The sequence below is a fragment of the Olea europaea genome, chromosome 18 (genome assembly GCF_002742605.1).
Source record: "Olea europaea var. sylvestris chromosome 18, O_europaea_v1, whole genome shotgun sequence".
Classification (NCBI taxonomy): Eukaryota; Viridiplantae; Streptophyta; class Magnoliopsida; order Lamiales; family Oleaceae; genus Olea; species Olea europaea.
The window spans coordinates 19,872,786-19,944,874 of NC_036254.1; the positions used below are offsets into that span (position 1 = coordinate 19,872,786).

A 72,089-nucleotide genomic window follows, 5' to 3' on the forward strand; every position below is an offset into this window, starting at 1 on the left:
AAGAGAAGATGAACCTAGAAGGACTTAGATGCAGGATGTAACTCAAGGAGTAGCGAGATGAAACGTCATATGAAGAAAACTAAAAGGTTGTAATGACATTATTTTTTTTGCAAAAAGAAGAGAAGACGATGGGAAGGATTTTTTTTTCTCATTTAACATTTTTTATATTATTTTATCTCTTATTTTAGGAGTGGATGTATGGTGTTCAATCTCACAATCTGGTTATTTCAAGAACCAGGACTACTCATCAAACTTTTGGTATATTGCAAATTGAACCATTCGGTTCCATGTAATTTTTGGAACCGATTAGAAACAAGTAGTTCGATTAAAAATGACCTCCCCTGATGAGCCTCGGGTGGTTTCTCTAGGCATTTCAAGAATCCAAACCATTTAATTTTCATGTAGATTTTGAAATCAATCTCAATAAATGCTCACCCCTGCTTATTTGTTAGCTATTTCTATATTTCATTTTATTTGGTTTCCAATGCTCCTAAAAACTACTTTAAAACAAAGAAATTGAAATTTTTAATGGCACTTATTTATGACCACTATAAAAAAAGGTCTAACCCGTCACAAAATTTAAAGTTGAGGACCTATGTATGAAAAAATTAAAATGAGATCCTAAATTGACATTCAATAATAGTTGGGGTCAAAAGTGCAATTATCCCAATGGATAAGTGGATAAGAAGAAGAAAGTCCAGTGACCACCAAACGCTGGGAGCGAAGCGTGGATTACATGTCAATGTCTACTAAATGATCAGTGGAGTGCTTTAAATTTATAGAAATAAGAATGTAAAAAAATTACAGCATTTTATTGTCATTATTTTTTCATGAAAAATATATTTTTATCCAAAATACTACTTTTGTGCTGTTTGAATATTTTTCTACTTTTAATTATATGACTATATTTTTCTCAAAATCAAGATAAATATTTTCTTTATAGGGGGTAGGATTCTATTTTCCAGGAAATTCACTCTTCCTCATCTATTCATAATCTCTCATCTACCTAACAATAAAAATCGAACAAGTATGATATTTTTCAAATTAAAAATTAAATCAATCAAATGCATTTAATTAATAATTTCCATGTAAATAAGTTTTAGACAATTGAATTACCTAAAATTTATTTTCTTTCCTTACAAATTTGATTCTTTCAATTGCAAAAATGATATTTGGGTGGAACAAAAAAAAAAGAATTTCAAGGAATTGAATTGTCTAGAAAATATTTTCTTGGGAATTGTAAATTATTGTGTTTGATTATTATAATTTTTCACGTGAAAAGTATTGAAAAAAAAGTGTTTTTCTGTTCGTTTGACTAGGATTTTATCAACAAAACTAACCTTCCATACTAATATGCCTTTACTTCTCAAGTATTGAGCTCTCATGTCAACAGTGTTTATCCAAGAATCACAGACAAGTTGTACGCTGGGACCACCATACACTTGAATCATTGTTTTATAAGGTGGAGGTCCAAATCTTGCCAGATCAGGTTTGTATAGTGCCCCATAAAGAATGGTCCCGTCCTTTGCCTCTACTTGAATGACATCTGGTGGCTGAAGTTGGAGCTTCTTAAATCTTGGAATGCTGAGCGGCTGCTCAAAAAGAGGCATAATCAAGCTTCCATCAGACAATGAGTGCATAGTAACTTTGGGCGGTGAACCCAAGGAATCATAAATATCCACAAATCTCTGCATCTGATGGTCAAGTACAACCACATGTTTTCCCTTTCCATGGGTCAATCTAAAGGGAACCTGCAAGAGATTACCTGCATCTGAGTATAAATTGGCACGATAAAGATGACATTCCAAAGGGCCGTCTAAAGTTCCAGTGAAATAAACAAAGCCAGCAGCCTCGTTGACACCCACAACTTGCTCAACCATCCAGTCACCTTGAGTTATAGGACCCAAGCACTGTCCATTTGAGTTGTGTAAATATAGATGTCTGAATCCTGTTTTCTCACTAGACCAAATAAACCCTCCAGGAGATCTAGTATTCACTTTGTCTAAAGGGGTGAAGCAATCATGTAGATTTATCCAAGTTTCTTGTTCTTCTTCCAAGATTACTTTTCTCTGGCCTGATTTGATATCAAACTTTAGGATCTCTAGTTTAGAATGTGACCTGTTCAAAACCTGAGCAGTAAGAATATTCCCATGCATCCAACAGACTCTTGCCAAGTATTCCTCATTGTTTGCCTGGCCTCTTTCTCCACACAGAAGATCCATCCAAGTCACCGGACCTCCTGTAGCTGAAACAACACCCAATCGAACTTTAACATTTGGACCACCCACAAAAGGGTAAGAATGATCTTCCTGTGCCTCTGAACCAACAAAACTTTTCCCTTGGTGCATGATCCTAAAAGGAGGTATCTCAGAATAATTCACCTCTGTAAATGCAATAAATTTGCTGTCTAGAGACCACCAGTAGCCGTTTTTACGTTCCATCTCCTCCTACAACCAGTAAACTTAAGTATTCTCCAGCTAGAAAATTTATTAAGTTTATTTTATTGAGGAAAAGAAGTGGTTGTTTCATAAAACATTACATGAATGCATAAATTTGTAATGAAAGAGAGTTTGAACTATAACCTCACCTGGGCTATGTACTCAGAGAGGCCATGTGTCTGAAAAAAGAAAAAGAAAGAAAAAGTATAATCAGGTTTCCAATCAAAAAATAAATGCACCGGCATTCCAATGTTCAAAAGTTTTCAGTCAAACATGAAAAAAATCCACAGAGGCAGGTACGATCATTTAATAAATTAAGTTAGGCGTGTTTCTAAGATCAACAGAGACAGAGATGTTCGTGCAATTTATGGGTAAACTGAAGTATTGCTTTTCCTTTTAAGATCCTATTCTAGCAGCATATGCTCCCCTCTTGCACTTATCCTTTTCCTCACCCTGCACTTCTTCAATTCTACACATTTTCTCTTATTTGTCTTTTATAACTGGTAAACGCTCCATGAACGATATTTCTCCGAAGTTAAACATAATTCATTTCAAATCCCAGATCAGGGTTCGTTTTCCAAATTCAGAGGTAGTATCAGTCGATTCAAAGTTGAAACATAAAAATTTTATATGTTTTCTTTATGATATTAAACAAAATCACGTGAAGAAATGGGAAATCTGGAATTATATAAATCAAATCATCTCTCTTTGAGAATCGGATGTGTTCAGAGTTGTAAAGTTCATCCAGAGACCTGTGTTCCATTTAAAGTCGCAAAGATGAAAAGAAATGTATCTCTGCGCTTTTATTGAAAGAAGAAGGCCAACATGCAGATTCCGTTATAGCAAATAAGTAGCCTACACTATAAATCTTCATAATTTTTCAAACATGAAATAGACCAGCATTTGAGACTATATATCAAATCAAAAGATGACATATTTTTTTTAAATTTTTTATTTTTTGTGCTTCTGAGTGGACTGACATGAAAATATTTGAACATTAAGTAGAGATTATAGAACAGATCTATTGGAAAAGAAAATATAAAACGCAATAAATGAATTACAATATGCAAATTACACAACAGTAGCTTATCTAACACACAATGAACGGTATGGAAAATTGAAGCCAGTAAAGAAATGGAACCTAATGCTTACTATCACGTTTCTATTGGCACCAGATGTCAACTGCTTTGACACGTTGTACATAAGGTTTAACACGTGCAGCTCATTATCTCTCACATAAGAAAGCATGGTGCCATCTGGGGAGACATGTGGATCAATAATTGGTGAGCATGAGGCACTTGGGAGCTTAAGATCTGACTCTATGAAGAGATCCTGAACATAAATCTGCCCACATGCGAAACCAGCAATATGTTATATGAGAACAAATAAAACATATTAGGTGTATTTTATCAAGCGACATAATTGATATACAAAACATATAAAGATGTTCAAGCAAACAAAAAACTTAAAATAAAGAATTATGGTACATTGATTTCTGTTAAAAATGCTGAGAGAATCTTTTCTCTAGTTTACAGCAAAAAAACTAGCTGATGCTCAACCATAAGATAAGTGTTCAAGGTTTGCACCACAAAAGGTAGAGGTCTTTAAATTGGGACTATTCACTTCCATGTAGAGTTTTTAATTGATGCTTCAACACATCCACAAAATTAGGGATCAAGTGAATGTATACCCATGAATGAATATTACAAGGCTTCTCATGGTGTAACGCCTAGTCATGGCTCTTTGGAGAGCAAATGGTCACAAGAATCAATTGAATTTTACACGAATTGGTTGAGCATTTCTCCCTACAAGCATAATCATTGGGACTTAGTTTCTACAGGAAATTTCCCAGGAAAAGATTATCAATGCATGAGAAATTATTCACTGACCCTAAAATATTACAAAGAAGTTAAAAAATATATTAAAAGAAAAGCTAGTATGAATATATTTCCAGGCAATTACAATAACGTTGGCAAGATTAGTTCTTTTAATAACATAATCAAAACCGTATCCAAATTATGCCCAAAACACAAACTCAATCAGTATGCAATTAATCTTGCTCCAATTTACCAATACCATCACCAACTCTCTCAAGGTGACATGTGACCATTCGGCAATATAACAAAAACACCATTCAAGATATTTATCCAATAATAAGTTTGTTTACATGTATAACACGTGCAATTAATTTGAGCAAGTACACAAGTATATTATATTTTTGAAATTGTCAAATAATGTAAGATGTTAAGGAACGCACTCCTGCTGGTAGAGGCACCATAATTCTCTTTTTCCTTGGGCTTGTCTTCACCCATTCGTAGCGTGTCACACCAAGCCCCCGCTCCCTTGATCTCTCCCTCCTCAACTTTTCTTCAGCAGACAAATTATTCTCATCAAGCCCACCATTTGGAGGACTAAAAAACAATTCATGCTTCATGCTAATCGGATCAAACACAAACACCTTCCTATTCAATGTCTGATCAGGACTGAACAAGTATGCTATCAAACTACCATCAAGGCTAAAGCTAATTAAAGTTGGCACTCCATAACCAGGTAAAGGGTGTTGCACTATCTCTTCAACAGGGAATACAGTGCAATTGTCTAGAGCATTTGCAGGAGTTGTGTCAGCTGCAGGCATATCGTGGCGAAGTGATCTCGAACGTTTCAAATTCTTCTTCTTATTACTTGTATTAGGGGATTGCATTACCAATTTATTGACTAAAAATTTAATAGTTTGTGCATCAGTGCAAGCATACCCGACACCCTGAAAGGACAGGAAATAACAAATCAATCGAGCAAATTATAAAATTTTAAACCAACTAAAAATTAAGGAAAAAAATTTACTATTGAATTGCTCCCCTCAATAAATTTGTTTTTCCAATAAAAGTTAAAATTGAATTCGTGCAATAAGAAGAAATTTGATAAATTCTAAATGCAAAACAAAAAATAGGCATTATTAAATTAAGCACTCTATTAATCAAATAATGGGCCACAGAAAAAAAATGTTGAAGCGGTGAACCGTCAGAATTAAAAAGTGCAAGAGATAAGAAAGTTCATTTCGACTTAATCATGCTCAGTTTTACAATTTTGATTGAAGTGAAGCTACTTTCTTGAGCTTCTTTTTTCCTTTCTATTCCTACTTTCCGCAATAGAAAAGGCGTAAAAGAAACAAACTTTCTCTTTTTATTTCTGCAGAAAATAAACAGTAGCAGCCAAGAAAGTGAAAAAGGATTCAAGAATTATTCAGTAAGAAATCCGTTGGAAATTGAAAATAAACGCGAACTTGATTTAATAAATACTCATTAATTAATTAACTATGGAATAACGGTCGTGATAATAAAGTAAATTAGGATCGGAATCGGACCTGTAATTGGTAAACGAAAAACCAATGCAGAAGATCAAGATTCGGATACAATTCCTTTCCAATTGAAATTTTCTCAAAGTTTCAGGAAAATTGAAAATTTGAATCAGATTATCAAAGAATCGATTCCAGAATTAGGAGTATAACGAAAAATTTGAGCATAAAAGTGAATAAAAAGTGGAAAAAAGAGAGGCTTTTTTCCTTAGCGGAGTGAAAGTGAGAAAAAGAACTTGTGTTGTAGAAAGTGAGCGCGTGGGGTTAAAGTCTGATTCAGATAAGTGGGCACCACACCAACCAGATTAAGCAAGTGCTGGATGGGCTGGTTGGGCTTCATTAATTTTAAACCCAGGAATTTAGTCAATGTTTTGATCATATTTAGCTTAAATTTCTCATTATGAATCAATTATTGATATGTAATTATTGTTGTTGCTCCATGAAGAGTGGACATCACTGAGCCCATCGGCTAAGGGTGAAATGTTGAATAAGTTATAACTTTCAAGTCCAATATAACGAATATGATAAAGGAATGAGTCAGTTAACAATTAGAGCTTTCACAAGTCAAGCAAAAGTCAAATAAATTAGACTATAAAACCAATATACGCGTGAGACTTGATTATGGATACAAGACGTGCGTGCTTACAAGTTGAACAAATTGCTCGAACATCACAGACTAAACACAACATGGCCATTGCGATTATCAAAAAGAAAGATGGTAAAACATTAGGTAATATAGAACACCTACTATTATCATAACGGTGAAAACACATCAAATTATGTTCATATGGAGTGTTCACGGTCTCTAAAGAAGGTAGCATGAATATTAGGACAATAAGGTTAGTTCTATTTGTTATAAAAGGGAACTTGAAGACAATGCAATGGTGACCCTAACAATAGGCTTAGTAGACAATCGCGCTAAGACCTCACTTTTATGAAGCTCTAAAAAGTTACATATAGTTCATAAAAATTACAAACAAAATAAAGTCTAAATGCAATCAACTATCCAATTAACAAATATACTAATTTTTAATTAAAATATAAACATTTCAATCTTTATTTGTACAAGTATTTAAAGCTTAATTATGTAGAACACTTGGTAGGAAGATGCAATGATCTTAAGTCATTTAGAGATATTAAAGTTTTATCTTTTTTGAAATTATAAATTTTGAGTTTTTGTTTGACATGATTATATGGTACAATATATATTAATTATTAATAGAGTAAGTGAAAATTTGTAAAGTGGGGATACGTCTATTGGTGTTGTTGAAATGAATTATTTTATTTTTTGAAATATATCGAGAAACTGAATTTGCATCCGATAAATTCATATAAAGAAGCACTTCGATGAAAATTTCAATGATGAGATAACACATTCACTTGAAGAATTTTAGAGTTTGTGATTTCTTATATATGTTGATCAAGCTCTTTCTTCACTCAAGGTTCGAACAATTTCAAAAAGTATGAAAATATGTTTGAATTTTTATTTGACTCTAAAAAGATTAAAGACTGAAAAATGTGACAAGTCTGAAGAATTTTGGAAGTAGAATAGAAATTCTGATATTATAGACGAGAGTTATTTTTTGAGCAGTAAACTTAAGAAATTGTTTGTTAGAAGCTATCAAAAAGACGAATGAAGTGCTTGATATATTAAAATTATGGACTGTTATTTTTTAAATGTGTGAATTGTTTATAGAATATTATTGACTATATTCTTTACAATTGCATTTGTCAAGAATAGCTTCTAGAAGTGAAGTTGATAAAATTCTAGATTTGGTTAACGATGTCATAAGAAATGTTGAATGGATTGGTCATGTTGTCTATTTTAAAAAGGTTCTAAAATAGTTCAATTGTAATGGTATAATTGTTGATTTTCTATTATGAAAATTTGGATATTTGAAAGTTTTATATTATTATTTTTATAATTTTGAATATTTTTATTCAATAAAAAATATTATTTATTACTATTATATATATTTTTAAAATATTTATAGATCCCATATTTGAAGTTGGCATAAGATCCCAAAAGTCTGAGGATCAGTCCTACGATAAAGATGTATTTTTAAAGTGAAAAGATGGTATACAGTTTCATCACGAACAAAGGCTTGTCAACGTCCAAATTGCCTAAAAAGACCATGATTTGTTAGTCTACTTGTTTGCTCCAAGTTTTAGAATGACTAAACATGCATGTGAATTGGATTGAGGTTGGAGTACATTATGGTGGTCATGACTGGAAAGAGAAGATGAACCTAGAAGGACTTAGATGCAGGATGTAACTCAAGGAGTAGCGAGATGAAACATCATATGAAGAAAACTAAAAGGTTGTAATGACATTATTTTTTTTGCAAAAAGAAGAGAAGACGATGGGAAGGATTTTTTTTTCTCATTTAACATTTTTTATATTATTTTATCTCTTATTTTAGGAGTGGATGTATGGTGTTCAATCTCACAATCTGGTTATTTCAAGAACCAGGACTACTCATCAAACTTTTGGTATATTGCAAATTGAACCATTCGGTTCCACGTAATTTTTGGAACCGATTAGAAACAAGTAGTTCGATTAAAAATGACCTCCCCTGATGAGCCTCGGGTGGTTTCTCTAGGCATTTCAAGAATCCAAACCATTTAATTTTCATGTAGATTTTGAAATCAATCTCAATAAATGCTCACCCCTGCTTATTTGTTAGCTATTTCTATATTTCATTTTATTTGGTTTCCAATGCTCCTAAAAACTACTTTAAAACAAAGAAATTGAAATTTTTAATGGCACTTATTTATGAACACTATAAAAAAAGGTCTAACCCGTCACAAAATTTAAAGTTAAGGACCTGTGTATGAAAAAATTAAAATGAGATCCTAAATTGACATTCAATAATAGTTGGGGTCAAAAGTGCAATTATCCCAATGGATAAGTGGATAAGAAGAAGAAAGTCCAGTGACCACCAAACGCTGGGAGCGAAGCGTGGATTACATGTCAATGTCTACTAAATGATCAGTGGAGTGCTTTAAATTTATAGAAATAAGAATGTAAAAAAATTACAGCATTTTATTGTCATTATTTTTTCATGAAAAATATATTTTTATACAAAATACTACTTTTGTGCTGTTTGAATATTTTTTTACTTTTGATCATATGACTATATTTTTCTTAAAATCAAGATAAATATTTTCTTTATAGGGGGTGAGATTCTATCTTTCAAGAAATTCACTCTCCCTCATCTATTCATAATCTCTCATCTACCTAACAATAAAAATCGAACAAGTATGATATTTTTCAAATTAAAAATTAAATCAATCAAATGCATTTAATTAATAATTTCCATGTAAATAAGTTTTAGACAATTGAATTACCTAAAATTTATTTTCTTTCCTTACAAATTTGATTCTTTCAATTGCAAAAATGATATTTGGGTGGAACAAAAAAAAAAGAATTTCAAGGAATTGAATTGTCTAGAAAATATTTTCTTGGGAATTGTAAATTATTGTGTTTGATTATTATAATTTTTCACGTGAAAAGTATTGAAAAAAAAGTGTTTTTCTGTTCGTTTGGCTTTGTTTTACATGAAAATTGTCAATTAAAGGGAAAGAATTTCCTAGTATTGGGGATGAAATTTGTTTTCATTGCAAAAAAAAAAAAAAAAAGTCATCTATCTTTTAATATTCGTTTGGCTTTGTTTTATATGAAAATTGTCAATTAATGGGAAATATTTTTTTACAATAAATATTAGACTTTGTTTCCATTGACAAGAAAAAAAATTGAAAAAAAAAATGCTACAGTACCGAGAATTGGAGAATTCCAATTCAAGGATTTGATGGAAAATGCTGACGTGGCCAAGAAAGGTGGAATTTGTTTTCCATGGAAAATTTCACCTTCCAAACACTACAAAAGTTATAAAATTGTATTGATTTTTCATTTTTCATTGAAAATGTGAGGCTATCAAACACACACTAAATGTTTCGAATACTACTTATCTGGACCGGGTCAAGGGCAACCACGAAGGCTCAGGGCATTGGCCCATTAAAAAAAAATTCCTATTCAATTCAAAAACGAGAGGAGTGAAGTTTTGAATTCATTAATGAGGTGCTAATTACAAATTTATTAAATTAATATACAATTAATAATATTATTACTTAATTTAATCATTATTCTCTTCTTTCTCTCTCTATCATTTTCATTCTCTCTAAAATATACACACCCAAATCTGAAACCCAGAAAATCCCAAATCACACTACCATCAAATCTCTTCTCTTCTTCGGCGTCACACAACACCTTCCTGTTGGAGAAAATTCAACGGACTGGAGTAGAGATCACAAAATATAAACCGAAAACGCCAATAACAAGATAATCTCGAACTTGCATCAATGAATGGCTTGAACACGATATCGTTGTCCTCAAAAAATATTTGCTCCTTCTCTTGTGAATTTGAGATGTTTTGAAGGTTGTTAGCAAATGATTTGTATAATTATAACAAGTCTTGCAAGGATTTAAGTACCAAAGCACAAATGCAAATCCTAGAGAACTTAAAGAACACAAAGGATGAAATATGAATATGACTTTTAAAGACTTTGATCTTTGATTTTGGAAGTAATATGGAACCTTGATGTTTTTGTGATTTTTTTGCCTTCAATATGGATCCACTATTTATAGGCATAAGCCACATGTACCAAACGGTGCCAAAATATAAGCCAAAAGTCAACAAAATTGAACCTACAACGGCTAAAAACCGACCTCAAACGGTTGGATTTTTTGTACCATGCAGTCAGTCGCATGGTTAAACTCAAACCGGGCCTCTAAGTTTCGGTAGGTCCTTGTGCGACCTCAAGGTTACTCGGGGCCACCATTTTCAGTTTCATTCCAACTTCCACTTCCATTGATTTATTGATGTTGAACAACAATTCTCAATAATCCCCCACTTGTTCAATATTCAATAAAATCTCATATTCAAAGAATACGATACTCATGCCTAAGGATTAGATATCTTTCAATTTAAATCTAACCATAATGTAATTCCTACAAAGTAAAGTCAGAAATAAAGGTAGTCATAGCTTTGAACCAGTCATTCCATATGACGATACTAGTAAGAACACATACACGAGTATCACGTGTTCTCAAGTTCATCATAACTCGCTTCGTGCTTTTATGGCCTTGCGCTTATCCTTTTCAACAATCTTTTAAGAGAGAAACTCCAACTCTCTATTAAGGCGGCACCGCCTTAAAGATTGTTTAAGTAAAATCCTTCCAGTACCTTTGTTATCTTTAGAGGTACTTGTATTTTAGTACTGAACTTCATTAAGAGCTTATAACTCATCCCTCATTTCAATAACAACCAGCATTAATGTAATTAGGATAGGATTATTGCGGATTTTTTAATAATGCTGCAACTATTCACATATCGAATGACTTGTTGTTATCCTTTGAACCCGTAAATTACCTTTTGAGTAATGACAGGTAGGGTTGCTGTCATTGGTGAACTTTTTTAGTTAAGGAGTTTCAACTTCATCCTACTCGAAGTAGATGCTACTAAATCTCTGTTTAGAGATTTAGTCAAAGGATTCGTCAAATTCTCAATTGACCTTACATAATTTAGGAAAATTATTCCATCCTTGATTAACTTCCTTATATAGTCATGTCTAAGGCTCATGTGTCTAGACTTTTCGTTGTATACCTCGTTGTATGCTTTTGCGAATGTGGTTTAACTATCACACTTGATAGGTATTGAATAAATATTCTTCGATCTCAAAGGTATATCGTAAAAGAGATCTTTAAGCCACTCAACTTCTTTCCCAGTATCCGATAGGGTTACAAATTCTGATTCCATAGTCGAGTGTGTTATGCATGTTTGTTTCTTTGATTTTCAAGAAACAACACTCCTCCTAGAGTGAACACCAAACCTGAGGTGGATTTACTTTCACAAGTGGTAGATATCCAACTAGTATCGGTAAATTCTTCCAATATTGCCAGGAATTTAGTATATTACAGGCCTAAGTTCTTAATTTTCTTTAAGTATCCAAGAACTCTCCCAATGGCTCTCTAATGGTGTTTGCTTGGATTGCTAGTAACTCTACTAAATTTACTAATAGCATATGCTATATCCGGTTTTGTACTCTGAACTTCATACATAAGACTTTCAATAGCACTAGCATATTCCAATTGAGCAATTGCCCTTCCATCATCCTTTACAAGTTTTGACCTTGGATCAACCAGGGTACTATATTCTTTTATGTTCAAGTGTTTGAACTTGTTTATCACATTCTCAATATAATGTGATTGACTTAGGTGATAATCCTAACTAGTCTTTGTGACTTTGATACCTAAAATGATAACCACTTGACCAAGATCCTTCATCTTGAATGTGGAAGATAGAAACTTTTTTGTTTCTTATATGCCGTCCATGTGATTGCTCATGATTAACATGTCGTCAACATATAAACATATAAATGTCATATAATCGTGATACACTTTAGAATATAAATATATATCTACGCTATTATGTTTAAATTCGAATGATGTTATAGCTAAGTCAAATTTCTCATGCCATTTCTTAGGTGTCTGCTTCAAACCATATAAAGATTTTACTAACTTGCATACCTTATGTTCATTTCCAAGTAGAATGAACCCTTCGCGTTGCTCTATATAGACCTCCTCGTCAAGATCTCCATTTAAAAATGCCGTCTTGACATCCATTTGATGAACATGCAAGTCATAAATTGAAACTAATGCAAATAATATCATAATCGATGTTATTCTGGCTACCGGTGCATAAGTGTCAAAATAGTCGATTCCTTCCTTTTTTCGATATCCTTTTACTACTAATCTAGTTTTGAAAGTATTTAGAGAGCCATCAACATTATATTTCCTCCTAAATATCCATTTACATCCAATATGTTTGGATCTCGGTGGTAGATCGACAAGTTCCCAAGTTTTAGTAGACATTATCGAATTTATTCCATCTTTAATTGCATCTTTCCAAAAAATACTATCACGAGAAGCCATAGCTTCTTTATAGGTTTTAGGGTCGGTTTCCACTTATAGAACAAAAGGAATTGTTCTTACAACATTCAACTCATTTCCTTCTACTAAGTAAAAGGTGATAAGTTGAGAATCAATTTCATCTGGTCCCAAAGACTTCTCAACTTGAGTTCTCTTACTTCTTTATGGTTCACTAGATTCATCAACATCTTTAGAAGATATTTCATCGTGTGTTCCACTTGAGCTAGGGATGTTTTCAATATTTTCCTTTAATTCATTATCCGATGATAACAAATCTTCAAAAAAACTCAATATCACTTGATTCGATAATCACATTGTTCTCCAAGTTTAGCAATCTATAAGATTTGCTATTGTTAGTTTATCCAACAAAAGCACATTTAATGTCTCTTGGACCTAATTTGGTCCTATTAGGATTTGTGTTCTTACAATAAGCATGACACCCCCACACTTTGAAGTATCCAATGTTTGGTTTCTTCCTTTCCACAATTCATAGGGAGAAACATTTGTATGTTTAGAAGGAATTCTATTAAGTATCCTACATGCACTTAATAAGGTTTCACCCCATAAATTAAACGGCAACTTAGCATATATAAGCACGACATTAATCATTTCTACTAAAGTTCTATTATTCCTTTCAGTCAAACCGTTTTGTTCGAGTGTCCTAGGTGCAAAATATTGGTGAATTATGTCATGTTGTTCACAATATAAATTAAATTCACTAGAAAAATATTCACAACCTCTATCACTTCTTAAGGTTTTTATTTTTTTATTTAAGTGATTTTCAACTTTATTTTTATAAGTCTTAAATAAATTAAATGCCTCGTATTTATGTTTCATCAAATAAACATAGATATATCTTGAGCAATCATCAATAAATGTTATGAAATATCTATTTCCACCTCTTGTTGGCATGTCATTCAATTCACATATATCGGAATGAATTAATTCTAATATGCTAGAAATCCTCTTAACGCTTTGATAGGGCTTTTTAACCATTTTTGTTTCTATACATGTTTTGCATTTAATGTCATCATTTTCATCATATGAAATTAAGTCACAATTTTTCATGTGTTGCATGGTATTTTTACCTATGTGACCTAATCCAGCATGCCATAAAGTAAATAAATCAATCATGTAAGCAAAATCAACTTTATTTATTTCATTGTCAATAGTACATAGTTTGACCATTCCTTCACATGAATAGCCCTTTCTAACAAATTTTTCATTAAGTGACAATATAAGTTTACCGGACTCAAAGACACTTTTAATGCCTGATTTCCCCAAAAGATTTCTACTCACTAAGTTCATATTCATATCCGGTACATGTAATACATTTGTGAGAGTAACATTTTTCTCAGAAGTGAAGATAATTTCTACACTTCCTTTTCCAATTACTTTGGACCGCACCTCGTTACCCATTTGGATCTATTGGTTTCCATCCACTTCATTGTATGTTCTGAACAAAGATTTTTCATATGATACATGCATCGTGACACAAGTATCATACCACCAGTTGGGAACCTTTCCCTTAATTACATTTATTTCGCTCACGGTGGCCAGAATCTTGTCTTGTTGGATGGAATTCACTTTACCCTCGGAGTTGTTGTGTTTTCGATGTCTAAAATCTTTTGCGTAGTGTCCAGATTTTCCACAAACAAAGCATCCTCCTTTGGTCTTCTACTTGAACTTATTAAGGTTCCTTGAAGGCTTCCATTTGTTGGATTTTGTTGGCGGTTCGAAATTTTCAACAGCATTTACTTTGGAAGTGCCCTCATGAGAATCACTTTTATCACGTATTCTCGACTCTTCCTCAATCCGAAGATGTTTTTGCAGTTGTTCCAAAGAATAATCTTTGGAACTATGCATTATCTTCTTCCGATATCCTTTCCAAGTTCCAGAAAGTTTGGCAATTATAGCCCCCCACTTGAAAGGCCTCCAGTATTTTAATTTTCGCCACCTTCAACTTATTGACAATTACTTGCATTTCATGTATTTGGGGAAGAAGGAGAATATTCTCTAAAAATTTAAAATCGAAGTACTTAGAAAGTAAAAATTTCTTTGTACCTTCTTCTTCCGCTTTGTACTTATTTTCGAGCGCATCCCAAATTTCCTTTGCTGAATTTGTGTTTGTATATAAGTCATACAAACGATCTGATAATGCGTTGAGGATGTGATCATGACATATTAACTCATCTTCTTAGCGCTTTTGTCTTTCATTCCTCACCACTTCGGTTTCTCCATTGTTGGTTCTGGTAGTGGTGCTAATTTCGGATCTAGGATGTAGAAAATCTTTAGTGCAGTGAAAAGAAACTTCAATTTGTCTTTCCATCGAGTATAGTTCGTTCTGTCGAATTGATCTAACTGTACGAAGTCTTGATTCATGAGTTTGATTGTCGCCAACGTTGTCTCGCTTTCCATTGCAAAACTATCGTTTGAGATTGTTGAAGAAAATTCACCTGATTGGGGTAGAGATCACAAAATATGAACTGGAAACGTCAATAACAAGATAATCTCGAACTTGTATCAATGAATGACTTGAACACGATATCGTTGTTCTCAAACAATATTTGCCCCTTCTCCTATGAATTTGAGATGCTTCGAAAGTTGTTGGCAAATGGTTTACAGGATTATAACAAGCCTTGCAAGGATTTAAGCACCAAAGCACAAGTGCAAATCCTAGAGAACTTGAAGAACACAAAGAATGAAATTTGAATATGACTTTTAAAGACTTTGATCTTTGATTTTGGAAGTAATATGGAACCTTGATATTTTTGTGATTTTTTTGCCTTCAATATGGATCCACTATTTATAGGCATAAGCCACATGTACGAAATGGTGCCAAAATATAAGCCAAAAGTCACCAAAATTGAACTTACAACGTCCAAAAACCGACCTCAAACGGTCGAATTTTTTGTACCATGCGATTGCATAGTACAAATCCATGCGGTCACATGGTTAGACTTAAACGGGGCCCCTAAGTTTCGATAGGTCCTTGTGCGACCGCATACCACACTCGGGGCCACCATTTTCAATTTCATTCCAACTTCCACTCCATTGATTTTTTGATGTTGAACAACAATTCTCAACACTTCCCTCATCTTCGGCGCGGTCACGTACTTCAGTCACCGATGCTTCCTTATCGACTCCAACACCCATAACCGCTTCGCAAAAAGGGAGGTGAATTATCGAAAACGACACTAAATTACGTAAATGCTCATACCAGGTACCCCACTATTTGAATCGGAGTATAGATAAATGTGTCTAACAAGAGCTAGGGATAAGCTTTTGTACAGTTCAAAAACGCCATCGTCTTTTGCGATTTAAAAAACTATTCTGAAAGCATAAGCTTACCACCGTGTTGATGGTAGAGACTCGCCGTAGAGTTGGAGCCTCGTTTTAATCAAGTCAATTGGAATTTGCAGTGCACGATGTTGAAGGTGAAGATGAATGTAAGCCAGGCTTAGTGGATTCGGATTACGAGCAAGAGGCCTCTCAATTAAGGATGATCAAAATCTGAATACTACGAGGCTTTTCCATGATTTTAACCTTTAAAGATAAAGAAGCTTCCAGAATGAAGTTTCTGAAGCAGGTTTTGAGCTCAACAAAATGATGGGATTGCATATTTACAAGATATCATACTCCAAAGTCCAATCAAATCAACCACGAATTTCCACGACAAGCAACAAAGAATTTTGCCACTAGTACATTCCTTCTTTACATCAATCTTGACATTCCTTTTGTTTTCAAAAAATGTGTAGATGGGAGTTTTTTTTTTTTTTTTGGGAAATTGGCGAATGAGAAACTGTCAAACCAATCATGATTGAAGCAACAAATGTTGTACAAATGCGCTAAAGTCGATTGGCTTAGGCAGTTGTCAAACCTGAGAATAATAATAGCTGGAATGAGTTCATGGCTTTGTTAGTTGATGTTGCTGCTATTGTGAACACCACGATATTTGTTGTAGCACTTTGGCATTTCCGAAGAAATGGGGCAACTGTTACTATTAGGCTCTCGTGGAAAGAGTTAAAAATCATAATGGTGGTGTTTACAGTCGGTGGTGGTACTAGTGGTGGTCATAAATGGTGGTGGTGGTGGTGGTGTCGTCCATGGTGGTAATGGTGGTGGTCACAAATGATCGTGGTGGTGGTGGTAGTGGAGTGTTGGTGGTGCCATCCATGGTGGTGATGTAGGTGGTGGTATGGATAGGAATAATAGGATGGGATGAAGATTGTTATTGTGACTAATTATTTGAGTTGTTGTGATTAATAATTACCAATAGTTAATTTGATCGTTAAAATAAAAAATTTGTGACCAATAAATAATACTTGACTTAATAAAAGTGAGACTGCAACTAAATTTGTAATATTGTCTCACAATTGAGAACGCACTATAGGGCAAAACATTCACATTAAAAATATAAACGATCATATATAGTCACAAATAACACAAACTTGGTGACAAACAGTCACAATTAACACATAAAAATATTACAAATAGTAACAAAAAAGTGGCTATAAAAAGTTATTATTCACATATTAAATCTTATAACATTGATAACACAGCATATAGTCACAGTTACACGAATGCTGGTCAAATATAGTCAAATTTAAGATAGATTAGGTCATAGAAACACATTTAAGAAAGACCTGATCACGGACAATCACATTTAGGAATATTTGGTCACATACAATCAAAGTTAAAATAAACTTGATTATATACGGTCATTGAAAATTTGTGACCAATAAATAATATGGATTTTAATAAAATGAATGATTTACCATTAAATTTGTAATTAAGATCCACAAATTTTGTTTTGTGATTATGATTTTGTGTAATTTATGACTAATATGTGACTGTGACCATCAGTTACGCGTGATCATAATCGTGACTTGATTAATTAAACTTTAGATCATAACTTTTTATTAGGGATCGAAAAATGTAACCAAACTTTTATAAAGAGTCACAACACCAAATTTTTATAGTTCACATAAGCGTCAGGAATCCACTTATGATCATTTATCAAGGGTCAAAATATGAGCTATGAAGTAGATTCGTGATGGTTAAATACGTTGTGTCCTATGCATTTTGTGATCTGTGATCGAAAAATAACTTACCTATATATATTTTGATTTGTGATTGAAAAATAAGTTATAACCAATTATTGAATAATTGTGACCAATAAATGAGTAATTTATGACTAATATAATACGTGATCTAAAAATTTGTGATAGTGAATAAATATGTAATTCTGACTTACAATTTGTGTCTTTGTGACTGATAGATAAGCCGTGATACACTAATTTGATGATTAAATCAAATAATATGTGACATAAAATGTATGATTTTGTGACTAAATTTGAAATTGTGAACTACAATTTGTGGTTTCGTAACCGATAAATAAGTTGTGATCAATTAATTTAATAATTTGTAATCAAAAAATGACTTTTGATAATTAATTTAATAATTAGTGATTTATACGTTTTATGATTTATGATTGAAAAATAAGTCGTGACAATAACCAATTATTGGGTAATCGTGACTAATGAAACAAGTTATTTGTGACTAACAAATGATACATGACCTAAAAATGTGTCATTACGACTAAATTTGTAATTGTGACCTATGATTTGTGTCTTTGTGACCGATAATAAGTTATAATCAATTTATTTGATAATTTGTGATCGTAGAATGAGTAGTGACCAATTAGTTTGGTGAGTTGTGACCAGTAACATAAATCATATGATATAAAAACGTGTAATTTGTTACTAAATTTATAATTTTGACTTACAAATTGTACTTTTGTGATTGCGATCTTGTGTGGTTTGTGACTAATATGTGACCATAGTTATAAATTATGTGTTATTATGTTGTGATCTATTTAATTGAATTAGAGATAATATTTTTGATAAATGCTATGATATATAATTGAAATTAAATAGGTTATAATCATATGTCACACAATTTACGAATCATAATCACATACTAAGTCACAATTACACAATGTCACAATCATATACAACACAATTTATGGGTCAGCTCTTGTTTGGCCCCCTTTAAAACGAATTATAAATTTTGGAATAATATTTTTTTAAAGAATGTGTAGTTAAAAAAGAAGAAATTTTTTTTAGTTTATGTGTAATATTATTTCATTGGGGAATGTGTGGTTAAAATAAGAGAGGAAAAAATGTATTATAAATTTAATGGGGCTCAAATGGTGGCTCACATATAATGTCACAAATCAAATAACTAATATGTCACAAGTAATTTATAATTACAAATTATACAATTAATCAATTATGGTCACTAACATTTCTATTTATCACATCACAACATTTCCGTTAGTCTCAAACCACACCATTTTCCTTGGCATGAATTTCCTCAATTTTATCATAAATTTCATCAATTTCTTGACACAAATTTCATCAGCTATAGCTCATATCAAATTACTAAATCAAAAAATCTACATCCCAAAAGAAACAACAATGGGTTTGCTTTTTTTAGAAGTTTATCAAATAGTTAAAAAGGCAAACCCATATACTATCCATTGCGTATACATGTAATTCACAGACTATAGACAACCCTTATTTCCCAAATGGGATTGACAGAACATTGCCAAAATATGGTTCAATCAATTTTGCTTGATTTTCATCTTCATTGATCGATCTAGTCCTACCATCAACCATAGTTTCCAGTCTACAAAACTTATCACTTTGCGTAAATTCTCAAATAGCAATCATCCTCCACGGGATACAAAATTCTCATCCACTTATACGCATATTGTATGTATACAATAGCTAGTCCCCCGAATCATCACCACCTCCGAAGATGGATACACGGTTGTAAAGGAGGAACAAAACAAGTACAAGAACTAGTGCAACTTGGATCGGTGAGCTACTGACTCGGTGGATGGTATTGGGTTCTCCGGTAGAGAAACTGCTTAAAATGAATGAACAGCTGTCACAGGAAAAGAGTTGGATGATGAGGAGGAGGAGCCAACTGGGTTGAGCAACTCGGCGATGAACTTAGTAAGGGCTTCACTTTGGCCAGGGAATAATGTCGGCACCACTACTACTAACACAACCATCACCGCAAAGATGGTGGCATGGCGAGGTTCGCAAGGCGGTATTCTATAATTTTTGTGGTGGTTGTGAATTGTGTGCGTGATTTTCTTGATCTTGTTTTTGTTATTCAGTTGCTTGATAGGGTAAATGAGTAGACAATAGATGCGTAAACTTAGGGATGTCAACGAATCGAGTCGAGTTAGCTCGCGAGTCGAAACTCGAGGCTCGGCTCGAGTAAAATCAGGTCAGCCTTTTTTTGGCCCGATTCGAGCAAAAACTTAGCCAAAAAATCGAGACTCAACTCAAGCTTTCAAGTCGAGCCGAGTCGAGTTGACTCGGTTAGTTTTGTTGTTTTTTAGTATCACAAATAGGCAGCAACGTGCTGCTTTTTTAGCTACCTCTTTTTTTCGAAACGGCCCGACAAGCCACACTTTCCAGCTCTAGGCTTGAGCTTTTCTCAGTCGAGTCGACGAGCCAAATTGTCATTCCTACGTAAACTTATCGTGTGGATTGGGGTATTCTTGTAGAGAGATTAGGGTCGAAATGGGTTTCTATATTATTGTAATTCATAACCTGCTTTTTGAAATACTTTTATAAGTTTGTTAAATATGAAATTTTGTTAAATATGAAATTGTATATTTAATGTATTGTAGTTCTGTATTTTTCCCATAAAAAAATGGAAATTACATGGAAGCCTATTTTAAAAATTACATTTGAAAATTTAGATTTAAAGTTTATCTATACAAAAATAGGATAATAATATAATTTTTAAATATTAATAATAATCTTATAAAAATAATTTGATCTGCATAATGAGGAAATCCTAAAAATCCCAAATCTTCTCTTTCCTTACAAATTATTCTCACAATGCCCTCATCTCCCTTCTTTCATCTCCGGATAACCCTTCATTCATCGATGCTTCAAAGCATGACACTGTGCACAGCGTGCAGTGGTGTCTCGCCCGACATCGCTACGGCGCTCATTGTGTTCAGTGTTACGCCATCGTGCGCTCATTGTCTATTTAGCCCGAAGCGGCACTCATTGTCAATTCAGCCACACTGTACGTTGTGTTCGAGATCTGTTGTGCACTGTGGTCAGGATCTGCAACTCCACGATCTAATGTGGGTTTTTGGGTATGTTTTCAGTTGGTGGGTGGGGAATGTGGTGTTGGTGTTTGGATGGCAGTGGTTTTGTTGGATCCAACGGCAGCTCATGTATGTTAGATCTAGCGGCGATGGTGGTGGTGATGGTGGCCGTCGTGTTTGAGATAATGATTTTGCTGTTGGGAGGTAGTGGTGATTCTGCCGATGGTGATTAGGTTGGTTGCGTGGTGAGGTGGAGGTCATAATTGTTGGTGGTGGTTACAAATGATTTGGTTAATTGTGACCAATAAGTTGGTCAATGTGTGACCAATGAAATAGATAAATTGTGATCAATAAATAATATATGACCTAAAAATTTGTTAATTTATCACCAATAATTTGATAATTTGTGGCAAATTAATTCGATATATTTGTGATTATGAAATAAGTTGTGACTTATAAAATTTGTGATATATGATCAAAAAATAATATGTGACATATTAATTTGATAAATTTGTGGTTGTAAAATAATTTGTGACCATAAAATTTTCAACCGTGACCAAAAATTTATTTGTAACCAATTAACTGTGATTTGTGACCAATAAATAAATTGTGACATTTAAATTTTTTATATGTGATCGCTAAACAAATTGTGATCTATAAAATTTTTGAATTGTGACCGTAAATAATAAGTGACATATAAAAATTCTATTTGTAACCGAAAAAATAATATTTGACTAATTATATCGTTAATTTGTGATCAAATTGTACGGTCTTGAAAAAATATGTTAAACGTTTTATAACCATTGCTCCTAATAAAACCTCGTAGAAAACAAATTGTTATATTATTTTCGCAATTAATAAAAAGAACAAAATTGGCTTTCCGAATCCCATATTTGTTGAAAATTACCCATAGTTGTCAAGTCGATTATGACATTTAAGTTGACTATTTATTCTTTTGACGACTCAACAGTTTGATATAGTCTGGTAAGTAGGAGTGAACATTCTTGTAAGAAACCTGTTGAGTCGGATTGAATTACCCATTTGAATCAATTCCAACTAAAATCAATCAATTTTGGATTTTAACAGGGGCTGTTTGAAAGACAATTTTTCTCCAGAAATCAAAGAATTCCTACCGTTGTTTGTCAAATTCAGCCCACAATTGTTGACTTTATGTGTTTTGTGTTAGGCCCACAACGGCACAATTTCTCGTTTTCATTTTGCCAAGAATATGGCCTAAAGTGGGGCTGAGAATTGGATTGGTCCAGGGTTCTAGTTAATTATTCAAATTATTTTCTTATAATTAACAATTCTATCTTTCAAAAAAAGCACATGAAAAATAAGAAAATTCACACAAAATTTACGACTTATTTTTTTGAATCAGTTCAATCCTAATTTTGAAAAACTCTAATTGAATCACTCATTATCCACCCTTATTAGAAAGAATCTTTTTGTCAATATTGTGATTGATATTCTTCCCTCTAAAACTCTTTTTGTTAAGATTATTGTTTGGGAATATATATATATATTTTTTTTTTCTTTTTTTTTTTTTTAATTGAACCATAAAAATAACTTTCAATTTACTGAAAGCAATTCCCGAACAGATGAATATGCTCTAACTTCAAATGTTTACTTATTTGTGGCTTTTTATATTTTGACTTGCTTGTAATATTAAAATATTTCTACACCTTTAGATCGTGCCTCCTTTTCTTTTCTTACCCTCAATTAAATAAAACTAAATTTAACAAAATTATCGGTCAATAAATCAAATTTGCCATGTAATTATGCAATGGGCTGTGCTGCCTGCACAAGCTCTTTTGCATAGAGCATGTATTGGTGCACACACATGAGGGTGGACCTCACACATGAGATCCACATATGGGTTCCACCCCTATGTAAGAGCCCTTGTACAGGCCCTGTGCAAAGAGGCATGTGCAAGGAGCTTTTTCCTTGTGCAATTGAGTTGTTAATTTTTTCACTTTTCAATAATTTATTTATTGCTAAATTAATTTTGTCTAAAATCAGAAATTTTCTTAAATCGGCGGAAAAGAAATTTCGAATAAAGTTGTATAGTTTTGCTAAACAGAAGGAATAGAAAAATGATATTAAATATTCCGATCATGAAAAGTTACTCTTAACCAACAGTAGAAATGTTAAATGAGGTGAGTTGATATTGATTTGACAATGCAAGTTTAGAGGTGGCAAATGGGCCGAGCGGCTCGTTGGCTCGCGAAAACGAAGCTCATGAGTGGTTTGAACTCGGAAAAACACAAGCCCGAGCGCGAGCCGAGCAGACCAGTTCGGTGGGCGAGCCGAGCTCGGCTTGCAAATTAAATGAGCCGCTCGCTCGTTTTTAACGAGCCACGAGCCCAGCTCATGGGCTCGTTTATAAAGTGATCAAAACGCTCACTTTTTAAACATGAGCCCGAGCGCGAGTCGAGCGGGCCAGTTCGGTGGGCGAGCCGAGCGGGCTCGCAAATTAAATGAGCAGCTCGCTCATTTTTAACGAGCTACGAGCCCAGCTCGTGGGCTCGTTTATAAAGTGACCGAAACGATCACTTTTTTTAAAAAGTGACCGCATGAAAATTTATTTATTTATTTATTTTATTTTATTTTTTTGACCGTTAACAGTCACTGAATTTTTTCAGTGACTGTTTCGGTCCTTTAATTATTTAATTATTTATTGTTTTCCCTCTTCTTCTTTTATAAATAGTGGCATTTAGCCAAAAAAAATTTCTACAATTCACTTTCAACTCTCAATTCTCTTTCTCTCAACTCTCTTGTATTGTGTTGATAGTTGTGTAATTTTTATATACAATTTGTGCAATATCAAATTCTCATTTCTCAGTTCTCACTATATTTATTGAAATTTCATCCAATTTTCATTTCTCACTACATTTATACAATTATTTTTTTACTAGTTCGGTGTGAGAGGAAACGAATCGCCTATGACACTACAAAGTCAATTTCGAAATCAATTTGAAGGTCTAAATGACGTACCCCTACCTGAAAATATTCCAGATTTGGATCTTCATCATCATGTAAGCGACAATCCAAATTATCCAATTAATTTGGATGATGTTAACGTTTCCGAAGCGAACACAATCCAGAAGAAGATGCTAAATTAAACATTCCTGATGTGAGGGGAAAGCGAAAAGGGAAAAAACAAGCAAAATTTTGGGATCATTTTAAGTTAATTTCAACGGAAAAAATCGTCAATGGAGTCCCAGAATCCAAAGTAGTATGTAAATACTGCCAACAAAAATTGGCATGGCAAAGAGAAATTGGTACCACCCATTTCAACCGTCATTACAAAGTATGTGCGGCCAAACGCGAACTTATTCCAAGCTGTCAAACACAATTACAATTTGGCAGTCCAAACGCCGGTGGTTCTGCTGCACCCCTATCCACATGGGTGTATTCGGAGGAAAGAGCTCGAACCAGAATGGTGAAGCTTGTTGCTGGTGCTGAGTTGTTTTTGACATTAATTGACAACTAACACTACGTCCCTTATGTGAAAGAATATCTGCAGCCAAGATACATTGGAGTAAGTCGAAACACTCTTCGTTCCGATACAATACAATATTTTACTGAAAACAAAACAACAATTAATTATGGATTTGCAAAAATATGGGGGTGTCATATCTTTAACTTCGGATATATGAGAATGGATTAATAAAAGAGCATATATAGCTACAACTGCACATTATATAGACCTTCTTTGATTCATGCATAAAAAAATTATTACTTTTAGAATTATTGAGTTTTTTCACAATGCTAATAATATATTTAATGCTATTATTAGTATTGTTAGAAAATATCATTGCGAAAGTAAAATTCGTTCATTTACTTTCGATAATGCTAGTGTTAATAAAGTAGTTGTCGATAAATTACATAGGGTACTACAACCTGATTTTGGTGGGTATTTGTTTCATATTCGTTGTGTATGTCATATTTTGAATTTAATTGTCCAAGATGCTTTAAAACATATAAAGGATGAACTTCAAAATATTAAGAACGCACTAATATATATCACAATCTCCCCAAGTAGAAAACAAGCATTTGAGGATTATTGTGACGAAATAGGAGTGCAAAATATTAAAACATTTGTTAGCGACGTAAGTCATAGGTGGAAACTCTACTTACTTGTTATTAAAGTCATATGAAGGTTTTGAACATTGAATAACTGACTTTTATAATAATAGATATGTTAGAAGTGATGATGATGGTATGTTAATTGAACGTGATTGGCAAATAACTTTGAAAGTTAAAAGATTTTTAACATCTTTTTATGAAACTACTAAGATTTTATCGGACGTTTACTATCCCACCAACTGTATGGTACTTGAACGTCTTTATATAATTGTAAAAACATTTCATAAATACAAAAATGACCCTGATTTTAGTGAAATTAGAATTGCTATGAAATTAAAATTTAGAAAATATTGGGAAGACTTGCCTATGTTATTTCCTTTAGCATGCGTGATGGACCTCCGATATAATTTATCGAGAACTAAATATATAATTGATTAAATTTCAAACACCTTAACATTTGATACACCTATCACATTTAGAAATTTAGAGCAAATATTATGTGAAATGTATGAATTATATGTGAGCCGAATGAGTACCAATATTAGTCGGGTACCATCTGTACCTACTCCTTCAGCTGAAATTGAAGAAGAAGATGCGGAAATATTTAATTTATTTCAAGGCATTAATTCGTATAGATATGATTCATCTGCAATGTGTTCATCTACTGCCACTGTCATGTCGTCTACATCTGTATCTCATTCTCATCAAACATCTACAGGCTCAAGCCATAATACATTGCCTGCTGAATTAATTGATTATTTTAACCAGAATATGCCAACGGATAAAACAATTAAAAAAAGTTCAGACGAAATAATTGAATTCTAGCGAAGGTATGAACAACGTTGGCCAGTTATATCTGCGATTGCAAAAGATCTGCTGACACCTCCGGTTAGCACTGTTATTTCGGAGTCTGCTTTTAGTGCAGGTAAAAGAGTTTTAAGCGAGGTTAGGAGCCGACTGAAAGAAGATATTTTAGAAGCGGTAATTTGCGTTAAGGATTAGCAGGACGCTCATTTTCGACTACAAAATAAATATGCCGAAATTACATATCGTCAAGTAAGTGATATTTGATTTAATTATATTCATGAAACTTTTCTTTTTTTATCGTTTCTTTTAATTTTCTTTAAAAAATTGTACACGCTACAATAAATTGTTTGTGTACAATTTTTTACTTCGCCTACTGAAAATTTAAGTAGTCGGTCCCAAACCCGGTAAAGGAAGAGAATTTATATTTTATCTATTTTAAAAATAAAAATAAAAAAATAAAGATTTCATTTTTATTTTTTTCTATCTCTTTTAGTTAAAAATCTCTTTTCGTTAAAAAAAAAACAAAAAATTTATTTCCACCAATTTAGTTTAATTTTTATTAGTATTTAGTACTATTACTGCTATATGTCTACATTTTAAATTTTTTTTCTCGAACAACGTTGTGCGTACCTCTGCATATAATTTTCGAAGTAAATTCCTTCTGAAAATTGAAAGGGTAATCGAATGATTGCCCTTTCAATTGTCAGATGTTTTTCACTTCGAAAATTATATATAATCTTCGAAGTGAAAGATTTCTATATGATTTTCTAAGTGAAGACTTCTAACAATTGAAAGGGCATTCGATTATCCTTTCAATTTTTATAAAGGATTTATTTCAAAAATTATATGCAAGAGGACGCGCAGCGTTGCTTGAAAAGTTAATTTTTAATACTGTTTTAAATTTTCTTTAAAAAATTGCACACGAACAAAGAACACAATTTTTAACTCCGCCTACTCTAAATTTAAGTAATCGGTCCCAAACCAGAATAAAGGAGGAGGGTTTAAATTTTGAAAAATGCTAGTGGTACATCAACTTTTGTACATCAAGGTGTACATCCTCTTACATGGGGGAACCCACTCGAATAAAATATTCGAGTGGACCCCCCACCCATGTGAGGGGGGTGTACACCGTGATGTACACCCCGATGTACCGTTAGCATGGCCGTTAAATTTTTTACTTAGTTTTTTATATATAAAAATTTTTTATATAAAAAATTCACGATTTAAAAATTAAAATTACTTTTTTATTTTCCAATTTACCTATTTGTTTCCCCACACACACACACACAAAAAGGCGTGTGCTCGCGAGCCGGTCTCGGCTCGGCCCACGAGCGCCGAGCTCGCCCATTTTTGGACGAGCCCGGTTAGCCATGTTCTCTCAAGGCCTCATCTTGGTCCGTCCCCTTTGATGCCTCTAAGTTGGATACTAACATGGTTCGAGGACGAATTAGAGATGGCAATTTGAACCGTCAAAACCGAAAACCGCGATTAACCGAACCGAATGGGGCGAAAAAAATCGAACCGATGGTGCAATGGGACGGATATGGTTTTGATTTTAATGAACCGGTTCGTAATGGTGCGGGTATGGTATTTACGTCGTCGAACCGAAACCGAACCGATTACCCGCTAAAAAAAAAATATTGAATTGATAATGGACTTTACACTACTTTTCTATCCAAATCAAAACAAAATCCCTCCCCTCCTCATTACATCTACCTGACTCATTCGACCAGTCTACTTACCATTAGCCCATAATAGCATTAGTATGACAGTATATAAATGTAAACCCTACTCTCCACAACCATAAACTCACGCACGGCTCCATTGCCTCTACGGTCCAAATCGTCGTCGCCTCCGAAAATTTGTTATATTTGTTAGTCATTCTATTACTACCGATCATGTAAAAACAAAGTTCGATATTTTTCTAGACATGCCAATATTGCCAAGGATGAATAGGAATCAACTTTGAATGCTGATCTATACTAGTAAGACTTGTAGGGATGAATGCATCATGTAACTTCAATGCACAACAATTAAGAATGAAGGAAAAGTTTAGTATTATTATATTTATAATATTGTTTGTTAAATTTATATTTTACAATTGAAAATTAGGATAATGTTTACATTTATGTTTGGAATATTGTTTGATAATGTTTGCATTTTCGTTTAGATTATTGTGTTTTTGTTTTCATTGACTTTTTTCATAAATTGTTTTATATCAATTTGACAGATGAACCTATAAAAAATAATTTATTTTCGTGTTTATTAACCGAACCGAACGGTGCCGAACCGAGATAAAAACCAAACCGAACCGAACCGATTTACGTGATTATGGTGCGGTTATGGTATGGTCAAAATTTTGGTGGTGCGGTTATGATTTTGGTCGAACCGACCCATAACCGAACCGTTGCCAACCCTAGGACGAATTGACATTCGAATAATAATTTAAGCTGCTAAAATATTTGGCAATCAAAGGCTTTTAACAAACTATGATACATCATCAAGCACAATATTGCTAACACAACACATTCATGGAGTCTCTTGTAGACAACACACCATGATGCAGACACGCATGGGAAACCCATACAAGTTGCTTCAAAATCGACTTCTTCAACTACAAAGGTTTGGTATGCACACCCCGGAATCTGGATTTTGCTGTTCCTTCCATATTCTCCCAGTAACTCTAAGCTTAAGCTCCTTCCTATCCCCACCAGAAAAGAAAAGTGCCATATTTCGCTGTATAATAAGGCCGTCATGGCTGTCCCGGACCTTGCGGTGGCTATCTCGAATGCTACGGGGAGTACCTTCCCATATGAGTTTCCTGCCATTTGCGCCCACCTCCAAACTGTAGCTGTAGTTGCGGGATTCATTCTCGTCGCCCATGAAACGCAGAAATGCCATGTAGACAGGGGCCATGCCAAGCTGGAATGCTTCGAAGTGAAGGCAGAAATATTTACCGAAACAATGGAATACCTAATAAACGAACAACAAGAACAACATTACTGAAACATTCACCACGCGCATGTTTGATAAAGATTACTAGACATCATAATAACGATTCTTCCTCGTTAATATGGTTGAGGCTATAGAAATTTCGAGGAGTCACATAACTATTTAACGGAAAATAAGAAATAGAATGATGTTCCCTGGTTTACTTTTAAGAGATACAACATCACAAGTCAAATGAAACATCAAATAAAATAATCCTAATTTCTTTTCCTAATCTTGTAGCTCAATATTTGGAAATCTCGAACATGAATTGTACTTTAAGACACAACAAGGTTAAGCATAGGCAAAGGTCCTACGTTCAAGTCTAGTCATCACCCGTTTAATGAAAACAAAATTGTGCACGTGTTAAGCTTTAATGAAAAAAAAAAGAATGAAACCCACCGCTACGTGAGGTGGTGAGTTACTTAAATAGTATATATGTGACCTTATCCAACAACTTGAACTTTTAAATCAAGCAGTTCAACAATATTCATAAAACAGTTGAAGCGACACAAAACAAATGGGTGGGGTGGATGGGGCATGAAGAGCAAGAATTCTATGAATGGCAAATAATAGGACTTTATATAATCAATTGCTGACCCATAATATGAAATAGAGAATAACAACAAAATAGGCACAGTATAATATTCTTACAACTAAGTGACCCAATAACATAAAAGAATATAGTGAACTTACCGTTAGCATCCAGGTGGCATTTTCTACTTCACGAGGATTTGACTTTACATAGCGATGATTGAAGGTACATCCCGTATGCATGTCCACTTTATGGTCGTCTCGCAAGTGGGTAATTAGACAAGGAATGTCCCCTGTAACTGAGCACTCTGACCCAGCATATGGACAATTGTATGGTCTAAAATTGCAAACTCCCTCATGTTTAAGTTTGCTGTAATAAGGAAATATTTCTGGACATCCCAAAGAAAAGTACTTGCAGGGCAACTCAAGCGACTCTGCAACCTTCTCTAGTGCCAAACACCTAATATCCCCAAGCTCTTGTCTGCATGTAGGACATCGATTATGCACCCGCGTCTTACAGGTAGAACAAAGTGTGTGCCCATTGTGACACTGCAAAAATATTAAATGATCAATCCGATGTGCTCATTCTACAAAGACTGGAGATGTTTCTCAAAGGTGACATTTGATTTACGGCTAAATGATAAGACCATAACAAGTTCATTAAGATTGTATATTCATTACATGCTATATAATGAAACAACACGTCACCTTGCTGATAAATTGCGCTACCAGTGGTTAAATGATATCTTGAAGATAAATCATAGATTCACAGTCATTTGAAAACTGATTTAAATGTAAAATGGATTATAACGTAGTGAGAAATATTTCAAAGGCACATCAGCAAGATTTTTGCATGAACTCATTTTGAAGAGTCTCATTATATTATATCATCCACATTTCACATGTAAAAGTATAATAGTCAAGATATTCTAGTGTAAGTTTTCCACAAAAAATAAAAAATAAAAATTACTTGTCATACTTGTGAACTCTATTGGATTGACAGCATGTCACAATGTCCATTTAATGAAAAGTTTTCTTCATGTTATGTCGCCCTTCGTTGCAGGGAAACTACTAAAAAGCTAGTGTTTTTGTTTTGAAGATGTCCTACAATTTGACAAAATTAATCTAATACGTGCTTCAAGTAAGATAGCTTAACGAAATTAACTTAACCTAATTTTACACTACTTTTATTAATTTATGCCGTAAACTCTCTGTCACTGTCCCAATTCAAGCCATCAATTTAAAATTTGAACAACCCACAACCCTATTTCCCAACTTAGATTTGGTAGCACATTATGCTAGTACATCATTATTCACTACATATAGAATTTTCGAAGGAAAATGATTCAAGACATTTGAATTATCTTCAGTTTGAATGTTGTTCATTTTGAATAATTACTTTTAAGATTGCAGTTTTTCTAGTTATATTAGAATGATTGCAATATTTTTACTATTTATTTAATATTAAATAGTTTTGTAAAGTTAAACGATGAATTTATAAATATAAATTAATAATTTTTTTATATAACGTTTCCACAAAGTTTCATGTCCTACTCTTGGGAAATAACATTTCCATGTTTCATGTCATGTCGTGTTTCATTTCCTCTTTTGTTTTTTTACAACTAATTGTCACCGATAGTTTCTCCTAATGAATTCTCCTACTAAATCCACTCGATCCTTAGTTTTATTCAGTATAAGATCAATAAACTACACGACTAAAAGAAAAGTAGAAAACTAATCTTAATGGCTGGTCAATAGATATTTGGATTACATAATTAATGAAAGACAAAAGCTAGTCCTTCCTACACAAGTTTTCCCATCAAACAAAGCGAAAAAAGTTTTAAATATCTGGAAAATGTGGAATAGAAATGAGCTGCTGACACTGTTTCACTGATTTGCATAAGACATTGAAATCGTTCCTGAAATATAAAACGACTTCGATATCATTTCAGTATCAAATACACTCTGCTTAACTGATTTGTATAACGACATTAAACTCGTTCCTGAAGTACAAAAAACGATGTATATGTCGTTCCGATATCGAATACACATTACTTCACTGTTTAACAGGTTTAAGCGCACGTTATGGAATAAGTAAACAACGTTTATGTCATTTCACAATTTTCGACGACAATGATATCGTTCCTATTCAATCATAACTATAATGTCATACATATCGTTTCAGAAGTGATTACACTAGAACGTTATAACTACGATATTAAATATAATTAAAATTTACATATAATTGATCGTGGACGATCGAATCGTCATTTTTATGATTAACGTTTCAGTTAAAATTTAAATTAAAGCGATATCAATGTTATCAAAATTGTACTGAAACGATAATAGTATCATTATGTATCAAACCCACAAAATAAGACAACGACATTCAAATCGTCATTGTACAAATTTAATAAGTTTGAAATCATTCCAATTCAAATCACAATGATAATGATATAGATATCATTTATTTTCATTAGAACAAAAATGTTCTCATAGTTTCTTTTGAGGGAGATTGAACCCACTTGATTATCTATTTTTATCATCCTACATATACCAGATGCACGACTGGTGGTCATAGACAGTCGAATCGTTATTTTTAGCATAAACGATATAATTGTCGTTTTATTTTAACTGAAACGATATGTACGTAGTTTTAGTTATGATTTAAGTTAAAATGATATCAACATTATCAAACTTGTATTGAAACAATAATGATATCGTTAAGTGTCAAAATCACAAATAAAGTAGTGACATTCATATCGTTTTAGTACAAATTTGACGAGTTTGAAATCGTTCCAATTCAATTCACAAGTATAATGGCGTAGATATCATTTCTTTTCATATAAAATAATAATTATATCGTTCTAGCTAAAAATAACGATTCGACCGTCCACAACCATCCGTCATGCCTTCAACATACGTAGGACGATCGAAAGAGGTCATCAAGTGGGTTGATACCACTCGAATGATTTGGAAAGAGCAAACGAAAATACTTTCTGTCGAAATAGTTTGAAGATGGTATACAATCATGAGAATAAAAATGTTCTCATAGTTTCTTTAAAGGGAGATCGAACCCACTTGATTACCTATTTTGATCATCCTACATATGTCAGATGCATGTTCGGTGGTCGTGGACGGTCGAATCATTATTTTTAGCAAAAACGATATAAGTATCGTTTTATTTTAACTGAAACGATATGTGTGTAGTTTTAGTTATGATTTAAACTAAAACGATATCAACGTCGTCAAAATTGTATTGAAACGATATTGATATCGTTATGTATCAAAATCACAAATAAAGTAACGATATTCATATCGTTTTAGTACAAATTTGATGAGTTTGAAATCGTTCCAATTCAAATCACAAGTATAACGACGTAGATATCGTTTCTTTTCATATAAAACGATAATTATATCGTTTTGGATAAAAATAACGATTCGACCATCTACAACCATCCATCATACCTTTAGGATACGTAGGACGATCGAAAGAGGTCATCAAGTGGGTTAATACCACTCGAATGATTTGGAAAGAGCAAACAAAAATAGTTTCTGTCTGAATAGTTTGAAGATGGTATACAATCATGAGAACAAAAATGTTCTCATAGTTTCTTTTAAGGGAGATCGAACCCACTTGATTACCTATTTTGATCATCCTACATATGTCAGATGCATGTTCGGTGGTCGTGGACGGTCGAATCATTATTTTTAGCAAAAACGATATAAGTATCGTTTTATTTTAACTGAAACGATATGCGTGTAGTTTTAGTTATGATTTAAACTAAAACGATATCAACGTCGTCAAAATTGTATTGAAACGATATTGATATCGTTATGCATCAGAATCATAAATAAAGTAACGACATTCATATCGTTTTAGTACAAATTTGAATAGTTTGAAATCGTTTCAATTTAAATTACAAGTATAACGATATAGATACCGTTTCTTTTCATATAAAACGATAATTATATCGTTCTGGATAAAAATAACGATTCGGCCGTTCACATCCACCCATCATACCTTTAGGATACGTAGGACGATCGAAAGAGGTCATCAAGTGGGTTGATACCACTCGAATGATTTGGAAAGAGCAAACGAAAATACTTTCTGTCGAAATAGTTTGAAGATGGTATACAATCATGAGAACAAAAATGTTCTCATAGTTTCTTTAAAGGGAGATCGAACCCACTTGATTACCTATTTTGATTATCCTACATATGTTAGATGCATGTTCGGTGGTCGTGGACGGTCGAATCATTATTTTTAGCAAAAACGATATAAGTATCGTTTTATTTTAACTGAAACAATATGCATGTAGTTTTAGTTATGATTTAAACTAAAACGATATCAACGTCGTCAAATTTGTATTAAAACGATATTGATATCGTTATGCATAAAATCACAAATAAAGTAACGACATTTATATTGTTTTAGTACAAATTTGAATAGTTTGAAATCGTTTCAATTTAAATTACAAGTATAACGATATAGATACCGTTTCTTTTCATATAAAACGATAATTATATCCTTCTAGCTAAAAGTAGATTTGACCATCCACAACTATCCGTCATGCCTTCAATATTGTTACGTTGTTCAGTGCACTTTTTTATTGGAAGGACATCTATATCGTTTTGACTTTCAGAAACGACTTCCATATCATTCTTAGAATGAATGCATTTTTGTACTAGAACGACTTATATATCGTTTATGTATAGTTATAACGACTTTGATGTCATTACCAAAATAAGTTAAGCAATGTGTATTTCATACTAAAACGATATAGAAATCGTTTTTTATTACAGGAACGGTTTCAATATCGTTATGTTATTCACTCTACTTTTTTTTATTTGAACGACATCTATATCGTTTTATGCTTCAAGAACGACTTCAATTTCGTAATTAAAATTAATACATTTTTGTACCACAACGATCTTAAACACTTTGTTTCAGAAGGAAGAAAATATATATCGTCATTAGATTGATTGCATTTACATCAATTGTAACTATATGAACGTCGTTTGCATTTCAATAGTGTAAAAACATTTCAATAGCACAATGATTACAAAATTTAATAAATCATCTTGTGCTTCGAATAAGCACAAAATTATAAAGTTACAAGTCAGGAAAATATTACAACCTTAATCTCAGACGATTATTACTCGAGAATTTCAAGAAGCAAGAATGTTTTGGAAAAAAATTATAAAAATAAAAATGAACGGTCGATTAATATAGTCTTTATGGATCCATTGAATAATTTTGATAATTTATAATCTCAGCACTGTCACAAACTTATGAACTTGGATTATGAATTATGATGATAAACCAGGAAGTTCACCTAGCATATAAGCCAGCCATTACATTATAGTTTTATCCTACACACATATACACACACACACTTTCGACCTACATCTTGATGAAATTAAAGGAATAAATTGCTTAAAATGATGGATCAATTATTTCTATGTAAAAAAGTCACCAGCAGTAGCACCTAAAGAAAAAGGAAAAAAAACTACGTTCCCCATTTTTCTTTGGGTCGAGGATGGGAAAGGCTGACATAATATTTGACCTGCTATGTTCAATTCCTTTTAGAGCAAAGTTGAGTAAGCATGTCCCTCAAGAGAGCTGCAGTACGAAATCACAAAGTAAACATCCAAGTTTCTGAATCTTTATATTGAAAGCAAGTAAATGAGCAAGATAACACACACGATGGTTATGTAATTTGTAGGAAATAATTCCAAATCAATTATCCATTATAAATATAAATGAAATAATAAAAAAGTATGCTCCAACAAAGCCAAGGTATTGGTTTCTATTTCAAGGTATTGATTTATTCCATCTTATTTGGGAATAAAAACATATAATCCACCGATATCTTATGACTGTACTCGTAACAATTTGAAGTTGTGAATAGATTATTTAATCATTCGATTTTTCCAATTAAATTCCGAAAAAGTTGTGAATTGATGTTCAACACCTTTTTGACTTTATCATATAATTACATATAAGAAATAATTTTCGCAACAAGAATAGGAGTTGTTTTTATTTGTCATTCCCTGCATATTTTCATTTTAAAACACATTCAATCGACTACTCATATTCAACTGGAAAACAAACTGATATCCATACCATATTCACGTTGTCCATAACTATAATTCAATATAAAAATTTCATCACATTTCAAACAGTGCACAGTGCTAATAACGATATGTAAGTCGTTATGGATTGCAGAAAACGACATGTAAGTCGTTATGTACAGACGGAAATTAAATGTATGTTAATAAAAAGAATAGCCAAACATGCCTTTGCAACTTACATTTTACTCTAACTGATACAGATGATCAGAAATGAGAAAAAGGGTTTGAGAGCAACCCATATCAAAACTCTAATCTAATGATAAAATTAATTCAAAATCATTGTTCTCAAATAAAAATCATAAATATATATACAACAACATGAAGAAATTATTTAAAAAATGGACAAAGAAACTAACCAAAAAATTGAAAATTACAACACCCCCTTCTTCTCCAAATGCCCAACAATGATATTGCAAGATTTTATTACTTACTTCAACCAAATGAGTGTTCAAGGAAAATGGAATGTAGAGTTTAAGGTTTCATTAAGTAGAGAAAAATGATGATGATAAAGAAACAAATTACATACCTCTATAGCCGATTTTGAAGAGCAAATGGAAGGAAGGTAGAATTTAATTAGGGTTAAATGGAAATTGAAATGGGAATTAGGGTAGCACTGTCTTTTTTGTTTGTAAGGTCATTTTAGTCATTTACAAATTATATTTTTCATTTTCCATATCTTTAGGCCTTTTACCCAAAGAACTTAGGTTGTGGACTTTTTAAACTAATGTTTTGTTTGACTAGGCTTTTTAAATGAAAGCCCCTTTTTTTATTTTGCCCTCTCCCTCTCACTCTCCCTCTCCCTCTCACACTCTACGTGTTACTATGTGAGACAGAAAATGAAATGAAAACTCATTGATTCCAAAAATAAATTCAGGTTATTTCAAGTAGTTGTTATGTTTGTTGAGAATGTTTGGCACGACAGTTGTTGATAAAGCTTTTAGCAGTAAAAAATTTTCAAAAAAAGCGATTATTAAAAGGTATTGATTTTTTGGTTGTCAATAAAAAAGTGTTGTGAAAATTAAATTAATTATTTGGCAGAAAAACTTGAAAATACTTAATTTATTAATTTCACATATTTTTCTTATAAAATTAATTGTCGTGGCAGAATTTTTTTTTAATATGAATTGTATTCTTTTTAAATTTATTTGTTTAAAATATGACTAGTTAATAAGTGATCTTTCGTAAAAGATATGAAATTGTACCATAATTCTTTATCATCTTAAATTATTATTATTGCTGCTTCATCTTAAGCCCCGTTTGAACCTTATTATTTCTCATTACATTAAATTAAATTTTTTTTCTCTCCTACTTTTAACCACATAATTTTCAATAAAATAATATTAAATATAAATTAAAAACTTTTCAACCACTCATTTTTCAAAAAAAACATTATTCATCTCATTATAATCTACAAATAATGGGGTTCAAACGGCCCCTAAATTTCATTTCTAAAAATACATTGGAGATCTTTTTTATTTATTTATTTTTTTTATGACCATGGGTGTTCGGGCCAATTTACGCGTACCTCTACTACTCACACGGGTACTCACTTTAGTGGCCATGAGCGAATTCAAACTAATAATCATTGAAGAGCAAATTCAAGATCTGACCTAAAAAAAATTGGAAATTAACAAATAGACAATAATAATAATAAATAAAAATTTGGAAAAATATATCAATAATCTTTAAATCTCATATAAATCTACAAATCAGGTATTGTTACTATAAATTAACAGGTATAGATAACGTTGATTTCAACTTTGTTAATAGAATTAAACTAATCGTACAATGATTTTGTACAACTAATCTATCTATTGATTTGAACCACAACGAAACTAGTTGTATAATATTTCCGTACAGAGCATTTATCTTGTCAATACACACCTTTGGACCACAACAAAAAACAAACGTAAGTGCTTTTAAACTACCAAAAATCCCTCACAAATACTTGGTCATATATATATATATATATATATATGAAAAAAATTTATTGCTTTCTAACAACACCACGAAAAAAAGTCAACCATGCTTACTCATATGATTTTAAGATTAAGTGCACTTCGTTCACTTTGTACCAAGTCAAAAATCACAAGTTAATCCCTCCTCAAAAGCTAGAAAATTTGAATATAAGGCCTGTTTGGGAGCAATTTTTTCCTCCAAAAAATTGATTTTTTAACCGTCATTTCACTATTTCAGCCTTCATATTTGACTTCTTCTCTTACAAGTGGGCTTCACTTTTCTTTTAACGGTCAAAAAATCAATTCTCAAAATCACTCTCAAATTGGCTCTAAGAGATTAAGTATTACTCATTTCAACTAAAAAACAAGATTTAAAATTTCAAAAATCAGATATTAATTAAATTTTATTTATGAAATAATTAATTAAAATTATAGTTTATTAATTAAAGATATTAAGATCACAATTCTATATAATTTCGTCACAAATTATCGAATTAATCACGAGTGATTTCTCGATCACAAATATAAAAATTTATAGGTTACAAATTATTTCACCCTCACAAATAAAAAAATTTATAGATCACAATTTATTCACATATCACAATAAAAAAAAATATAGTCAAAGTCAAAAAAATTATAGTCACAAATTACAAATTTCGGAAGTCACAACTTATTTCATTGTAACAAATTATTGAATTATTTGATCACAAGTTATTTATCAATTACAAATTATTAAATTATTTGGTCACAACTTACCCAATTCTAGTCACGATTTCAAATTTAGTGACAATCAAACGTTTTTTTTTATATCACAAATTAACCAATTTATTGGTTTCTCTCTCATACAATCTTCACCGCCGTCGTCGACAATTGTCGTCACACCATTGCTAATAGCACTACCACCATACACATCGCCACTGCTATCCCCATAACCGCTTGATCCAACAACCACCAACCATTTCCACCACCACCTAGAGATGGTATTTCGACTCGTCGGATCGAGCCGCCCATGGCTCGACCCGAAAAAAGCACAAATCGATTCGACTCGAGACTCGGGCCGAGCTCCATCCGGGAAGAACAGGCCAAGCCCGAGCTGGCACACAGGCCTATTTATTAAAATAAATAAATAAAAATAGAACCCCCCCCCCCCCCCCAAAAAAGCTACCTTAATAGTGCTGGCTGCCTAATTATTAAATTAAAAAAAAGGCATAAAAAGCAAGCCTATCCGGTTCGGCTCGAAAAGGCCCGAGCCGAAAGCTCGAGTCGAACCTAATTTTTATGGTCGAACTTTTACTCGGTTCGGTTCGGACTCGAAAAAAAATCAGCACATTTTACCCAAGCCCGAGCCAAGAGTTTCGACTTGTAAGCTGGCTCGACTCGACTCGACTCGTTGACATCGTACCACCACCTCCACACACAACTCCAACCACCGCCACTTACTAAATTCCACTATTTCTTCCGGCCATCGCCATCACCGACCACCACACATATCATCGCTGCCACCCCCAAAAACTTTTTGCTCCAACTACCACCCACCACCTTCACCTGCAACTCCAATCAACAATCGCACTACTACAACCATCGCCTACTAAAATCCATCATTTCTTCCAACATTACCATACCCATAGAAATCACGCAATCACATATCAGAAAACCACCCACCCAAAACGGTGCCACGCAGCGTTGGAGAGAAGTCACCGGAGAAGAGAATTAATGTTGAATAAAGAGAGATCGTTCGAGTCGCCGTCGAAAAAATGTGACGCATCTCAAGTTAGCAACCATTTGGAAAATCCCCAAACGACCGCACCACCACACTAACCAGAGAAAAGGATACAGAAGGGAAAGGGGGGGGCGGGGGGGAGAGAGAGAGAGAGAGAAATGGCGATGGGCACATGTGCAGCTACTAATGATGGGTGAGGTGCTGGTATGAAGGACACGCGGGCTGGCGCTATGCCCCTTCTTCATGCACACGAGCGCCGTGAAGAGTCATCGGAGCGGTGGGGTCTAGTGGAAGTGGAAATTGAAGAAACAATTGAAAATATTTTTTAAAGATGTATTTGGTTTGGGTTGGATGGCGTGGGTGTTTAGGGTAAATTAATTTAACTTATAATATTAAAAATTTAGGCTTTTACATGATTTTTAAACATATAACTTTCAAATCTGATTTTTGAATTGGGAATTAAAATACCATGGCTAAATGTAATTTCGGCTAAACAAAATTCTATACAATCCATTTAAGAAAATAATATGAAGTCAAGAACAATCGAAAATTAGAATGTTCAGATTCAATAATCAAAATATTAATCTAATTCTCGCTTTGTATAAAGTGCATTTCAAGAATCAAAATCGTCAATATAAACATGAATCTTATTCTCTTTCTCTAGAAGTACTTTTTGAATATTCAAACTTAAAACTTTAATCTTAGTTCTTAATCATTCGAACTTATAGTATTACACATTTACTCCACATGTTTTAGGGCAAGGAAAAAAAAAAAAAAGAACGTTATACGTATTTAAAAATAAAATAAAAAATCATGGTAACTATTATATTAGTACAACGTGATAAACACTCACGCACTTTTAAGACACATTCCTTGTGTAACATTAATAAAATGAAACTCGAATATGGATATGCCCTATCACAGGGGGCTGCGGTGTCCAAAGGCTCTGTCCATTTAGCATTTTTGTTGCCACCTATTTTGGAACACAATTTTATCATTGCCACTTATCTTGAACTCATAATAGCCTTTGACAAGTTGTCATCTATAAAGCTTGTCTAGAGCCGATCATCTTAACATTGTAGACATGTATCTATCAACCTTGTGGGGTATAAGAAAACATTCCGCCTTGAAACCTCGAGAGGAAAGATTTTTTTATCGCCGCAATTGTACTAGGACAGCTTGACCTTCGAACATGCTTGGCGAAGCTCAACTTTTCTTTTTAAATCTCATCAAACATACTTTTTATTCACTCATTTCTTGAGATTCACAGCTTATAAGCCCTTAAAAGCTTTGTCAAACGTCCACTAAAACGTTTAAAGAAGTTGAAGACCCACAAAGAGAATATAACCATGCCAAAATGTTTACAAGGTCAAGAGTTGCAACTGCCTCAAATTATGTCCTGTGGACCATGCCAAGTCTTCCTAGGTTATTCTAGTCCCCACTTGCCAGACCAAACAACTTGATCCCTAAAATAAGCCAATTATTCAATACATAAGCACCAGCTTGACTTCTGCTAGCGACCTTACCAGCAGCCAATGGCAGAATATAAACGTCAACCCTGCTCGGCCACCACCACTAGCCGCTGCTGCCACTCATCGTCTGCTAGTGAACGGCAAACTTTCTTGATAACATCAACAACCTGCGCTAGAGTACCGTTTTGATTCATTTCACATCCATCAACCTGGCACTCTCAAGAGAGAGACTAGAACATGACACTAACAACATGGAACAACTAACATTCAAAACAAAGTAACCAACCATACACAAGAAAATGCAGCAGTGGTTAAACATTTATTGATTAACGGTCCACTTTCGATATTTATGTGGGGGGGGGGGGGGGGCATTTTGGCAATGGATCTATGAACTATAAAAAAATTAAGTACAATAAATCTGCAACTAGACTCTAAATTTAGCAAATATTGTCGTTTTAATTTATATAGTACATAGCGAGACTAGACACGGACCTCATCGGAAGTTTACAATGCAACAATTGAAGGAAGTTCCGGTTCCACCTCAGATTCTCCTTCAGACCCATCCGCAGATGCCTGTAACGCAAAATAAACATCCATGCAATACTGTAGGAAGAGAGTTATAACAAAACAGGAAATACGGAAAAATATTGAGATGTCCAAAGTTTTGCATGATTACCATACCTCTGAATCCTTTAACTTGTGTTTTGAAAGATAGCGGTCCAGTGCCCCCTTACCATAAAGGATTTTAGCCCCGCAACCACGTTTCTCAGATCCAATGGATTCCATATCTACTAGAACAGCATCTATTATATCATCTCCTGTTCTAACATCAGGAATCTGCAAGAGAGAGATTCATATTCACCATCAAAAGGAAGAAAGCGAGAGGGGTAGGGAAGATGAAAATAAAATAAAAGAGGCGCTCAATATTTGATTATCTCGCAAGATGATGTTCGACTGCCAAACTGGTTACCCTATAATTCTCCATCATGACTTCCACAGTAGATCTCCTTGACATGAACTCAACTTCATAGTATGACATTCATATATACGTAAGCTTCTCAAATCATTAATCCTTCCCATTGTTACGAAAAAATGACTAATTATTAATTTATTACGATACTAGATGTAAATTTTCACAAACCAATAATAAATCCTATTTTTTCCCCTCGTGTCTGAAGCTGAAAAGAAAATTGAAGTTGGTTCTCTACAAGCCAAATTCATCCATTTGCAAAAAAATTCAACTACCAACTTATATATTACTTGACATTATTTTAAATTTTACCTGCTTATCTAGAATAGATTTAACCTCACGCTTGATCCACTTGCCACATGTGTTGAGTATCGTACTAAAACAGTTTGACAGATAGCAGATGGCGATCAGAATTCCTAATGGAACCAAAAAAATTAATTCCTAACTCTTGTGAATCATAACCCATTTCTGTTCAGACACATGATACGGCTGGTTCATGGAGATGCATGACAAATGCTCCAGACATCCGTTTGTGACCTTTATCTCTAAGTCCAACCAGTAAATAATATTCTAGAGACGGCATTGTCTAAAATTCCTGACTTTTTATAAAATTCGAAGAGGAATACAAACCTCATACATAGCATCAATCAAAACATTCTCTAGCATAGATCGCAAACCCCGAGCTCCTGTATTCTTGGTTATTGCTTTTCTAGCAATCAATCTCAATGCATCTTCAGTGAAACGAAGCTTCACCTGAGAAATGAGACCATTATTGAAAATTATCCATGTGATGCATTACTTTTTACTATAAAAAGACACACTATTGGAGGTCATTAATCCTCTCCCCTAACTACCCAAATTACATATCCACCCCACCCCTCCAAAAAAAAAAAAAAAAAAAAAAAGAAGAAGAAGGGAATGAAGAAGAAGAAAAGAAGAACACCCGAGCTCAACATGGGAAGGGAGATAAATTAAATGAATTCTTTCTCTAAATAGAACCAAAGTCCAGCGGAGAGAGGAATGTGAAAACTTACGTCATTCATTTGGAACATCTTCTTATACTGCTTCCCTAAAGCGTTTTTAGGCTCCATTAAAACCTGTAAAGTAAAATAACAATAATATTTCATGCTGCACGAGCCATAAGAAAAATTTTATATCTATTCTGGTTATCATCTCTCAATGGCCAAGGAAATCAACATTGTTATCATCATAACCTTCAAGTCGAGAAGGTAATAGCATTAAAGGAAAACTTGATTGTTGAATACAGCAAATAAACACAGATTTTGCAGATAAAATTGATACCTGAATAAGTTGATCTTCAGTAAGTGCTTCCAAATTAACAAGGATGGGAAATCGTCCAACGAACTCAGGTATTAGGCCGTATGCAATTAGATCACTACTTTCAACCTGCAAAACATGATAATTCTAACAGAGTGACAATTATGCTTTCATGAGGTTAATCGTCATATTATTAAAAATGGAATACGCACAAATATGCTAGTAACAACATGATTTCAGCTTGTCACACTCTCTTGCAGAAATACTCCAAAGTTATTCTATCATGCAGTTAGTCTCCAGTGTACATGAAAATACTGCTCTCCACACACATGCAAGAAAGGACATTAAGCTGCTATGAGGCTCACGGTTTCTAGTAAAGATGATGCCACAGCAGCACTTGTAACGTGGCCTGTCCTTATGTTTGCCCGTACAGGTGCACCAAAACCAATAGAAGAATCATGACGCCTGAAAAGTGAAGTTTAGTAATTTATATTCTGTAATAGATACCAAAGTTAACTCGACAAAAGAATAGTTTAGAATATTAGATTTATAAGTACCTTTCTGAGATCGTTTTTTCCAAATCAATAAAGGCACCACCACATATAAAGAGAATGTCTTTTGTATCAATCTGCGGAAACATAAAATCAATATGTAATGAAACATTAGGATGCATAGACCATGTATGGCTTTGTACAAAGTATGAGGAGTCAATGAGAAGCCAACATCCAGATTAATCTTGAAACAGCAGAATGGACGTGCAGACATACATAGACCAATACATGCGACAAACTATAACAACGATAAGAATGAGTAGATCAAAGAAGTAACTAATTAAAAATGATCAAAGAATCATAAAAGATGCTGGATACTATAGTTCAGTGTCAACAGAAAAGGGGATGCAATGCTCTGAGTTTACTCCCACCCCCAACCCCACCCCCACACGCACCATAAAAAATCCCACAAACACACTGTACAAGTTCACCATTCTTTATATCATCCCTAAAAATCATACCCCACCAATATCAGCACTAGCTGCTTTCAGCAATAAGCATTATGTGACTAATCCCCGTCATTGACGTGAGAACAGATCATCCAATACCTGAATATTGTCACCCCTAGGATGCTTCCTAGCTCCTTTCTCTGGGACATTGACCACCTGGAAAAGAACGGTTCACTGATCAATGTACAATGAAGAAAAAAATTCTAAAAATTTGTTGATGAAGACAAGTAGCCCCACTAGACATTTTATTTTGGTAAATCATAACATCCATTGCTGGATTTTCATACAACTCTTACTAACCTCATGGGAAGAACAGCAGAACTAATATTGATGTGTAAGTATGGGGCAATGTGGAGACCAATATTTTTTGATTGGCACAAAATATAGAAATATAGTAATATGCAAAGTTGCAGTTTTCAAGAAGGTAAAAGTGAAGCAAAGCACTTACAGTCCCCTCGAGCATTTTCAACAATGCTTGCTGGACACCTTCTCCCGACACATCTCTACTGATATTGAGGCTCTCAGACTGCAGATACAGAATGGAATGAGTTGGACCATTAACATAAATGATTTTGAGACACTCTGTGTGTGTGTTGACATATATTTTCTTTACGAAAGTATGCTTGAGAAAACCTTTTTCGTGATTTTGTCAACTTCGTCAATATAAACTATGCCTTGCTGTGCAGCTGCAATATTATAGTCAGCAACCTGACATGAAATAAGGCCAGAATCACTAACTGGAATATATATGTAAAATATAATTAGCCTAAATAGCTTAGAATCCTACTATGACACTGGAAGTCATCATGAAAACAGAAGCAGCAATTTTATCCCATGAAAAATTTAGACTAAACAAAATAATCCTGCACACAGAGAATATATCAACTTTTCATCTCATTTTTTCTACGAGTTGGACATTTACCTCGCTGTCATGCACCAGGCTATGTTAGCAAAAATATGAAAAATTCAAATACAGATTTCACATATAATCAGTAAAGGCAAAATTTAGACCACAAAATTGATCCCTGCAAATTTAAGAACCTAACTTGTCCTTTATTCTATAGGATAATGAGAAAGCAAAATCCAAAATATCAAACGGTGGTATAAAGTTGTTTAGAAAAGCCAACAGACAATGAGAAAACAAGAAGCAGGAGACCAGATAATAAGCAAGCAAAAAGGAAAAATATTTATCAAAAGATCACCCCTGACCCAGAAAATGAATGACCAAATAATAAAGCAGCAAAGAAAATTGGGGAGAATAAAAACACAGCTGACGGGAACTTAACAGGGAAAAGATCGTCACAATAAACACTGATTCCACTTACATCGAGTAAACTACATGGAGCTTACCGTAAGTAGCTTATATAAAATGGATTCCACATCTTCCCCAACATATCCTGCCTGCAAAAACGATATACATCTTTATCAGAATAGAAATAATGCATTTTTGCATCTTTTTAAGGAAGCTCAACACAAAACTTGGTGAAATATAATCAAACTGTCAGATGATTATGTGCCTCTAACTTGTACAGAGAAAAACTGAGCAAACCTTGTTCACATAAATTTGCAACAATAATGTCATGAAAATCAATAGGAGAGATGCTATGATTTGGGTATTGAGGGCCACATGCACAGCATAATGCTACAGTTAGTTCATAGGAAATCAGAAATACATCCTCCTCCTCCAAATAGAATGATAAATTAACAACGTGCCTGAGTAAGTGTAGTAGCATCGGCAATGACAAAGGGAACATTCACCAGCCGCGCCAAAGTTTTGGCAAGTAGCGTCTTCCCTGTCCTTAATGAAACATTCAAAGAAGACAAGTGAAAAAGTAATATTGGAAGACTAAAGAGAGAACATTTAAAAATCAATAAATAACAGCTGCTGACTCCTCCTTTTGACAAGTCATATATCTGTTGTCTTAAAAAACCACCAAAAATATTAAAATTAAAGCCAATATCAAACAGAATAATGATAAAATGAGAAGAGTTTCATTTCAAGTACAATTATTTCTAATGGTATCAAGCTATTCCAAACCGCTATTAGACAATATAACGTCTCAAAATTTTATGCCTCCATATCACTGGAAAACTCTATAAAAATTTTAGCCATTATACTGTATAATATACAAGAGGTGAAATCCGTCACACTCGAGAAGAGAACAGAAATATTATTAAGATCACCTGAGCCTGTTGGTCCCATTAGTAGAATGTTACTTTTCTCAAGTTCTACTGTCTCGTTATCAGTTCCATCCACTTTCACACTATCTGTACTCCCTGCAGACCTAACTTCCAAGTATAACACTAACATTAGACACTTTCATATCAAGGTCAACAGAGTAGCAGCAGAAAATGAAGGCAAATATAAACATATGTCAATAATAATTTACCCAAGATCCATTAAAGTAATTTCCGAAACTCAAAATTCGGATAATAATTTGGTACAATTGAAGCTAAGTGTTAGAAGTCCATATGAACTGATAACTCCATCAAATGTTATTCAAAGCCTACCTGGTATACTGCATGATAACTGCAGAAGTGTAAATAATGTGAAACTGAAGGTCATAAGTTATTACCTTTGAGCCGAATCATTATATATCCTCTTGTAATGATTATAAACTGCTACAGAAAGGACCTGCAATCAGTAAATTCAATTTAACCACAATGACAATATCATTTTAGATAAACACATAGTAAAACCTTCAATATAAGGCATAAGAATCTAAAAAAAGAAGAAGTTGTTTATCCTTCAACTCATCGCAACTAAAAACTCCGAAAATAACCAACCAAATCATCATTAAACTGAAAAAGATGACCTTTTTAGCTCTATCCTGGCCTATCACAAATTTATCCAGCCCCTTACAGATTTCTTTAGGAGTTGGAAAATTCAGGCCAAAATTGGATCCAACCCAGCACTCATCCTTGGAGCCCGACCCAAACCCACCACCAGAGCCCGTACTTGGTCCAGCCCCTTCACTCATCTGAATAAATTTAACTTCCGAGCGCACTACAGTTCCATCCGTTCCAGGAGGCTGCCTGACCTCAGGCGGGTCCCCTTGGGAGCTAAAGTTGTCAACTTTCCTCTTAATCCTAAAAGAAGTCGGAAAATTCCTCCGGCCACTATCGACATATTCGCCGCGCAGAGAGATGGGCTTGAATGGTGTGAAATTAAAGGGAGAGCCTGAGATGAAATTATAATTATTCAAATAATTATCAAGTCCCGTTCTGGCACTCCGTTGGAAAAGGGTAGTCCGACCCGCGTGGATATGGTTCTGAATGTAATTTCTGAGCTGCGAGGAAGCAAACGAAGCAGTATCTCGCGATGATTTCGACCTTAAAACAGCAGCCATGGCAGCATAAAAAAATAAATTTTAATTTTAAAAAATGGATTTTTGACGTTTAGAGTGATAATAGAGATGAGTTTGGGGAAAAAAGTGAAAATTTAAGTGAATTGCGATAAGATTTTAAAGATTTAAGGAACTTTCCAAGAATTTAGACAGTAACGCGAAGAAAACGGTGTAAAAAAAGGATTTTTAGAGTATATTGATAATTCGAATATGGGTTTGGGATTCAACGAAACTGAGATTTAAGGATTTATTTTTTCCGGGAAATATTTGGGGGGAAGGAAAGGAAAGGGTTAAACTCAGATAAAATATCAGTAAAACGATGTCGTAAAGACTTTGGAGACTTCTTCGTGACAGTAACTGGTTTGGAAGTTCTGAGGAAGGAAAGATGACTCAAAATATCCAATGCCTGCCTGCCTACCTATAAGAAAATGAAATAAAACACGCCAACATATCTAGACAAGATGTTATTTATTTACAATCAATCGCCTTGATGAGATAAAGCTTTACAAACATCGAGAAATAGAAGATTCAACTTATTGTCAAAATTTTGTTCAGTCACAAGTTCAAAAGGGAATTATGTATTTTTATATACAAAAAAGACCCCACGAAATGTTTAATAGTGAAATTTCACTCGCAAACAAACTAATGCCATAAGATTCGACTAATCCAAATGGATATTAAAGCCCGAATTCACAATATAGACGAAGCAAATTTTGGACACGCATCGGAGTATACAATAATGATAAACAATAGATGTACTATGTTGAAGCCTCTATGAATAGTGATATTAGTAAAATGCAGAAGAAGATAACAAACTTCCAACCACATTAGCAGGAAGAACGCAAGAAGGCAAGAAAATTTTTCAAACAGTGAGCACAGGAGAACAAATTTTTCGCAATTGGGGAGAGAATGAAACACAACGACATGAGAAAGAGAAACACCCAAGCCAACGCCAATGAAATGACATCGTTTCATATAAAAATCAGGATGACAGCACAAATACAACGTTGTATTCGTCTTCCAAGGACCAAAAATGAGTAAAGAATGGGAAAGTTTAAGCCTCTTATATCATTAGAGGATTTGTAATGAAATCTTGCAAAAATCACTGATTTGATACCTAGTCTCAATATGATGACAACATCACACTATAGAGCCGCATGACAATTCAAACGAGCAAATGGAGTGAAAACTTCAAACTATTCCAATTGACACATATTCATGCATAGTACATATACGATTGAAATTGATCTCCCGCCTCCATTGGGCAGGATAAAAGCTTCACACTGCTGATGTAGCAAGATATCAGGCCTACATATATGATAGGTATTACTACATTCAATTGTAAAACTCAAGGTCACTACTCTCAAGCTATGTTTTCATTCATTTGTATGCCAGAACCTCAGCCTCTTATAGCAGGTTTGAAGCATAAAAAATGAAGCTCGATTTCTAGAAGAGGAAATATGAAAACAAGTTATAACGGAACTGAATTTTGTAGGGAAAATGTTCTTAAACAACTAGATACAGCAGAAACTTCACAACATGATGCATTACAATAAGCTTACACAGAACTGACCTACTGACATTTCTATCTATAATGCTATGATAAAGCATATATGTCTACCAAAATGTAACGTTTCTAGTTTGTATGGGGCACCATGTGCTTAAACATATGTACAAAGGTTAAAACCTAAACATACTTCAGAAAAATACGAGTTTGAACAGGACAACAAAGGTTTATCGGAGGAGTGAAAAACTTTCTGAATTCTGCGGATCATAAATGGCGATCTCAATCCTCTGAATCAATAATAAATTCCTCCGTATCTCCAGTTCTGTTCCTAGAGAGCCTTCACACTTCAACAGCTTGCCCCAGGTGTCACCCTTCTGTGCTAAGTGGACCACATGAGAATTCTATTCATCAGCTTTCCTATGAAGAATGTGCAGCATTAGCAACAAGTACAGAATCATTCAAGACTAAATCGAAAAAGAATGCAAAAGAGAACATATCGAAGAGTACAAGAAATTTTACTTAAGTTTAGACGTCAGATTTCTAGCTTCAGTCGTGGCAGCACTTGCAGCAAAAATAGCCAGCTTCTTCACCTGTAGCAAATATAATTTTGATCATGAAAAACCTAAAGTACATCGATCATGGCCGTCATAGCCAAACGGAAGATAAAAAATTTTATCATTCGATTCGAGTGCTTTTTCCTTAGCCCGGAAGTTTCATATAAAAGACTACATGCTACAAGCATGTTTGGTAGGGATAACACGATAGACAATATCAAGGAAGAAAAAAGAGCTAAAATCTTGTTCATTATACTGTCAAGTCATGTCTAGTACACTGTACTAAACACAAAATGAATATCGATAAAAGCCGTCAAATATCAATACTGAATTTCATGTTTGCATTGTGAGATTCACAGTAATAATATTGTTTAAAGATAGAATTTTACCTCCGGTTGATCTTGGTTAGATATATGATTTTGAGGAAGTAAACGTAACTCCTTTGTCAATTTGATACACTCTTGAACATTCTCAGGGGATACAAACTCAACAGTGACTTTCATACGAGACTGATGAACAAGGTAACTTTATTTAACCATTACGTCATTATAAGAGGAGAGAAGGTGATAGCAAAATAATCCGACGTGCATATGTTATTCAATAAGGATATTTTACAAAAGGTTTACCTGTCTGTTTCGCACTTGATGTGGGCATCCAGCGGGAATGAACACGGCCTCACCAAGGTATTGCTCAAACGTCTAAGGTTCAACTCCTGATAGGAAGGAAATAAAATATTCTGGTAAAATTTCTTCGTGTAATTTCATAATAAACATGATTAAGCAAAAAAATGAATCTTACCGAACTCCTCCTTCGACTGTTTCTTGTGCTTCTCATTTAGATAAAAAGTCTGGTCATGAATAGGATGAACAACCTAAAGCAGAAGCTATGTGGTAAGACAAAATTGCCCCCGGGGCACATCTCCAAGTAGTAAAAGGGGAGGGTGGAGAAATTCAGCTTTGCTTAAGGCTGCTGCGTCAAGAGTTCAAATCCTGAAATATGGATTTGGCCCTTGGGTAAGTGCAAGTGTACAAGTAGCCTTTCACCCTGTACCCTTGGAGGCATAACCTGCGATTTACCTCCCTCACGATACTCCAGGGCAGGGGTGGTGGGAGACCCTTAAGGTTAGGGTTTAACCTTTTTTATGTGGTAAGACAAAATCGAGTCTTCTTACTACAATAGATATTTGAAAACCAATAAGTACTCACAAAATCTGAAGTAGACGTTTTAAAACGGTTAAAGTCTTTACAATTCTTTTGCAAGTATTCCGTCAATTAGGCACCCTGTACCCTTGGAGGCATAACCTGCGATGTTTCTTGTGCACCTCATTTAGATAAAAAGGCTGTGGGAGACCCTTAAGGTTAGGGTTTAACCTTTTTTATGTGGTAAGACAAAATCGAGTCTTCTTACTACAATAGATATTTGAAAACCAATAAGTACTCACAAAATCTGAAGTAGACGTTTTAAAACGGTTAAAGTCTTTACAATTCTTTTGCAAGTATTCCGTCAATTAGGGCACATCCTGCCTACGAAAAATGTCCCAAACAGCACCTCTAAGTACAGTCTTGGGATAGTCTTCGACACTTCGAAGAGAATCATTGGGCATGGTCAAATCTCAAACTCAGATTCCCTTCTCGTGTTAGCATTACTTTTTATTCTCAGTAAGGTAGTCATCGTCTCCGTAGTATGCGTCAATATGTTCACCTGAAACACATACTCGTTAAAATATCTTTTCTGAGGAATTATTAGTGCTTTTTGGTAAGGACTATAGACAGTATTAAATTAGAAAAAATCCTTAGTTTTCTCTTTATGCTCTTTGGTCTCGTCCAGCACTGCCACGTCAAACATATTCTAAATGGTATTTTGGCTGGTGAGGCAAATGCACAAGAAGCAAACTAATCTAATATTGACAAAGGGAAAAATTAAATGATAATGCTGTCAAAGGAATCAAAAACCAACCTGTGATAGATACAAATTAAAAGTAAGTTGGGATTCTATATATGGCACACAAAGACAAATTGAAAAAACCTTGATAACTACATCAAAGATTAGACTGCATCGACAAATAGAAAAATGAACCAAAATGGAGCATATTGGGATAGTGAGAACAAAAAATAATACTACTCTAAGCCTCAGAGATAATGACACGTTAATGAGTATCGGAAAAGACAAACTAATGTCCTTAAATAAGACTGGCCAATGACTATTATTTTTTATCAGGTCATCTAGGAATCGTTTATTTGGAAAGAAAATGCAATAAGCATATGTAGAAAAGGTAACATATTATTTGCCCATCAGAAGTGTACAGTTAAAAGCAGTAATGTCGTGTTTGGTAAGTTTGATTAAGCATTACCCATCAGTAAATAAAATTCGAAATTTTGTCACTGTGGTTTAACACCAGTGATAAAACATGAGAGTTATTGGATCTTTGATATTGATAAAAGACGAGAAAAACACCAAAATTCTGATTTTATATACAATTAAAGCAACATCAAATACGAAATTTTCCTTAAAAGTGACCACTCCCTATCACTGGAAATATCAATCATTACTTTTGTGGGAAAATCCAAACCAATGAGTCCAATAAATGTGACAGTAAATAAGAGCAGCAATGTTAGTACAAGCTTACCACATCAGAAATGTCACAGTGTAAGTTGGTAACTGAATCGCCTACACCAAGTTCTTCTAAAGATCCATAGGCAATATAAGTTATAGGTCCCAAGTCAGGTTTTAAGGCACCCTCGGGAAGCTTGGTAGCAAGATTCAAGAGACCAGATTTAGGATGGGTGTAATCACTGAAGGGAAGCAAGGCCATGAATTCAGAGACATGCCTTGATAAACATTCTTCAAATAAACTTGTAGGTGGCCAGTCCTTCAACTTCAGCATTTCAGGCCAACCATTTATATGTTTACGGCCCTCTAAGTAGCCCCTAAAGAACTGATCAATATTAATCTCAACCTGTAACATGGAAGAAATGTTAATATAATAACTATAGTTTCTCGTCCAGTGATTTAAACTGCCTGCATCTAATGGTAATTGCCAACAAGCTTTCAATTTATTCTCAAGGACAATAACAACAATCTAGCCTCATCCCCGATAAACATGGGGTCAGCTAGAAGATTCCTTTTTTTTTTTTTTTCTTTTTTTTGGGCAAACCACCTAAGAATTACCTATTCTACTACAATCCAATTAATTCTGAAGTCCATAAAAATTAATTGATTCGACGAGAATCTTTCATGTGTAGAACTTGGTCAATCAACAGTTGAATTGAACTTACTTAGGAACTCAATAACCGTCCTCTTTTATAAGGGAAGAAACCTCGATCAGACAAGTCCATGGTTTTCTACATTAAATTCCAAATATTGCATTTAATACATCGTTAATAACAATGCAGTGTGATTCCCCTTATAAATGATCGCAAGAATGCGTCGAAGGAACAGCGGTGGCAACTGGATAAAACTCACGTGCACCAAACACAAACAAACAGAGGAAAATGCATGTAACAAATAACTACAAATAAAACTCAACACTTACCTCACTCCAATTGATGCAGTCTATAGCCTTCACACAGTAATTCCGTGCTTCTAATTTTTTGCTCGCATGTTTGAGGGCCCTCCACAGCACCAATGGCCCCCAACTATGACCCGAGGCCTTTTCCATTGCGTTTCTAACAATGACAGTTTCACCACTCTTCCAGTGCATTTGAAAATGTTCAAAATCCGAATCTCCTGGATCAATAGCATTAGGACAGTACAGAAAGTTATCTTGACTGTCGTCCCTGCATGCTGCTTGTCTTACTTCTGAATTAACAAGGCACAACATACATTTTTGAGAAAATTCTATGTGCATTGACTGGTAACCAGATGTAAGGTCCTTCACCTGCCTCATTAATTTTTCCACCCAATTTGCATCAAAAATGCGTCTGAGCACTAGATCCTCAGAACCACAACCTCCATGCTCTTTGGGAGGACATCGTATGCTGCCATTAATCTTCGCTTCCCATTTAGGGAAAACAAAAGACATGTCATGTACATGGCCATTTACTTGATCCTGACTCGTTTCAACAGATGCATGAAGAGTTTTTGGCACAATACCTCCAGGCTGAATACCTTTTCTGAGCTCAGAACAACAATCAAGGCAGAGATCATAAAAACAATGTGGATTCTGGCAGCTTCTGTGGAAATTGACAACGAATGTCTTGCAATTGTCACTGTTAATAAGAAGATTGCAATATTGAGATTTGTGGAATCATAAACTACAGTAAAAAAAGGAAGAAATGGTATCTCGAGATTGTAGAACCATTCTGCAACATAAAAAGTCTAAAGAAAAATTACAAAAGAACACCCATAAGTATACTGAGTATTAAGCCAAATATTGAAAAGAACGATGCTCGGGATAGAAATCACAAGTTGAAACCACCATGAGCACAGTGAAAAAATGCAAAATTAAAATGAGAATCTTAAAAAATAGAACATAAATTCAATGACCAATTTAAAGAATGTCTTGGAACTCCACAGATTCTGAGTAATGCAGAAAAATGTTAACAAAAGAAAAAGATAAAGCGTTTAGAATAATGGAATATTGACATTTAGGTCTAGTTTAGTCCAGCTACTTCAACGTGTAATTTCCACTTTTTGAAACACTTGAAACCTTTTTGAAACCACAGTCAAAAACCTCATTACCAGATGGCTGTGCTTAAAAGCTTCAAAAATTAGTCAAACCCCGAAAACAGAAAATCCATAGTGATTTCTGCTCGATCATAGCCTCAATTCAAGAGATAAGAAGAAATAATTAAGTCACAGCTGGCGAACATACCAGTATATCTGATCATCTTCCTCAAGTACTGCAACCAGTATATCATCCTCAGTAAAATGAACACCTTAAAATAATATAGCCACAAAGGCATTATCAAACATTCTGAGTAATATATGTCAACAAGAAGAAAAACAAAACCGACATTAGTATGGTACCATGTATGCAGGCTTCAATGTCTAACTCAGACCTCTGCTCTTGTTGTATATGCCTCAGGACAGGTAGAACGTTAACTAGCAAATATAGGGACCTTTCCAGTCTGACACTATGACCGGTTTCTTGGCAGCACCCCTAGAAAAACCCAAAAACGTCTATAAATACGGAAACACCACAGTGGATGCATGATGAATAACGTATAACAATTATAGTATAAGTTAGATCATGATACCTTTTCGAGTACTTTAAGGGAATTTTTGCAATTGCAATTCCCACAGCAAAATGGGCATGCTCTCAAAACTTCCTCCTTCGTCCTCTCGGGATACCTTGTTCATTATACAAATATCAAAAATGTATCCAGATATTTACCAACCAGCTCATAAATATAATTACATCAACCACATAGATTAGCATTAGTATATTCCATGAAACTTCTTAAAGAAATTTGAGGCGCGTAATAGGTTAAGTTTCTTCAATTTCCAACCTCAAAATCTATGACACCAGTGATCATTCATGAAAAATATATATTTTTTATTTAGTCAGTGAAAAGAACCAGTAAGTCTCTTTACCACTTTGCAATGCACTCATAACAGTAGCGTTTCGACTTGCATTTTGAACAGATGACAACATCAACATTGTCACTTTTCAGGCATTGGTGACACATTGACCCCTGGTGATCCTTCTGTAACTCTGTTTGGTGGCATCCTGTAAGAAAAATATTAAGTTAAAAACATTGTTGACATATTAACCACTAGTTTCCCTTAACTTATGAATGGCAATAATGTGGGAGATTCTTTCCTATTTGCTCTCGTAAGATAGCGCTTTCAACGAAAACACTAATCTTGGATCAAGCAAGAGTGAACCAAGACTTTGGTTCGTATATCAACCAACACAAGTCATCTGTACAAAGGTGTATATGTAAAGAGCCATTAGAGGCTTTCCGTATTTTAATCCGATGGTAGAAGATTTTCAGTTGACACAGTACGTAGCACACCTTTTAGCACTAAAAGATAGAATTTGCCCCAAAAAATTATCTAAGCTAAGGGATAACCATTCCAATTTCCAAAGAGTGACAACAGCTGTTGTGCTAATGGGAGCAATCTCTTCTATACCTTCCATATTGAACCACTCCAAAAGACCACAAATAAGTCTTTGCTGTGATAAAAAAAATTAAGATGGCAATGATCGATGTCGAGGAACATCAACAACATGTGGAACGAAGTTGGACGAGATAATGGACTAAAAACAGAAGCAATTTCAGAAACGATATGATTCGTAACAAAACTGTGTATGTTGAGCTCCGAAATCCAACCACTTGGATACCATCTGAGGCTGTCTCAACCAATATCTGAGATTCTACTAACAAGTACTCGATACCAGCGCTTGAAAAGAACATATAAAAACCTGTAAATCATAACCATATTCGAGAGGCAGCAATAATCAAACTTCACTATAGCCAGAAATTTCCCGGAATACCCTCAGAAAACCCAATTTCTCTCCAGCTCCACCTCCACCTTGCAGAACCCAATTTCTTTCCAACTCCACCTCCACCTTACAGAGCCCATCACAGAAACAGAATTGGGGGTCATTACGGATAAGAAAAATTCTGGAATCCGTGTTCTCATACAATCGTGTGGAATCTCAAAATCAAGAAAAATAAAAACAAATTCTGGAATCAGTGTTCGCATCCAATCACGAGAAATCCGTGTTCGCTTTGTACTCAATTTAATTAAGAATTAAACATATAGAAATCAAATATTGTGGTTTTATTATTAAAGTAACCTGAATCTATGCAGTCACCGCCTCGTAGATTTCTTCTTCTTGGTCGGTTGAATTGATAAGAGACGCCTTCCTGGTCGGTCAATTTCTTCTTCCTGCTTCGGTTGAATGGATGAGAGAGACGTCTTCCTGGTTGAGAATCGATGAGAGAGAGGTAGTGATTTGTGCGTGGGTGGGTAGAGATGAGAGAGAGAGATATTCACGTTGTTGGTTACCTAGAACTTTTGGAAGGGTTAAATTCCATGGAAAATAAAATTCACCTTCCCCCAAGGAAAATATTTTCCTTGTTTTCAAGGAAAATGTGGTCACGTGACCAAAACAAGGAAAATATTTTCCTTGGAATAAATTATCAATCAAAAAAGACAAAAGTAGGAAATTAGGCCCATTTTCCATGGAAAATGTGTGCAATCAAACGCATCCTTATAGTGCCCAAAATGGTATGGTCTAACAATCTTCAATATTCAGAAAACTTAAGAAACTATAAACAACCAAACAAGCTAAAAACAGGTTAAAAAATAAAGACAGAGAACGCAATATACAAGGCAACACTGTGGTTTGACGTACTCCAATTCATTTGAAGTATCCATATGGTGTGTGCCATCAACTTATTGGGACAGGTGAAGATCACTTTGATCCCATGCATTTCCCAGCAATAAATCAGCCCAAATTTATATCATTTTGGAACATCATAATACTTTTTACTAAACAATCCTATAACCCCACACAGACTTTATCTCGTCCTTGAAAATGTGTCTTATTCTGAATGAGTCGATGACTATTGAATCCGTTGATACTCGTTAGATCCTCCGCAGTAATTGCTAAAAGTAGCACCAATGATGGTGGGCCATCGCAAGCTTAAGTCTATTGTGTTGTTTATTATCCTGATTTGGATTGTATAACTAAGGCAACAGTTGGCAACCATTATTATAGTCTGAACTTGGTAACTAAGACGATAATAGATTAATGTTAGTTATTCTAAACCGTTGACATCCATATGTCCTTAGCCTTTACGTTATTGAATGTTAATTAATACACAAAAACACTAAACTAGGATCAAATAAGAGTAAAAAGATAAGAAACTCACCGACATTCCCGCAATCGATGGGCTGTTTCCTCGCCCATGCATGCAAATTCGTTATCTTCCGCAATGTGGGTCCTTTGAGGTTTCTCCATCTTCTGAGAATCCTCAAATTTGAGAACATTAAACCTTTCAGAAGACATCTGAAATTCGCTAGAACCAACCAGCTGCGTATTTTTCTTAAGCCCCTTTGGCCTGGTACACCCTTTCTTGTCAGAAGGCGTCCTATTTTTTGAACCCTTGAGTCGCCCTCTTCCACCCTTTGATTGAAGTAATCTGCCACCACCATCATATTTCTTAATAGTCCCATCTCCCTCGTTATCGTCTGCACATTCTTTGCCTAAGACTCTCCCAATATTGTCGGACGATGTATGAGTTTCTCCAGATTTATCTTGTTTCCTGCCAGAGGCATCAACCCAACCGTACCTAAGATTTGCCCCTTTCCTCTGACTCCAACAGTCCTTACTTCATCCTCACTGTCTTCATCATTGCCCACATGCATTACCTCAATTTCATCCCCAGCAACCACACCCACTTGTCCTTCACTTTCTCTGCCCTCAATTGCCTTCTTTTTCTTGCCTCGTGCCGCTTCCCGCCACCACCCACATCCCTATTTACAGAAACGGCTTTAGAATTCCCTCCACCTCCGGTTTCTTGATTTTTCTTGTGCTGGAGTTTCCTCATTTTGCTCCTCTCGTACAAACGATTTCGTGGCTCTGGCAGAGAGCCTTGCCAGGAACAGCTTCTGACTTGCACCTCCATGTCCCTCTGGACCCAGTCCTACGGCACTGCTTCTTATGATCAACACCTTCAACGCCAACGCCACCATCAGAGCCACCGGCACCACTAGTCCCTGCTTCCATTATTTCCCAATTCTTTATTGTTACCGTTTCGGGAGGTTAGTCGCTACCAATTAAAAGGGATCAGCCGATTATGTAAAGCTAACAATTAAAAGGGATCAGCCGATTGTGTTGAGACAAAGTTTCAAAAAGGAGTGTTTTTTATTGGCGATGACTTTACAATTGAAAATTAAAAATAAAGTGCCTCCAAGAGGTTCAAGTACACGAGTTATTGAAAAAAGTGTTTAAATCTAAGCTAAGGAAATTAAAATTACATGTTCTCTGTTCGAGAGTTTTTGATTCGATCATTTGCTCTATGTTTTTTCTCCCTTTTATACTTCATGGACGATCTCTTTGTAATCAACCGCCTAAAAACTGTTTGATCGTCCTATAACTGCCCACTTTCCTCGTAATGGTCAACTTGTCATGAAAACTGCCTTTTTTAACTGCTGTCATTGCTCTTCGTCGTTCAACCGCTTTCGATTGAGTTCCTTGAATCGTGAAACGTGATAGGGTTGCTTTAATAACTGCTTTGATAACTGCACTTCTTAATAACCACAACGCTTTATGTTTGTTAAGACCTTGGGCGACTTGAAGGTTTGGGTGAGAATAGAGTAACAGCTCTTGGCAACTGTATGGCACTCCATTCACTCAGATTCTGGGCGACTTGCAAACTTGGGCAATGGCGTTACCTCGTTCTTGGGCCTCCATATTTGGGCCTTCACTTGATTTGTTTGATTGGACTTCGTTTTTTAGACTATCTGATTTGGAGATCCTCCAATTGGGCTTCACTCCTTGAGCCGTTCGATTTGGGCTGAATTTTTATGTGTCAACAATTACCCCCCAATATGGCAGAATTAATAATAATTATTAAATTTTGTCATATTCACTTTGTGTTTCCAGCAACATTCGAAATTCCCAAGAATTTCAATCATTGTTTTCTTTAGTAACTTGAAAAGGTGCGTCGTTTTGCAAACCCTTATAACCACCAAACACGCCATTTCACTGCACCATTAAATCACGCCTCAAATTTTTTGCGTCTTTCTCACGATTTACTGTTCATCTTTTGCTTCCCTGCTACGTAACCCTGAAAAATTTCGTTCCTTCTCAAATGGCTACTTCACAATCTCAAGCTGGCGACTCCTTTAGTTTTGATGACTTTCAGAAAATTCTGAGTCGCCCATACATAACTCCGAGTTTTCTCGCGCCCGCCGATGTCGAACGTAATGAGTTCTACTTGGGTCCTTTCTTCAACAATGCAGAGGCAGTTGAACAGGCGGCGGTGGGTCAGCTGTTTCCTTGCACTCAAGGCCCTCCATTTCTAAACTCTCTGCCGCTGGGGCCACTTCACGAAAGAGGTATTTGCACTTGGCCTAAATCTGATGTAGCTTTCCGTAGGTAGCATGCTCGCCTTGTGGGTCATGGTCCTACTAAGGCACTTTTTGATAGCGCTATTATTTCTAATTTGTTAGAAATCTCTATTCGCCCTCCTACTTTTGATTCAGCACTCTTTTCGATTGCTTTGAGTTTTTGGTCTTCCGAGTATAATACCTTTATTTTCCCTCTTGACCCCATGTCTATTACCTTAAGGGATGTTGGGGCCCTGGTGAATCTACCATCTTTGGGCGATACCATTTTTCCTGGTATCTTGGTTTTTGGTGGCGCTCCAAAGTTTGGTAAAAACTACACCGAATCTTATTCAAGCCTGCAAACCCTTCACAATCATTCGAGCGCTGAGCCTTCCCATACTGAGCGAGTGGCTTTCCTTCTAGTTTGGCTTTGTAAATATGTTTTGTGTGTGCCAAGCATAAAGCCCTCCCTGAGTTATTTACCTATAGCGCACGAATTGGCGCGTGGCAGGCCTTTGAATTTATGTTCTTTCTTTTTGGCTGCCCTTTATAGAGGCACGACCTCTCTTCAAACTCAATTGAAGAATGGTGCATCTCCCACTGGCAGTGGACCTCTTTGGTTCACTCAACTGTGGTCGAGATCCTATTTTCCATTGCTTGGTGCTCCATCAATTTCTCGCTCCTCTGCTAGCTGTTATGGGCTATCTATGGAGTTCTTGGCTCCTGTAAATATGTCCAGAAGGGATATTTTTTCATTCTTTTATTCTTTGGATTCAATCTCTTCCTTTTTTCCTTTTCCTCCTTTTTTGACTCCAAACTATGTACACCCCCCCTCCACTATAGACAGTGCGAGCACCTCCCTGCTTATTTGGATCCAGTTTTTAATCGGGAGAGAGCTATTTCATGATATTTTGACTGGGACCAATGCCAAGGCGGTGGTAGAAATTTATGCTCCCCAATTTTTTGCTCGCCAGCTTGGTTTCGGCCAAATTTGGCCTGTTCCTCCTTGCTATTCAAGGAACTTAATTGACCGTTTTCATACTATTAATAAGGCGGAGGCAAAGGCTATAAATGCTCGCAATCTTCTTTTAACCAGCCATTTTTCATTAGCCCCCTTCAATTCTAGCCACGCCATTCACCCTCTTTTTGAACAGCTCTGGCCGTCAGTAAAGCGCAGATTATTTGCGACTGACGCCAATCGTGCCTTTCATTCACTAGATCAGTCAAGCATTTTTTCCCCTCCTCCTGTTTTAGTCACTCCTTTGTCCGTTCGGAGTCCTTCTCCTTCTCGTCGCACTAAACAGTCTGCTCGTCCATCTTCTTCTCTCCCTGCCAAGTCTACTACAGCCAAGAGTGCCCCAAGCCGCAAACGGCCAGCCTCAGCATCTCCCATTCTGGAGGATGATGTTGATGATGATGATGATGCCCCTCTTATCGTCAGGAAGAAGGTAATTAAATTGGTTTACTCACAAGCATACTTTTCCATACTTGAAATTTTTCTGTGTGCTGATGATCTTTTGGACTTCTCAGAAAAGCTCAGCCTCTCCTTCAAAGGCTTTGGCATCGACAGCTCCTGCTCTATCATCCTCCGCTGAGGCTACTTCATCCAAACCGGTTGATGAGGGGGCTACGCTTAAACAGATATCTTCAATCCCAGAGTCCTCATCACAACCCATGGATGAACCACCTTTTTCCCAGGGCGTCAACCCCCCAAACATCGAAGCAGAAGGTAATTCAGTCTTTTGATGTCTTACCTTTGCTTGTGCTGTTGGTTTCTGATTTGTTGCTCTTGAGTTTTGCAGATACTCCTATGAGTCCGCCCGTTGTGGCAACATCTTCTCACTCAGACAAAGGGAAGTCCTCACGAATGGAGGAGTCATTGGTGGCAGATTTGGCTGAGGACATGCCATCTTCCACGATTGTTGATGAGGTAATCTTTGCTTCACTTTTATTTCTATCTTGTTCGTTGTAGTGAGAATCTTCAATATTAACAACTTTCTTTGCAGGATGCTGACAAGATTTTGCGTTCTATCCAACACTTGTTCGCTTCCTGGGGGTAAGTCCAGACGTCTCGCCCTACTCCATCTGATCGTCCTGCTACTTCTTCAGAGGAAGATTTGAAGTTCCTCAAGGAGTCGATATTTGAGTACGTGTCCTTTATGGATATGGACATTGGAAGGGCTAGTGCTGCCAGACACAAGGATAAACTTAAGCATCTGAATGCAAAGTTGGAGCAAGCACTGACGCTTCCGTCGCTCAAACTTTCTGCCGATTTTAAAACGACGTTGAAAGTTATCCACTCTGAGGTCCTTTCTTTGCTGGCCAAGAATGCTGAAGTACTCAATATTTTCGAGCCGTAGCTGAGAAAGAGTCTTTGCGTATGGAGATCAACAATTCTGAGGACGAGTAGAAAGAAATCTCTTCCGAAGTCATGGTTGAAGACTCTTTGATGGTTAATTTGGCTGCTCAGATGAAGGAACTTCAAGCCAAAATGGACGACTGCAGGGCGAGAATGGCTGCTAAAAAATGCAACGCCTCCCAGGGAATTGAGCGAACTAAGTCCTTGGTTGAGCAGTACAAGAAGTTGGAAGTTGATGATGATGTCGTGGTCGAATTGAACATCACTTCCTCTCGGCAGAACGAGGATTGGGAAAAACTTAGGGAACGAATTCGTTCAGTGTGGGGTGGACTGTAATTAAGACATATGATGCCTTTTTCTTTTGTAATTTGATTTTCCCTTTGTAACTTTGTTCATCATTAATGAACATTAACTTCTTGTGCATTTATTTGACGTTTATTTTTTTTAGTCGTCAATTCTTCAAGCATTTAACTGCTTCGTGCTAAAAATCTTGCCCATTTACTTTTGATATTTCCACCACTTTTCCTAAGATTTTGGGCTATTTAATTCCATTTACTAGGCAGAAATGTGGCTGTTCATATTCTGTCTCTTCATCTCCACCCCCTATAAATGCATGGATGCTTCGCATTTTCCATCTTCGATCTTCATCTTCATTTTCTTCTTCGAAACCAATTTACTGCCATTGTTTGGCACTCTGACAATCAATCCGATCCGAAACCTTCGCCTTTCTATAAAAATGGATTGTTTAATCCGTCCATTTTACTATTTGCCTTGATGTCACCTTTGGTATAGGAGGTATAGGAAATATTTTTTGGCCAGCAGCAAAGTTTTTACCATCGAAGTTCTTCCCATCGTCTCTTTGCCCTTTACAAGGAGTCGATGATAGAAGGCAATTTTTGGGATGTTTGCGGGCCATATTGCTTGCTGAGAGTGCTTCTCAGCCTCTTTGCCTGCCATTGCAGCGATGCATTTAGGAAGGTGGTGAGGCCAGTCCACCCTCTTACTCGACGATCCCACAATTGCAGCGATGCATTTAGGAAGGCGGTGTGAGGCTAGTCCACCCTCTTACTCAGCGATCAACCGGGAGATTAGCTTACTTTTAATTGTATTTTGTAGAGCATCAATTATTCGTATTTTTGCATTTTTGTAATGAACGTTTGACAATAAAGGACTTCATTTGAACCTATTTCGCTCTGACCTTGTTATCCTTTAATCGTTCAACATATTTTGATTATGCTCTTATCTGTTCACATTCCCATAAAGAAGGAACATATTTTTCAAATATTTGCCGTTAATGAATCTCACGTGCTTGGTGCCATCTAAATCTTCCAAGTGATACGCTCCATTGGGCAACACACTGTTTATTTTGTATGGTCCTTCCCAATTGGGCGACCACTTCCCGTACTTTGGATCCTTGTTATCCAAAGGGAGTATCGTCTTCCAAACTAGTTCACCTAGGCTGAACGATTTGGCTATGACTTTTTTATTATAAAATTTAGTCATTCTTTGTTTTTGAACTTGCAATCTATTTAAGATCGTCCAACTTTAATTCGTCTAACCCCAATAAATTTTGAACTAGTGATTCGGCATACTCATCATCATTCAACTTATGTTGCAAGCACACTCTAATCGATTGCACGTTGATTTCCATAGGTAAAACAGCCTCCTGCCCATAAACAAGTTGGAAAGGAGTAACTTCGGTACTTAACCGAGGTGATGTTCTATAAGCCCATAAGGTTTTGTTCAGACATTCGTGCCAATTTCTGACATTTTCATCTATCATTTTTCTGATGATATTTTTTAGAATCTTATTAGAAGATTCCGCTTGTCCGTTGGATTGAGCGTAGTATGGTGTGGAGTTTACTAATTTAACCTCAAACTCGCTCAAAAATTTGTTCACTTGATCTCCATTCAAAGATGTTCCGTGATCTACCATTAACGTTTGTGGAATTTCAAACCTATAAATAATGTGATCACGGATAAACTCTATAACATTCTTCTGGGTGATCTCTTTCAAAGGTACCGCCTCTACCCATTTGGTGAAATAGTCGGTTGCAAATATAACAAAAGTATGTTATTTGGACGATGGGGAATAAATTTTCCCTATTAGGTCTATTGCCCAACCCTTGAACGGCCAAGGTTTAATAATAGGTGCCATCTCTCGTGCTGGCGCCCTTTGTATTGGACCATGCTTTTGGCATGCTAAACAATTCTTTGAATACGGAACGCATAATTCTCCCATCTTTGACCAAAAATATCCACTCCTAATAATTAACCATCTTATCTTTTGGCCAGCTTGATGAGCTCCACATATCCCTTTGTGCACCTCGGCCATAATCGTTTTGGCTTATTGCAAACTTACACACTTTAGTAATACACCATCAGAGCGTTTCTCAAACAACTCTTCATCTATTAGTGTATAGTTCAGCAAACACAGCTTCATTTTCCTACTAATCCCTCCATTAGGTTCCTTAAGGAACCTTTTAATATCTGTTCTCCAATCCATTGCATTTCCATCTTGTATGCAGTGAAGTTCAATCTTTCTCGCCCTTCTTTGAGTCGCGGGCAATATGATTCCATACTCACAAGTAGACTTCCAATTCAAAACCTTTGAGTACCCTGAGGCCATTTGGGCTAACTCATTTGCCACGTCGTTATATATCCTATTAACGCATTGAAGTTCTACTTGATCGAATTCTTCTAATAATTCTTGGGCGATCTCATATTGACTTATAATGGAATCACTTTGGCATTTAAAATCACCGATCAATTGATGGATTACCAATTGAGAATCGCCCCTAACGATCACATTTCTTACTCCCATATCTATCATTAGTTCTAGGCCTACAATTAAGACTTCATATTCGGCCTGATCGTTGGTGCACATTCTGTCTAAAGTGAATGCGAATTTGTAGCAAATCCCTAAAGGATTAATCAATGCTACTCCTACTCCTGCACCTTTAGAGGTATTTGACCCATCGAAATACAACACCCAAGGTTTTAACTCGAACGAATTGATTTCTAGTTCGATTTCTTCAGGCATGTCAAGGCATGGATGATCGGCTAGAAAGTTAGCCAAAGCCTGATTTTTTACTGCCTTTTGAGGTATATATTGTATTTCGAATTCTGATAAAGCTAGTGTCCAAAGGCCTACCATTTGGTGTAAAATAGGGCGCGAGAACATATACTTAACTAAATTTACTTTAGAAATTAAATAAACGGTTACGGGCCGTAAATAAGCCCTTAATTTTGTACATGTGAAATACAATGCAAGACATAATTTTTTGATAGTAGAGTAATTATATTCACATTTCGTTAACCGCCTACTTAAGTAGTAAATTGCCCTTTCTTCACCAAATTGGTCTTCCTGTGCGACCATTCCAGCTATTGATTCTTTTTCAGCCGATACATACACTTTCATGCCGTCCTTGAATTGGTGACACCAACACTGGTGGATTTGATAGATATGTCTTCAGACTTTCAAAAGACTTTTGATGTTCTTCTTTCCAGACCAATTCTCCTGATTTTTCAGCTTTAAGAGCGCGCGAAAAGACTTTAGTTCGCCCTGCACAGTTAGAAATAAAGCGTCTTAAAAAGTTTACTTGGCCTAAGAACCTTTGCAATTCTTTTTTGTTGTTAGGTGGTTTGGCCTCTAAAATGGCCTTCGCTTTATTTTTATCAAGTTCAATCCCTCTCTTGTGTACTAAAAAATCAAGAAAATTCCCTGCATTAACACCAAATGCACACTTCAAGGGATTCAACTTTAGCTTGTATTGCTTCATTCGCTCAAACGAACATCTTAACTGTTCGAAATGGTCCTCTTCTTTAATGGACTTGACTACTATGTCATCTACATACACTTCAACAAACTTGCCTATCATATCATGAAAGATTAAATTCATTACCCGTTGATAAGTTGCCCCTGCATTTTTTAGGCCGAAAGACATAACCACACATTCAAAACATCTTAGAGACCCAGGGTATCTAAAGGCAGTTTTGTGTATGTCTTCTTCAGCTATATAAATTTGATTGTATCCTGAATACCCATCCATGAAAGAATACATGACATGTCCGGCAGTCGAGTCTACTAAAGAATCCACCGTGGGCATTGGATACTCATCTTTGGGTGTAGTTATGTTTAAATTCCTAAAGTCTATACACACCCTTAGTTTACCATTCTTTTTTAGTACTGGCACAATATTCAACAACCATTCAACATATCTGGCTGTTCTTATAAAACCTGCTTTCAATAATCGCTCAATCTCTTTTTTGATTTCAGGGAGTACATTGGGAGCAAAACGTTTAGGAGGCTGCCTATGAGGTTTAAAGTTAGGCTTAGTTGGTAACTTATGTTCCACCAAGTCTCTATCTAAACCAGGCATTTGTTCATATTCTCAAACAAAACAATCTTTATACTCTTTTAGCAAAGCGATTAATTTATTACTAACCTCTTAATCGAGTATCTGGCTAATGAATGTTGGACGATCTTCTCCTTCATTGCCAATATTTACTTTGATCAGAGGGTCTTGTGCTTGAGCGTATTCAGGTTTGGCGATCCGCATCACTTCGTCGTCCAGTTCCCTTGTAAGTACTTCCTCTTCTAAACAGTCCACCTTGTTGACTTCTCGGCCAATGCTTTGCTCTAACTCGAATACTGCCAGCTTGTCCTTCAGCGCTTTTAGGGTTGTCTCTTCCTTCGCCTTGTCATTGCATTCCTTATTGAAAGCCATCTGTCTGGCTTTGAAGGCCTGAATGTCGGCCATTTGCTTTCGTAACTTAGAATCCATTCAAGACTCTTTGATTATTCTTTTGCCAATTATTGGCTCTTCCAGGGCCACTATATTTGGCCTCATCTGTTTGAACATTTCAGTGAGTGCATCCACTGAGAATGGTTCTTCGCTTTGCGCGACAACCTGAGTTTCTTCCCCATCTTGTACTACCCTGACAGGTCCATAGTTTCCTTCGTGTATGAACTTTTCCACTGAATTTGCTTTTGCGACAAAAGGCCTATGATCGGCCTGTACCACCTCTACTTCGCCTTTGTTATTCCAAAAGATCAGGCATTGATGGAGTGATAAGGGTATACAGCGACTTCCGTGTATCCAATCTCTTTCTAGTAGCACATTGTAACTAGTAGGACCATCTATTACAAAGAAGACAGTAGTCCTAGTAGTCGTCCCTATAGTTATGTCCAACGGCATAACTCCCTTAGCTAAAGTTGCTCCTCCATTAAAGCTCATGAGGATGACTTCTGTAGGAATCATGTCACCCTCTGTCTTTGCAAACTTCCTCATCATCCTAGATGGAATGGTGTTTATAGCTGCTCTATTGTCGACAAGCACTTTTGCCACTGGGATGCCGTTAACTAGAGCTTTAACGTACAACGGCCTCAAGTGTTTAGTCAATTTCATGGCTGGTCGTTTAAAAATAACCTTTTCGGCGGCCTCTATTTTTACTTCCTGCTTGTTTTTTGTCGAATTATCCCCCTGTGATAAGTCAACGTGCAGTATATCACGCTGATCCTCTGTCTCCTGAACTTCCTTCCTACTTTTTTCTAATGCTTCCTCATCAGTTACCCAACCTGTGGGAGGGGGCATTATTCTTGGAGGTGATCCATACTTTTCAGAGCGAGACACTCTCTTCTTCCTTTTGGGTGTCCCATACAGTACGTAGAAATCGAAAGGAAGCCCAGATGGTTCCCCCAACAAGTCTACTTTGCGAACTCCCTCTTGATGTAGTTGCTTCAATAGAATATTGCGCGATACTCCTCTCTTTTTTCCTTCTGCTTCTAGGTCGATTTCTTCTTCAATGTCTGTCATCCTATCATTCTCTTCATCGTTGTAGGCCTCTCTAGAAGTCTGGCCTTCTTCACATACCAACACGCAAGCTTCTCCTTCATTGTCCTCCCTCTCTTCTTCTTTTTCTTTATTCTTGAATTCATTGGTCGGTAAGTAATTATTGGCCACGACAGGAGGCAACGTACCGAATTGAATAGTAAGGGGATGATCTGGATCTTCTCCATCCCTTTTGTCTCGCTCGAACTTTGATCTCCCACAAGAAGTTTCTGGCAATTCCTTCATAGATTCATCTGTACCGGTCTCTTCACTATTTTTGAGGACATTTTGATTGGCTACCTTGAGTAGTTTAGGCGCTTTAGGATGTGGCACTCTCTATTGCTGCCTCATCATCCGTCCATAGTTTCGTTAGAAACGCCTTTGTTGGGTTCTAGTCATCTCATCGAAGGGTATTGCCCTTCCTGCATTGTACTAGAATGAATGCCATACATTTGGCAGGCGAGGTTGCGACCTGAATGTTCTTCCATTATCTGCTGGCCTGAACTGCCTCTCAAAAGGCGGTCCTCTATAGAATGATGTACCTCGCCCTCTACCAGGTTGAGTGTTTGGAAAGAAGGTAGGGCGATGAGGATGCTGCCATATCCCTGGTTTCTCCATTTTGCTATTCATTTTTGTTTTACATCTTGCGCGCAGGATGTCTTCGTCCTTCTTTGGTTCTTTTCCCTTGATTCGTTCAAAGACGCTGGGATGTGGTCTAAGATCCTCTTCTCCATCATCTACGACCAACTTGAATTTTGGCAACTTGTTTTTGAATCCAGATGTCACCATGTTCACTCCAAGTGGCTGTGGAAAAGGATTTTTGTCCACTGCCATCTTCTTCTTATCATCGAACGTAATTCGTCCTGATTCAATGGCATCCTACAATACATGGCGAAAAACCAAGCAATTGTTAGTCAAATGTGCCATGCATTATGCCACTTACAATATTTTTTACCCTTAATTTGTTCAGGGTTTGGCAATTTGTACTTATCGCTCAACTTTATCTGCTTATCCCTATATAATTTATCAAATATAAGGTCAGCTTTATTTACGTCGAACGAGAACGTTCTAACCTTTATGTTTCCATCTTTTATGGGCTCATTTTTGCCCGATGGTCTAGGCTTAGCCATTATGGGACAAGTATACATATCTCCTTTGACCAATTCGGCCAAACACATTTCGGCCTGGTCGTATGACTCGTCACTGATGGTATGAACATCAAAATTTGGGTCTTTGTAATAAGCCCCTTTACTAGAATTTTTCATTTGTTCTTCCTCTCTTATCAGTCGTTCATACCTAATCACATTCGCACTCAACTGGAAAAGGTCAGGAATTCCTTGTCCTGAAATTTCTTTTTTAAATCAAAGTTTAAACAGCCCTGAGCGATTTTGACAAATTCTGTTTCGGGCAAAGGTACAAAACACTTGCTTTTCGCTATCTTGAACCTTTGGAGAAAACTTTCTGCCCATTCGTTTGGCATTTGACGTAGATTCGCCAAATCAGCCAAAATGACTTCAGACTCAGTTTTATAAAATTGAGCGTGAAATAACTATTCCAATTGTTGCCATGTTTCAACAGAGTTCGCTGGCAAGTTGATGAACCAGGAGAAAGCTACTCCTGTTAATGAACTAGGGAAAAGCCTCATTTTATGGTAATCGATTACATCACTACTTTACAATGTGAATCGCCCTATGTGTTCTAGAGTAGACACCTCTCCTAAACCGGTAAACAGTGAGAATTCTGGCACCTGCCCTCTAGGCCATGGGTATGCTTGGTTTACCCAATCAGGGTATGACTTTGTGTAAGTCGGCCTAATGACGGGACGCATCCCAAAAGCCATATGATCCTGTACGATTCCCATAATCTGATTCCTCAACATGACGTTGGGGTCATATGGAATTCCTACAGGTTGGTTAACCGGTTGATTTGCATGAGGCCTGATATTTGGTCCTTGATTGGCAACAAAATTACCATGATTAGGGCCATTACCATTAGCCTGAACATCTATTCCCTCATTAACACGTGGAATATTTTGTCCATTGTCTAGAACATTATCTCTTATATTTGGATTACCTCCCAAGTTAGACATACCACTACCATTGTTCTGGTTTGGCACTGCAGTACTCCCTTGGTTTGAAGTGGAAGGACCAGAAAGTGGTTCTACCCCTTGGTTCGGGCTTAGGACTAAGGGATTATGTCCCATAATTGTCCTAATTTGAAAGTGATTTGCAAGAGGTATAACCGGTTGACATATTTGGCCTACTAACTTATTCATTGTTTCGTTCAAAGTGTTTAGTTGTTTGATCATGTTGTCATAGTGTGCATTCCCATTTTGGGTAAATCTTTCCATATTATGAATATTTCGAAGATTTACCTGTTCAACAACGTCTTGTGTGAGTTCTTCAAGTAATGCACGCATGGTTCGAGGACTCAACTCCATCATTGGTTCGTAACGACTGTTACTGCTCTGATTCTGTCCATCTGTTCGTGGAGAGGCATGCTGCTCCTCATATCGCTTTATCACAGACTGAATTCCTCCCTGACTTGCTGCTTCCTTATCGGATCTCTGAGACATATTGTTTCACCTTTTGTACTTTCAACACCAAACACCACTATCCCACTGGGTGTGCCAAATTGTTTCGCGCGGGTTAGTCGCTAACAATTAAAAGGGATCAGGCGATTGTGTAGGGGACAAACCTCTTGAGACAAAGTCCCAAAAAGGGGTGTTCTTTTATTGGCGATAACTTTACAATTGGAAATTAAAAATAAAGTGCCTCAAAGGGGCCCAAACACACGAGTTATTGAAAAAAGTGTTTAAATCTAAGCTAAGGAAATTAAAATTACATGTTCTCTGTTCGAGAGTTTTTTGATTCGGTCCTTTACTCTATGTTTTTTCTCCCTTTTATACTTCATGGACCATCTCTTTGTGATCAACCGCCTAAAAACTGTTTGATCGTCCTATAACTGCCCACTTTCCTCGTAATGGCCAACTTGTCATGAAAACTGCCTTTTTTAACTGCTGCCATTACTCTTCGTCGTTCAACCGCTTTCGATTGAATTCCTTGAATCGTGGAACGTGATAGGGTTGCTTTAATAACTGCTTTGATAACTGCACTTCTTGATAACCACAACGCTTTATGTTTGTTAAGACCTTTGGCGAGTTGAAGGTTTGGGTGAGAATAGAGTAACAGCTCTGGGCGACTGTATGACACTCCATTCGCTTAGATTCTGGGCGACTTGCAAACTTGGGCGATGGCATTACCGCGTTCTTGGGCCTCCATATTTGGGTCTTCATCTTGATTTATTTGATTGGATTTCGTTTTTTGGGCTATCTGATTTGGGGATCCTCCAATTGGGCTTCACTCCTTGGGCCGTTCGATTTGGTTGAATTTTTATGTGTCAACAGTTACAGGCACCAAAAAGCAAGTCACAAGAAACCCTTCACTTAAAGGCCCAAAATTTTCTTGTGAATTGAAATTTTTTTCAGACTGGCTGCTCAAATAAATAGGAAGAAAATAAAATGCATGGAAATCATACAATTTCAAACATATCCATCCACATTAAGAAAAAAATTTATAGGAATATCACTTACTGCTCAATGACAGCACATACAGCAGAAGTTGTAGTGATCTCTTCCTAATTTCGAAAATTTGTACTGGATTACATTTTTCCTCTCTCTTTCCCGTCGTGCTTTTTATGTAGTGAAGATTTTTGTCCGATTTTGAAACCGCATTTCTGTCTAACTTCAATGCACACGCCTTTAGTTTGAACTGCGGGAGACTGGAGTGAATGAGACGAGAGAAGAAGAGGGATATCTCTGAGGCTTTGTCAGTTTATGTGGGGCCTACTGAGTTTAATATTGTTAAAAAAAAGGTTGAACCCACCCCGTCCGTCCCCTAGAGTTTTGTGAAGAAAGTAAATTGCGGGATGTGTCCCAACAGGATAGGAAATAACAGCTGCATGTACACCTACAAGAAGTCCAATTTCATGTCTCAAAAATCGAACCCCCCATATTGCGGCTGCCAGTAAGGCGTGACATAACTCACTCATGTCTTTTGTACCACTGGACTATGTCTCGAGAGCATAATATTGTTTGTTAGGGGTCAGGTGGTTTTAGCGTTATTTAATGAAGAGTTTTAAGGTTAAAGTTTCATACGAATCTAAATTCGAGGAGTGTTAGAGAATTAGGTGATTGTCTGACAATAGTTCAGTGAAGGCCCCGATTTGGCCGCCTTTATGGCCAAGAGTGGAATTTAAAAGGTAAAAAAAAAAAAAAGGGTTTGAACCTCAATTTTGAGGTCCCTCACCGTCCTGCCCCTAGAGCATTGTGAGGGAAGTAAATCAGGGGATGTACCCCAACAGATCAGGGAACAAGAGCTTACCCGTACACTAGTGCTCACAAAGAGTCTAATTCCATATCTCAGGAATCGAACCCTCACACTGCGACTGTCAGTAAAGTTGAGACTACCTCACTTTTGTCATTTGCACCACTGGATTATGCTCCAGAGATGCCAAGAATGGAATTAAGATAAGAGTTTATCCTTGAATTAGTTCTAGAAGGGGAAAAAAAGAAGAAGAAGAAGAAGAAGGTAG

General features: G+C 35.5%; 4 protein-coding genes across 15 annotated transcripts; all 4 read right to left on the minus strand.

Annotated features, from left to right (window-relative positions):
* Positions 1–633: 633 nt before the first annotated feature.
* LOC111366838 (dipeptidyl aminopeptidase 4-like) lies at positions 634–6,034 on the minus strand. Its single transcript, XM_022987532.1, has 6 exons — positions 5,800–6,034; positions 4,696–5,199; positions 3,591–3,782; positions 2,588–2,617; positions 1,317–2,447; positions 634–714 (listed from the first exon to the last, which is right to left on the minus strand). The coding sequence occupies exons 2-6, from the start codon at positions 5,137–5,139 to the stop codon at positions 634–636; spliced, it is 1,878 nt and encodes a 625-aa protein (XP_022843300.1). The 5' UTR covers positions 5,140–5,199; positions 5,800–6,034.
* Positions 6,035–28,264: 22,230 nt separating this feature from the next.
* On the minus strand, positions 28,265–38,455 carry LOC111366839 (E3 ubiquitin-protein ligase SINAT5-like). Its single transcript, XM_022987534.1, has 4 exons — positions 38,327–38,455; positions 37,274–37,370; positions 29,511–29,929; positions 28,265–28,799 (listed from the first exon to the last, which is right to left on the minus strand). The coding sequence occupies exons 1-4, from the start codon at positions 38,453–38,455 to the stop codon at positions 28,437–28,439; spliced, it is 1,008 nt and encodes a 335-aa protein (XP_022843302.1). The 3' UTR covers positions 28,265–28,436.
* A 1,478-nt stretch (positions 38,456–39,933) lies between these two features.
* Positions 39,934–47,641, minus strand: LOC111367705 (CLP protease regulatory subunit CLPX1, mitochondrial-like). 10 transcript variants are annotated; one of them, XM_022988713.1, is made up of 16 exons: positions 46,701–47,641; positions 46,461–46,519; positions 46,069–46,169; positions 45,598–45,677; positions 45,235–45,285; positions 44,518–44,592; positions 44,333–44,410; positions 43,984–44,040; positions 43,442–43,512; positions 43,250–43,349; positions 42,909–43,013; positions 42,641–42,703; positions 42,237–42,359; positions 41,318–41,473; positions 41,129–41,239; positions 39,934–40,808 (listed from the first exon to the last, which is right to left on the minus strand). In XM_022988713.1, the coding sequence occupies exons 1-15, from the start codon at positions 47,232–47,234 to the stop codon at positions 41,141–41,143; spliced, it is 1,752 nt and encodes a 583-aa protein (XP_022844481.1). In that variant the 5' UTR covers positions 47,235–47,641; the 3' UTR covers positions 39,934–40,808; positions 41,129–41,140. The 10 variants fall into 10 exon arrangements, with proteins under 10 accessions (XP_022844481.1, XP_022844480.1, XP_022844482.1 ...); XM_022988712.1 differs by having other exon boundaries at positions 39,934–40,803; positions 46,701–47,640; XM_022988714.1 differs by having other exon boundaries at positions 39,934–40,803; positions 41,129–41,209; positions 46,701–47,639.
* A 1,072-nt stretch (positions 47,642–48,713) lies between these two features.
* Positions 48,714–57,625, minus strand: LOC111367707 (lysine-specific demethylase JMJ25-like). 3 transcript variants are annotated; one of them, XM_022988724.1, is made up of 12 exons: positions 57,122–57,625; positions 54,828–54,963; positions 54,491–54,584; positions 54,261–54,393; positions 54,106–54,169; positions 52,825–53,500; positions 51,919–52,248; positions 50,091–50,163; positions 49,919–50,004; positions 49,682–49,801; positions 49,258–49,328; positions 48,714–49,155 (listed from the first exon to the last, which is right to left on the minus strand). In XM_022988724.1, the coding sequence occupies exons 1-9, from the start codon at positions 57,423–57,425 to the stop codon at positions 49,991–49,993; spliced, it is 1,824 nt and encodes a 607-aa protein (XP_022844492.1). In that variant the 5' UTR covers positions 57,426–57,625; the 3' UTR covers positions 48,714–49,155; positions 49,258–49,328; positions 49,682–49,801; positions 49,919–49,990. The 3 variants fall into 3 exon arrangements, with proteins under 3 accessions (XP_022844492.1, XP_022844493.1, XP_022844491.1); XM_022988725.1 differs by lacking the exon at positions 49,682–49,801; XM_022988723.1 differs by lacking the exons at positions 48,714–49,155; positions 49,258–49,328; positions 49,682–49,801; positions 49,919–50,004; positions 50,091–50,163 and adding an exon at positions 50,669–50,993.
* Positions 57,626–72,089: the final 14,464 nt, after the last annotated feature.

Coding starts and splice junctions, on each gene's coding strand:
- LOC111367705 (XM_022988713.1), bottom strand. CDS start 47,234: ATGGCTGCTGTTTTAAGGTCGAAATCATCGCGAGATACTGCTTCGTTT. Junction 44,411..44,517: donor TTGACAAAATCACGAAAAAG/GTTTTCTCAAGC, acceptor CTGTATCTGCAG/TCTGAGAGCCTCAATATCAG. Junction 41,240..41,317: donor ACAAGTTAAAGGATTCAGAG/GTATGGTAATCA, acceptor CTCTTCCTACAG/TATTGCATGGATGTTTATTT.
- LOC111366838 (XM_022987532.1), bottom strand. CDS start 5,139: ATGCAATCCCCTAATACAAGTAATAAGAAGAAGAATTTGAAACGTTCG. Junction 2,618..3,590: donor GTGCCAATAGAAACGTGATA/GTAAGCATTAGG, acceptor TTCTTTTTTCAG/ACACATGGCCTCTCTGAGTA. Junction 715..1,316: donor GTTTTGTTGATAAAATCCTA/GTCAAACGAACA, acceptor CTTCGCTCCCAG/CGTTTGGTGGTCACTGGACT.
- LOC111367707 (XM_022988723.1), bottom strand. CDS start 57,425: ATGGGACTATTAAGAAATATGATGGTGGTGGCAGATTACTTCAATCAA. Junction 54,964..57,121: donor CATCGATTGCGGGAATGTCG/GTGAGTTTCTTA, acceptor TTTTTCTTACAG/GATGCCACCAAACAGAGTTA. Junction 54,394..54,490: donor CCCTTAAAGTACTCGAAAAG/GTATCATGATCT, acceptor GGGTTTTTCTAG/GGGTGCTGCCAAGAAACCGG.
- LOC111366839 (XM_022987534.1), bottom strand. CDS start 38,455: ATGGGCGGCTCGATCCGACGAGTCGAAATACCATCTCTAGGTGGTGGT. Junction 37,371..38,326: donor TGGTAGTGCTATTAGCAATG/GTGTGACGACAA, acceptor TGTGGTCCAAAG/GTGTGTATTGACAAGATAAA. Junction 28,800..29,510: donor ATGCCACCTGGATGCTAACG/GTAAGTTCACTA, acceptor TTCGTTTATTAG/GTATTCCATTGTTTCGGTAA.